This window comes from Rhinatrema bivittatum, chromosome 17 (assembly GCF_901001135.1).
Source record: "Rhinatrema bivittatum chromosome 17, aRhiBiv1.1, whole genome shotgun sequence".
NCBI lineage: Eukaryota > Metazoa > Chordata > Amphibia > Gymnophiona > Rhinatrematidae > Rhinatrema > Rhinatrema bivittatum.
This window is the reverse complement of record NC_042631.1, coordinates 34,053,807-34,125,895: the sequence shown is the minus strand read 5'-3', so window position 1 is coordinate 34,125,895 and position 72,089 is coordinate 34,053,807. Positions and strand designations below refer to the sequence as shown.

General features: G+C 46.5%; 1 protein-coding gene across 1 annotated transcript; it reads left to right on the top strand.

The window, feature by feature from the left end:
* The first annotated feature begins 55,783 nt into the window (after positions 1 to 55,783).
* LOC115079209 (dispanin subfamily A member 2b-like) lies at positions 55,784 to 68,097 on the top strand. The gene is made up of 2 exons (XM_029582474.1): positions 55,784 to 56,170; positions 67,248 to 68,097. The coding sequence occupies exons 1-2, from the start codon at positions 55,955 to 55,957 to the stop codon at positions 67,407 to 67,409; spliced, it is 378 nt and encodes a 125-aa protein (XP_029438334.1). The 5' UTR covers positions 55,784 to 55,954; the 3' UTR covers positions 67,410 to 68,097.
* The last annotated feature ends 3,992 nt before the right edge of the window (positions 68,098 to 72,089 follow it).

Genomic DNA, 72,089 nt, shown 5'->3' with positions numbered 1-72,089 from the left:
CGTTCACTCATTTGTCACTTCCCCATGGAACGGTGCTGGGGAAGGATGGGAGGCAGATGGTAGGGTGCCTGGGCCATGTGGCAGAGATTCCAGCTTCTTAGAAATATCTTCACTGGCATTCTTACCTGCCACCCATCTGGAAACCGTCACCTCTTCCCCAGCCTTTCAAATCACCCTAAAGGGCCATGAGAACGCAGAACTCCAAGGGGGGCCCATGTCCTCCCTTGGTGATCTGACCTGATCCATGCCTTGCGGGGCATCCGATCCCTCGCCCCAGGCGTCTGACTGCCTTCAGTCGCCCCTGCTTTAAGACTTCATGTGAGAAATAGCGGGGCTGGGAGAGAAGCCCACATTTTAGTAGAAACCGTGGTGGGCCCCATAATTTGCATTCATTGTTTTTCTGGTGAAACAGTTGCTTTTGAAAAGTGCTGGACTGTCAGCATTAGAAGCAGAAGCTCTCCATTTACTCCCAGTGGAGCACGAGGAGCAGCAGCAGCGCTAATCCCCCCCCCCCCCCCCCCCCCCCACCAGAGGAGTAGCAGCTTCCTCCATGCACCCGAACCCGCCCATTACTGAAAGAGGGTGCAGCACACAAAGTAAGTGCAACAGTATTCAGGTTAGTGACCAATACAGATTCAGTTCTCACCGAGTTACACTCAGGTACAGGAGGCATTGCCCTGGCCCAGCAGGCTTACAATCTTAGGGCCCTAGTTACTAAGCATTTTTCCTTTAGCCACTCCGCCATGGCTTCTTAGTTTGTACTTCAGGCAATGGAGAGTGAAGTGACCTGCCCAAGGTCACAAGGAGCATCAGTGGGATTTGAACCCCGGCTTCCTTGGTTCTCATCCTGCTGTTCTACCATAGTAACATAGTAATGACAGCAGAAAAAGACCATCTGGTCCATCCAGTCTGCCCAACAAGTTTCTTATGGTAGTAGCTGCCGCTCTGTGCAGGTTACCCCCACGTTTCTATTAAGGATAGTAACTGCCGCTCTGTGCAGGTTACCCCCACGTTTCTATTAAGGATAGTAACCTCTGCTCCGTGCAGGTTATCCCCATGTTTCTGTTAAGGATAGTAACTGCCGCTCCGTGCAGGTTATCCCCATGTTTCTGTTAAGGGTTGTAACTGCCGCTCCGTGCAGGTTACCCCCACGTTTCTATTAAGGATAGTAACCTCTGCTCCGTGCAGGTTATCCCCATGTTTCTGTTAAGGATAGTAACTGCCGCTCCGTGCAGGTTATCCCCATGTTTCTGTTAAGGATAGTAACTGCCGCTCCATGCAGGTTACCCCCATGTTTCTGTTAAGGGTTGTAACTGCCGCTCCGTGCAGGTTACCCCCACGTTTCTATTAAGGATAGTAACCTCTGCTCCGTGCAGGTTATCCCCATGTTTCTGTTAAGGATAGTAACTGCCGCTCCGTGCAGGTTATCCCCATGTTTCTGTTAAGGATAGTAACTGCCGCTCCATGCAGGTTACCCCCATGTTTCTGTTAAGGATAGTAACTGCCGCTCTGTGCAGGTTACCCCCATGTTTCTATTAAGGATAGTAACTGCCGCTCTGTGCAGGTTATCCCCATGTTTCTATTAAGGATAGTAACTGCCGCTCTGTGCAGGTTACCCCCACGTTTCTATTAAGGATAGTAACCTCTGCTCCGTGCAGGTTACCCCCATGTTTCTATTAAGGGTAGTAACTGCCGCTCCATGCAGGTTACCCCCATGTTTCTATTAAGGGTAGTAACTGCCGCTCCGTGCAGGTTACCCCCATGTTTCTATTAAGGATAGTAACTGCCGCTCTGTGCAGGTTACCCCCATGTTTCTATTAAGGATAGTAACTGCCGCTCTGTGCAGGTTACCCCCACGTTTCTATTAAGGATAGTAACCTCTGCTCCGTGCAGGTTATCCCCATGTTTCTGTTAAGGATAGTAACTGCCGCTCTGTGCAGGTTATCCCCATGTTTCTATTAAGGATAGTAACTGCCGCTCTGTGCAGGTTACCCCCACGTTTCTATTAAGGATAGTAACCTCTGCTCCGTGCAGGTTATCCCCATGTTACTGTTAAGGATAGTAACCACTGCTCCGTGCAGGTTTTCCCCATGTTTCTGTTAAGGATAGTAATCGCCGCTCCGTGCAGGTTACCCCCACATTTCTGTTAAGGATAGTAGCTGCTGCTCCGTGCACCATGCAGGTTACCCCCATGTTTCTGTTAAGGATAGTAACTGCCGCCCCGTTCAGGTTACCCCCACGTTTCTGTTAAGGGTAGTAACTGCCGCTCTGTGCATCATGCAGGTTACCCCCATGTTTCTGTTAAAGGTAGTAACTGCCGCTCCATGCAGGTTACCCCCATGTTTCTGTTAAGGATAGTAACCGCTGCTCCATGCACCATGCAGGTTACCCCCATGTTTCTGTTAAGGGTAGTAACTGCCGCTCCGTGCAGGTTACCCCCATGTTTCTGTTAAGGGTAGTAACTGCTGCTCCGGTCAGGTTACCCACCCCCCCCCCCCCCCCCAGCCTTAGGTGAAGGATAAGAATATTAATAATCAAAACCAAGTAACTGTCGATGCCATAACAAAATTACTGCTAGCAACATTTTTACAGGGTGAGCAGCTTTCTTGATAATTTAGACAAAGTTGCTTGAACATGTTTTGCTTTTGGACTTGGCCACAGAAGCAGTCCTGCGCTTTTTCCCTAATGTCTGTGTATCAGTATCACGCACCGTAAAGTCAGGGCCCAGCATTGGCTCTCTCCTGAATCCAATTCTCTTTCTACGCATAGAGCGATGTTGCAGTTATGTCAGAATCATGTAAGCTAATTGGTTAAGGTTAGTAATCCCCATACCTTCTGTTAGGAGTAAATGGTACTGCCCCCTTTTCATTATTCTACCTTCAGCTTTTAGGGATCAGCAGTGTTTATCCCATGCCTTTTTTAAATTCATTTACTGTTTTCATATTTACCACCTCTTCCTGAAGGGAATTCTAGGCATCAAACTCAGTGGGGGAGAGTGAAAACTACATTTTGTAAAATGCAAACAGGGTGGTGCTGTGCCTTCATTTCATGAAGTGGCATCACTGCCCGTACAATCACGTTATGAAGCGGTGCTGGGTGCATCCGCTAGAATGCCTGCTGTGGTTTCCTGGCAGCCTTGCCCGGAACCCGCACTCTGTTCCTCACTCCCACCTCCCCATCGCCTTCCCCCTGTCCAGCAGCCAGCTGGAACAGGCCATGGAAACTCATCATGCATGTAAACAGGCCCAAAGCGTGCGTCAGAAAACATCAGGACTGAATCAAATGGCAGGCTGATTTTATAAACTTAGTAGAAAGGATTTGCCTTGTTATCTTGTCAAAACTACTATTACGTAAGCGGAAAGTAAGCAAAGCAGTTAGGAAGAAAAGATGTCTTTACTAGGTTAACAAATCTTTACATGTCTTAATTTTATAAACATTCATTTCATACATGTTGGCATCTTAACTGTAGCTCTTACAGGCATGCTAATCTCCTGTAAACACAGATTTGCTTTTATATATAAATCTTTTTTATGCGCTGATGGGAAAAGGGATCATAACTTCCCGTCAGAACCACCCTGTTCTATTAATAACTTTCATAACTCTGACTGCTCTCCTGCTTCAAACCCCTAATAATGCAAGCCTCCCCACTAGATTCTCAGCCCTCTGTTTCCCCCCCCACACACACACACCTTTCGGTCTTTTCTCCCTCCCCCGACCCTCTTGACCCCTCTCCTCCTAGTCTCTACGCCTTCTCCGTTCTTTCGTCGCCCTGCACAGAAGTCAGCACCGCTGGAAGATCTGTTTGTCTGATACCTACTAGGTCTTTCGCCTAGCTACTATTAAACGTTGCTTGTTATTTACTCTATAGTAGCGCTATGTAAAGCTTTTCTACCTCTTTTAGTTGTCCTGAATTCATCACCCTGTTTTTTGTAACTTTCTCCTATATCGCTGGTTACCCCTTGTTTTGCTGTAAACCGGTACGATAAGATATTTGTCTTGAGTATCGGTATATTAAAAGATTTTAAATAAATAAATAAAAGTACAATCAGCTTCCCAAAATGTGTATGGAGAGAGGCAGACTATCAATAAACATACCAGGAAACTTTTAGCGCTCTTGACCTACTCATATTGGTGGGTGAGGGATGCAAACATTCTCTTTCCTAAGCCCCCACCCTCCCAGACTCACATAAACACATACACTCCCTCTCACACTAACATGTTCTGCCCTAAACACCCACTCCAGACTCACACACACATACACTCCCTCTCACATTAACATGTTCTGCCCTAAACACCCACTCCAGACTCACACACGCATACACTCCCTCTCACACTAACATGTTCTGCCCTAAACACCCACTCCAGACACACACACGCATACATTCCCTCTCACACTAACATGTTCTGCTCTAAACCCCACTCCCAGACTCACACACGCATACACTCCCTCTCACACTAACATGTTCTGCCCTAAACACCCACTCCAGACTCACACACGCATACACTCCCTCTCACACTAACATGTTCTGCCCTAAACACCCACTCCAGACTCACACACGCATACACTCCCTCTCACACTAACATGTTCTGCTCTAAACCCCACTCCCAGACTCACACACGCATACACTCCCTCTCACACTAACATGTTCTGCCCTAAACACCCACTCCAGACTCACACACGCATACACTCCCTCTCACACTAACATGTTCTGCTCTAAACCCCACTCCCAGACTCACATACACACACACATACACTCCCTCTCACATGAACATGCTCTGCACTAACCCCCCCAGACTCACACACATACACTCCTCCTCACACTAACATGTTCTGCCCTGAAGCCCCCTCAGACTCTCTCACACACATACACACACACACACACCCTCCCACACAAGAACATGCTTTCTCTCTCCCTTTGTGAGTGCATTTGAGACAGAGATAGAAAGGGAGAGAGAAAGCAAGTTATTGTGTGAGAGGGTGTGTGTGTGTGTGTGTGAGAGAGAGAGAGTCTGAGGGGGCTTCAGGGCAGAACATGTTAGTGTGAGGAGGAGTGTATGTGTGTGAGTCTGGGGGTGTTAGTGCAGAGCATGTTCATGTGAGAGGGAGTGTATGTGTGTGTGAGTCTGGAGTGGGTGTTTAGGGCAGAACATGTTAGTGTGAGAGGGAGTGTATGTGTGTGAGAGTCTGGGAGTGGGGTTTAGAGCAGAACATGCTAGTGTGAGAGGGAGTGTACGTGTATGTGAGTCTGGGAGTGGGATTCTCCCTGTCTCCAGCCCTATCCCCCACCAGCTTTTAACCCTCCCAACTGTTCAGCTCCAGCTACTTTCTCATCCTTTCAGCCCACATGAGCCAATGATGCTGCCTTCTTCTGGTCTGTCCAGATTGATGCCATCTCCTTCAACTGACATAAGAACCTGTAATTTGCCATACTAGCTTAGACCAAAGGTCCATCAAGCCCAGTATCTAGTTTCCAACAGTGGCCAAATACCTGTGCTGTACACAACAGGGATGCAACTGGGTCTTGAAACTATTCACAAATGGAATTTCCTACACTGGATCCCAATGCTTCATTAATTACAAATTCTGATTTGACTTCTATTGTCTCTGTTCATTTAAATTTATTGCCATCTGCCTTGAGACCAACTGTGGGGAAAGGTTGGATATGAAGTATTCACAGATGAATACATAATAAATACTAGAGAGAATGAGAAGAGACCTAGGAAAGCTCAAGAAGTGGTCAAAGGCTTGACAGTTGGGATTCATTGGCAAGTACTTGGGATACGGGAATCCAAACACGCAGTGTGCGCTGGGGCAGGGGGAGGGGAACTGATGTGCACAGATTGGGAGAGGGGGATGATACTTTCTGGAAATCTGAAGATGGCAAAACAAAAAAAAGGCAATGGCTAAGGCCAGAGGGATGCCGGGCTGCACTGAAAAGCGGCAAAACCAGCAGGAACAAAGGAGGTGATAGTGCCCCTGTACAGATCCTCGGTAAGGCCCCCACCTGGAATACTGTATTCAGTTCTGGAGAAGGGACGTGGTCCAGAGAAAGGCAACCAAAATGGGGTGCGTCTACGGAAAACCATACGTGTTGCAGAAGGGGAACCCTTGGACTGAGGAGGGAGTTGGCTCAACCTGCAGGGAGGATCCCAGCAGGTCCCCACCATCAGCAGGCAGAATTGACTGAAGCAGAGGACCAATTGGGTTGCTCGGGTGTGTGTGTGTATATGCACCATTTCACAGAGGTCAATATTCAGTAAAATTATCTGGGCAACTTTGTGTAACTATCTTGATATTCAGCCCAAAGCCACACTGGCCTAAGGTTAACGGTCAAAGTTGTCCGAGTATCTTTAGAAATGCTAGTTCATCCAGAGAGACCAAGATGGCCGCTGACCTGTGCAGGCTGCGGCTCCTGATCCTTGAAAATTTCCTCCGAGCTAGACCTCAAGAAATAATTTCTTTTGAACTTTTCTAAATATGCCGCACACTAAGAGGAAAGCTCGGGTACGTGAAGTTTCCTCTACTCCAGATTCTACAAGGCAAACAAAGATCGATGCAGCCTTCGCGAGAACGCCAATAGCAAACCCGGAAGCTGCAGTCGCTGGGGCAGGCATGGAGCAGCTGCCGAGCCCCTGACGCTGGAGACATCATTGAGCCCGGGATATCCAACAGCACCGGGCCCACCAACAAGTATATCAAATATTGTGGATTTGCTTGAGAAGTCAGCGTTAATAAAAATTGGTAACCAGAGAGGAGAGGAGGACCTTTCCTCGGTGAACCCGATGGAAACGGGTTCCAGGAACCACGAGATTTTGGCCCAACAACGCCTGGAAAATCTAAAGAAGAGTGGTGAAGGCCTTGTGGAGGTAGGAGTCGCAATGAGTAATCTAGCTCTTCTCAGTTCTTGTGCCGTCTTTAGAGGAAATAAAGAATATCCTGATAGTAATGCAGAAATCTATTAATACCTTAACATTAACTGTTAAGGAAGCTATGAATAAAACGAATGAATTGGAAGAAACGCTGATATCAGTTGAAAAAAGAACTTTAACCTTGGAAGGGAAAGTGAAAAAAATAGAAGAGGTACAAATAAACTTAATAAAATCGGAGAAAATGTTTGAGAACAAAATGGAGTTTCATGAGAATCAAGCTAAAAGAGCAAATTTACGGTTTTTGAACTTTCCTAAGACCAACTTACAGTCTCCTATGGACTTGCCGAAAAGTTACATTGTGAACATATTAAAGTATTCATTAGAGAAAATTCCTGTTATAACAGCAGTTTACTACCAAGTTCAACGCTCGGCTGTGGGTGAAAACCTTAATCAACAAGAAAATCAAGGGGAAGCGACTTTGGACTTAACAGATTTCCTTGAAAAATCATTCGAAATGGATATTTCCTTAAAGAGCCACATTACTGGTGCAGTTTTCATCAAGATTCGATAGATGAGGTTCCAAAGCAGTACTTTAGATTTCAAAAATTGAAGTTTTTTGGACAGCCTATCCGTATCTTTCCAGACATAGCCAGGACGACACAAATAAAACGAAAACAATTTCTAGATATGAGAAGTGAGGTGGTACAAAGAGGTGCACCGTTTATGCTACGTTTTCCATGTCGCTGTTTATTATATTGTGGGGATGTAAAATATATATTTACAGACCCAATGCAATTACGTAGCTATTTAGATTCCTCATAGTGATCCTAGAAAGAATCCAAGGGTAGTTGGAGAAATAGAAATATTGGTGTAAAACACAGATATTCAGCATTTTGTTTAAAGTTATGAGATTTCCTTTATTTAACTGCTCTATTCACCCTTGGTCTCCCGTATTTCTTCAAGTTACTGTTTCAATGTATATTTGACCAGGTGATATTGAATGCTTGTATTTTATATTCTTGTGTGAAAAACTGGTTTTTCTGTTCTTATCACTGGAATATGATAAACATTGGAAAAAAGTTCCTGTAATTAAAGCAAAAATGCAATAAAGATTAAATTTAAAAAAAAAAAAGAATAGCTAGTTCATACTCAAAATTAAAGTAACTTTGCCTGGACAGCACTGCTTGGACAAAAGTGAACGGCATCCTGGGAAAGCCTCCAAAGTGCTGGCTTTTTTTTTTTGGGGCAAGTAAATTTTGTTCAAGCGACTATTTGCCCAGATAAAATTTAGCTGGGGAGCAGCAGACTGAATGCGAGCTGAAAACATGGCTAGTCAAAAAATGCATATAACCTAACTTAAAACACCTGAATGAGGAAAGAAACAATAACAAGAAGGTCAAAAGATACTAACTGAAGCACCAAGAGAGCAAAAGAATCGATGCAACGTAATTTCTAAAATGTGAAATCCGTTGTATGATTTTATTTTATGCTGTTTTAACTTTCTTTACCCCTTGAGTCAAATGTATCAGAACAACTCGACTGATTGATAGATGCCAATGCCTTATTATGAAATCTACCACAGTTACCTGTTATTACTTGTTGATTTATAACTATGAATCTTACTTTTGTAAACTGTTGTGATCTTTTACATGGAACGATGGTATATAAAATGTCTAAATAAATAAACAAACTATCTCCAATCCACTGAATATTGACCTCAGAGTAATTCAAATTTCCATGTTACTATTCAATTATTGTTCACTGTTCATTTACTTATAAATTTTCAATAATCTAATTAAGGTAGACAGTGAATTGCAGTTATTTTCATAAATTGCAACTTTTATACAACATTTTGCTTAAAAACTTATGGGCCGAATCAGTAAAAACGCGGGAGAGCGGACGAACGCCCGCTCTCCCGGCACGCGCACCAGCCACTCGCCGGTGCGCGCGATTCAGAATGTAAATTAGGTGGTGCGGTAGAAACGGGCAAAAGGAGGCGCTAGGGACACTAGCGCATCCCTAGCGCCTCCTTTTGACCCGGAGCGGCGGCTGTCAGCGGGTTTGACAGCTGACGCTCAATTTTGCCGGCATCAGTTCTCGAGCCCGCTGACAGCCACGGGTTCGGAAACCGGATGCTGGCAAAATTGAGCGTCCGGTTTTCGGCCCGACAGCCGCCAGCCCATTTAAAAATTTTTTTTCTTTTTTTCTTTTTACTCTTCAGAGTAAATATCATCATGATATTAAGTTTTTACTGCTTTTCTGTGCACTTTCCTGGTGCCGGCAGAAACTAGCGCCTACCTTTGGGTCGGCGCTAATTTCTGAAAGTAAAATGTGCGGCTTGGCTGCACATTTTACTTTCTGTATTACGCGGGCACACCTAATAGGGCCCTCAACATGCATTTGCATGTTGAGGGCCCTATTAGGTGCCACGGGTTGGACGCGCGTTTTCCGCCCCTTACTGAATAAGGGGTAAGGGAAAACGCGCGTCCAAGAGCAGGCTAACAGTGCACTCCGACGGAGCGCACTGTACTCTATCGACCTGTTAGAAACGTGATGGCAGAAAAAGACCTAATGGCCCTTCCAGTCTGCTTGTTATTTCAAAGTCTTCTACACTATTAGCCATGTCTTTATTTTTTTAATCCTGTTTTCTATAGTATTACTACCATTTTTAAATGTACGTTCTACCTTTTGTGGCACATCAAAGCAGGTACTGTAGATATTTCCCCAGTCCCAAAGAGTTTATGATCTACGGAGAGTAGGGTGCCTTGTCCAAAGTCAGGGTCTGAAACCTATTGGGAATATTGTTATCACGTTACCTTATGCTTTACACACATTGTTAATTGTAAACCGGGTTGATGTGATGCCAGTCATGAAACTCGGTATAACAAAAACAATAAGGGGCGGATTTTCAGAGCCCTGCTCGCGTAAATCCGCCCAAAACCGGGCGGATTTAGGCGAGCAGGGCCCTGCGCGCCGGGAAGCCTATTTTACATAGGCCTCCCGGCGCGCGCAGAGCCCCGGGACTCGCGTAAGTCCCGGGGGTTCTCCGAGGGGGGCGTGTTGGGGGCGTGTCGGGGGCGAGCCCGGTCGTCGCGGCGTTTCGGGGGCGTGTCGGCAGCGTTTTGGGGGCGGGTGCGGGGGCGTGGCTACGGCCCGGGGCAGTCCGGGGGCGTGGCCGCGCCCTCCGTACCCGCCCCCAGGTCGCGGCCCGGCGCGCAGGAGGCCCGCTCGCGCGCGGGGATTTACGCCTCCCTCCGGGAGGTGTAAATCCCCCGACAAAGGTAAGGGGGGGGTTTAGACAGGGCCGGGCGGGTGGGTTAGGTAGGGGAAGGGAGGGGAGGGCAAAGGAAAGTTCCCTCCGAGGCCACTCCGATTTCGGAGCGGCCTTGGAGGGAACGGGGGTAGGCTGCGCGGCTCGGCGCGCGCCGGCTATACAAAATCCATAGCCTTGCGCGCGCCGATCCAGGATTTTAGCAGATACGTGCGGCTCCGCGCGTATCTACTAAAATCCAGCGTACTTTTGTTTGCGCCTGGAGCGCAAACAAAAGTAGGCTATTCGCGCGCCTTTTAAAATCCGCCCCTAAATAAATAAATAAACCTGGTGCCTCTGGTTCACAGTCCGCTGCTCGAACCATTAGGCTACTCCTCCAGTAGGCTATGCCTTTTTATTCACATTGTCTGTTTAGGTTTCTTTTTTTAATCTATTAAGATATCTTACTTACATCACTTGCCTTTGTTCAGTGTCAAGAGAGGGCTCTGTGACAATAATGTTTTGCATGTAAAAAGAAAAGAAGGGATAAGATTTCATGTCCAGTTCCACAGGCTGAAGACAGCCCACGCTAACTTCTGGGAAACAAGATGAAATTCTGCCAAAAAAAAAAAATGCTATTGAGAAAAAGCCAAGAACAACATATTTTCTGAAACTGCTGAGCACTGTCTACGGGTCCTTTGTGCGTGCGCACATTACAAGGCCATGCTCCTGTCTTCCTCCTGTTTTCTCAACACATCTCTTTGCAAAGCCAAAAAAAACAAATCCTGGGTGGAAAGTTAGAGTGACTCTGCCTAGAGCACATACAAGGTGACCCATGATGGATAGAGATGACAAATCCTCCCCGAGACTGTTAGAGACGCACTGCCGAAAAGGTAGGAGACATGAAGTAAGACTGAGAAACCTTCAAGGAGCCACCGTCATCACCAAGATGAAACAAGCACAGGCACCGACTGATCATCTGACACCGCCTTGACCCCAGTCTACTTGACTTACAAGAAAGGGTTTGGCAGAGCCGTAAACACTCAGTAGGGTTAGTAAGAGAGAGAATATAGAAACAATCCCTACTGAGTGCCTCCTAATCTAAACTGCTGTACAATCCTATGCTATAGTGGTGTAACTTGGAGGATTTGTAGTCCATATAATAAAATATGAATTAATCTGAGTGACTTTCTGGTCTCTTAAGAATTATTTGGTTTCATTTGCAGCTAATTCCCATCACAAAACTGGTAAGAGGAGGAGAGAATGCTGGGTGAGAGGGGAAGGAGGGAAGAGAGTGCAGATGGCGTGAACGAGAGTTCATTTTTTTGTCTGTGCAATCCCTGGGCAGGACGGATCCATTTACTTGGAGTCTTTCAGCCCTCAGTTCTCGCCGTTTCTCCACAGTTAGCGATTACATCCGGGCTAGGAAACAATCGTTCCAAGGCACTTTTGCATGAGTCCCCGTACCAACCCCTTTCCTTCACTGTAAACGGCACGGATAAGAAACCCTGTCTCTTTTCCCTCCGAAAAGCACACTGAGCAGCAATGTGGTTTCCAGTTTTATTTATTTTTACTGATAGCTGATTTGGAGACTGAGGAATATTTGCAGAACTCAATTCATGTTTCAAATAAAGTCAATAAATAATAATACAGTAGAGAATTAATAAACTTGTGATCTCACTCTTATAGCAAGCCTCTGAATTCCTCTGGAAGCGGACTTCTGAACACTTGATCTCTTTCTCTTCCTCGTTACTCAGATTTCTCAGATAGTTCAATTTCCAGTCCTTTCTCCCTGTTTTCTCCCTACTGTGGAGTGGTTAGAATAAAGTCCCAATAATTTATCAGAACTAAGTCCAAATTCTCATACCTTTCCTGGAGACTTAAATACTTTATCTCTCCTTGTGAAGTACCAGACGGACACTCTTCTCTCAAGTGTAGCAGACCTGAGTCAGTAGCAAACACAGTCCTTGAATAGGCTCAGCTCCTTCCCTCTGACTAGGGACAGGACTCTTTTTGGATGAACAAACCTTCACTTCCCAGGTTCTTCCTAGGTGAGTCCATAGAAGGACTAGGGGGCATTCCATGAAGTTAGCAAGTAGCACATTTAAGACTAATCGGAGAAAATTCTTTTTCACTCAGTGCACAATAAAGCTCTGGAATTTGTTGCCAGAGGATGTGGTTAGTGCAGTTAGTGTAGCTGGGTTCAAAAAAAGGTTTGGAGAAGTTCTTGGAGGAGAAATCCATTAACTGCTATTAATCAATTTTTCTTAGGGACTAGCCACTGCTATTAATTGCATCAGTGGCATGGGATCTTCTTAGTGTTTGGGTAATTGCCAGGTTCTTGTGGCCTGGTTTGGTCTGACCCAATAAGGCAATTTCCTATGTTCTTATGATGGGAATCAAGAAGAGGGGAGGGGCTGGATTACAGAGCAAAGAGGCTCTTCTTTGCTTTGCTCCAGGCTCGCCTCTCCCTTCTTGTTCAGTGTCTGGGAGGTAAGGAGCTAAGGCAGGAAGCAAAGTGCTGTTCTCTGCTGTCTGAGATTTGGTGCTCTGGCCAATAAAATCACCAGGGAAGAGATCTGCGTGCTCATGCATAACAAAATCCCTGGTGCCACTCCAAAGGTTGCTGCACTTTAGGTAATTGCCTAGTCTACTTTACAGAACCAGCTGTTTCTGCTGGACGGTGAGAGAGAAGGAGGGAGAGAGAATGCCTGGAGGGAGGGGGAATAAGTGGGAGAGAGTGGCTGCAGGGAGGAAGAAAGGGGAGAGAATGGATGAATGAAGAGAGGGAGAAGAGGGAGAAGAGGGGAGAATGCCAGGAGGGGGGGGTAGTGAGGGAAAAAAATGCCAGTAGGGAGAGGGGAGAAGAGGAAGAGAATCTCAGGGAGTGGGCGCTATCAATTTTCATCTGGAGCGCTATTTGCCCTAGAGCTAGTCCTGGGCTTATGTCTCGGTAACCGAGGAAACGAGCTAAGCACTTTGAGTACAACGATCTCAGGGCTTGCATCAAGGATAGAGTCTGAAAGCTGACGTTAAGCCATCCTTGATGGTGGTTACCATTTTGGTCGGCAGAGATGAATCTGGAGCTTCAAACTCTACAGGCGCCGTCTTGTTCTCTAGGTCCGATTTTTTTTAGACAGGACTCTGCCACCAGTTTTTTGGATTTGCGAGCCTGGTCAGCCTATAGAGCAGGAACAGAGCTGTGAGAGTCTTTATCAGGTGGTTTGAACATTGTACCAGCCCTGGGAAGCAAAGATAAATATGAAAGCAGAGGTACAAAGTTAGGGTCATATCTACTAAGCATTTTTTCTATAAACACAAAATGGGAGAAAACCTTTAGTAAATAAGCTTCTGAGATTGCAAGCCCTTTGGGGAAGGGACCTACTTACTGTACTGAGTATAACTTGTCTTAGCCATGGGTTTGGAAAGATAAGTTATTAAATACAAATCCTACTTATGATTTTTCCATTGATTGCTACAAAAAAAAGTCACATCTATTGTAGGTTGGTCAGTCTGATGCCCCCTGCTGTTGGAATCAGAACAGTATATCAGAATTTAGTTCCCCTCAGGGGGGAACTAAGAGAAAAAAGATAAATCTAAATTAAAATGCAACGTAAACTAGTACACGGGCCTGCAAATCAAATGAAATACAATGCACAGAGAAAAACAAATATTGCAATATAGAACAAAATGCAAGGGGGGGGGGGGATGATCAGGACACATTATTCAGTGCCCACTGGCTGGTGAAGGCATCCACTGAGGCAGTAGGACCGTGACATAATACTTTGCTCAAAGGCAGAAACACACCATTGCCTGGAATAGGACCCCACAGTTCAAGGGCATTTTCCTCTCCAATTGCTGCTTCCAGATCCTTTAGATGACCATCTTTACAAAAGCGAGGAGGAGGTGGATAAGGAGATCCCTTGCTTTGATTTGCCAGAGTCTCCTGAACTTGGTGTGACACAAAAATAAACATACGAAGGGAGAAATGCAATCTCACTGCAGGAGCAGTAAAGGAAAAAGGGACTGCAGGCTGGGGCCTTTATAGAGCACTTGCCTATGTGGAAGCAAGGCGGACCTGGAAGGCAGTAGTCGGTGGCTCAGGAAGGCTTGGGTGAATGAGGATGGTCACAGGTCCTTCCTGCAACTGGCCAATGTTACATCTGATTAGCTTGGCTGGGGTTCAGGGCTTGTGACCCAGCTGAGTGGCTGAACAATTACCCTTTCTGGAGCTTTAGGAGCCTGAGTTGTAGCTAACCTTCAGGAAAATAATGCAGCTTTGTGACTTTTCAGGCAAGCCATGTTATTTCTTTACCATAACATTTACTAGTAATGAGCTGCTTTGCATGCATTTGCAAAGTATTTACATGCAAAGCAGCTCATTACCATTTTTGTGATATTTGGAGTAAAATAATATATGTTATAGCTACCACAGGATGTTTATTAGAGATGTGCATTAAAAAAAAATGTCATGCCGGTTCGTTTTTCGGTTCAGGGGTAGGCCATTTCAATCCGTTGCCAATTTCGTGAAAAAAAAAAAAAGCCCCAATCCTTCAAATTTAACTAAATGGAAGGCCCCCCCCCCCCCACCCTCCCGAGCCCCTCAAGACTCACTCAATGTCCTTGGTGGTCCAGCAGGGGGCCCGTATTCAAAATGGCGCAGGCCATCCATTGCTCTTGCCATGTGACAGGGGCTGGCCAATGGCACCGGTAGCCCCTGTCACATGGTAAGGGCAAAGGGTTTTCCTATTGTTTTTTTTTTCTTCCCAAAATGTAACAAAATAGGAAATAAAGACGAAATTTCCTTTTTCGTTGCAAACGACTGCTCATCTCTAGTGTTTACCCCATGCACTAACTGCCTAATATGGCTTAGCAGCCACACCTCTTAAGTTTGTACGTGAGGCAATGGAAGGTGAAGTAACATACCCAAGGTCACAAGAAGGGGCGGTGGGATTTGAACCCTAGTTTTGCGGTTTCACAGCCCACCAGTGTTGCTTGATGGGCGGTTTTCACGCCCAATTGGGCTACTTTTTCTGAGCGTGTGTGGGAAACTTTTTTCCCTTTTTTTGGCTGCAGAATTTTGGGCTATTTTTTTTTTGGGGTGTGTGCGTTTTTTGGGGCTTCTTTCAGGAAGGGTGCTGCGGTAGCTGGAAGACATATGTTCGGTGGTGCTTTGTTGTCTCTTCCTGACAAACTGGTGCCAGTTTGAAGCTTGAGGGTAAAATGGAGGGAGCTGTGCCTGGGGGGAGAGGGGGAAGGGGAAGTGAGTATCAGACTGCTTTGCTCATTTTAGAGAGTCAAAGAGGGATGAATATTACAAGTGGCCACTTCTCTATCCGTCTTACTTCTAACATCAACAGAAAATAAAGACTAAATATAGTCTATGGCTTATTCTAGATAGCCGTACAGCTTGCTGTTGACAGAGGACCATCGATATCAATGAGGGTGGCTTTTTCTGTGCAGTGGCAGGTGGCTGTCTCTTGCAGTTCAGACTTCTTGTGCGACAGTAATGGGCAGGCTGTGAACTCCCTGACAGGCTTCTGGGTATGCCTGGGTGAGAACCACTACCATTTGCAATGCCATGTCATATGGCAAAATAGTGCTATAAGTTTCACTCATAAATACAGCACTGCTTTCAGTGCTAAAAGGAATAGAGCTGTCAGTGCTAACAGGAACACCTTATAAATGAGCCCCAGACCATTCCGTCTAAGAGCAATCAACAGTGCCAGTATAGAGCTATAGTAATCAATATAACTGCACTGGGCTCTGTCATTCCTTGGATCCAGAGTGGGCCGACTGCAAATTGCAGTAAGATACAGCTCCAAACGCAACTTGCATCACTGTTTTGCTGCTACTTTCACCCTGCCAGGGACTGAAAAGAAATCTTTCTTTGCTCTGCCACTTCAGGCGGCAGAATTTTAAAAGGGCAAAAAGTGCCCCTTCAAATTTCTGCCCAGCCCCCGCCTCACCCTGCTTCCCCCCCGTCGTGCCACCCTCCCGACGCCCCCTGGTGGTCCAGTGGAGGGCCTGGGAGTGATCTGCCGCTCCTGGGGCCTCGGCTGCCATTAACCAAAATGACGCCGTGGCCCCTACCATGTGACAGGGGCCAACCAATGGCACCGGTAGCCCCTGTCACATGGTAGGGGCTGAAGACCACCGGCGACATTTTGGTTAGTGGCAGCCGATGGCCCTGGAGCGGCAGATCGCTCCCGGGCTCCCGGCTGGACCAGGTGTTTTGTGAGGTTTTTTGGGGGGTGGAGGGGGAGTGGCGGCATGTGGTCCCTGCCCCTAGAGTCGGGGCTGTGACCGGGAGTGGGCTGGTGGCTGCAGGATTGGGGGGGGCGCAGCGCAAGGCTGAAGGTGCCTAGTGCGCCGAATCCCCTTGCACCAGCCCTGCCTGCCAGGGACCTAAATGAAATGCTTTCTTTGCTCTGCCACCTCATTTCCACCCTGCGGGACTTGAAAAAAGAAAACTGCTTGTTTTACCACCCCTGAGCAGGAATTTAATGCCCGGGGGAGGGTCCCCAACCTGGACTTGCTTCTAATACATCTTGAATGGCGCAGCTCTCGGATGTAACTTATGTTATGGAAACACTGAATATGACAACCTTGATTTTTAGACTTTTCTAGCAATATCTATGAATGTTTTTATATACATTGTTAATTTTGTAAACTTGTCTGCATGCAATGCAGGAATTTGTGTAATACTGTGCATAATAAAATTTGTTTTTGCAACTTTTGAGTTTTGGGCTACTTTTGGGCTAGATTTGGTGATTGATTGGGCTGTAAAAAATGTTGGTACCTGGCAACTCCAGTGCTCTAATCTCTAGGATACTCCTCCATAAAAGAATGTAATCTGCTAAGCAAACAAACGAGGAAGACAATGTGCCCTCAGAAACAGACTCTGCCGGAAAATAACGCCAACCCTGAAAACTAAAACCCTACAAGTTTGTGTGTGTGTGCGCGATTAGCAATAAAAATGGGAACAAACTAAACGGAGGGATGCAGCTAGGAAACAGGGGAAGGTCTTCCCCCGAAGAAAACTCTAAATAAATCAAGGAAACTAAAAAGAAAACTTAACTGAAAAACGTCAAGCGTACAAAGCGAATGAAAATAAAGGAGCACGATTTGAACTCGGCTTCGCCCAGGGAAAGCAGCACTGAAAGTCCCTGCACTGCATCAGTCCATTCGCTTGTCTCGGAGTGAGGAGCTTACCAATAGTCCCTCTAATTTTTTTGGTTGCAGGCTGTAAGTGTACAGAAAGGACTGCACACATTTGTGTGTGGTGTTCTTTGAAACCCCAATCTGGTTCCTTTTGTGGGCACGCACACAGCTTACAGGGAACGCGTCAAGGGTGTTCTGTTGACCCCGCCCAGTAATGTGCATAAAGCCATATTTTAAATCCAGCGGCCACAGCCCATGACAGCCTGTTAGCTGTGTATGTCTGCAAAAAGTGCATTTTAGGCCTAACATGATGGGGTGAGAGGGTCCAGGTCAACTGGGGGACATGCAAACTGAAGAACCAGAGGGGCCTGGATGACCGTGAGGTAGACTGGGAAACTGGTGGACTAATTTATAGTAAAACTGGGAATGTCCTTCATGTGAACATGTTAAAATCCACTTACCTGCACACGGTAAAGCTGACAAAGTCCAAAGGAAGATACGCATTACGCAAAGTATGTTTAATTAAGTAATGACTTAAAACTAGGAGCACTCATACACGTGGTAGGTGTATTTTAAATCACTTGCATGCATAGTTTAAAATTACAGTCGTTTTAAATAAACCCAATATGTACAAGAAATGAGTATACACAAAACCTTATAATCCTGCTCATATAGTAGAGCTATCAAATTCAAAAATAGACTATGTGAATATTTTAGTTTAAATTACAGTATAAAATTACAGCGTGTGTATGGGCGCCTTATAGTTACTGACCCTGTGTGGTACTCGGGATGACACTATGACTCGCGTGCTGCCATGCGGCAGACCCCTGTTGGATTCCTAGGCCTGGCTTCTGTTTCTGGAGGCGCCAGGGGTGTCTACAGCTGCCGGGAGGAAGTACCAAGCAGTCTAGTGGCCGGATTCAGGGTGCACGCCTGCCAGGTTTCAGAGGGTGTCCCCTGGCTGAGGACATGTTGCAGTAATGGCTGGGCTACGTGACGGAGGGGGAACCCTTAAGAAAGGCGAAGACTCCTGACGCCGTAGCTCGGAAGAGGTCAGCTTCAATTGCGTTTAAACCTCCAAAAGGAGGAGAAGTAAAGGTCACGGCCAATAATAAAGGCGTGGTAACTTAATTTTTCTAGCAACTGTCCCAAAATGTTTTGGGGGGGGCAGCTAATAGTCTGGAGCTTTGCGGGGCCCGCAATCACCCCAAATCAGCGCACTCTTCTGCTCTCTAGCAATACCAGGCAGACGATGGTCAGTGCTTCCTAGAGTTAATTCAGGAGGGCCATTGAATTTCAGCAATTATAATCCTTTAAAAAGAGAACAGATGTATTTCGTCTTAATACCAGAAAATAGATAACTGAAAGGAAGTAAAGTGACTTCCATGAGACTATAAAAAGATTAGAAATGATTCTTGCAGCCTAGAGCTCACTCCTGGCTCCTCTCTCCCTGCTATCGTTTGGCACAGTAAAGGGTCTCAGTCTCTGGCTGAAGGGATCAGGTGTCCAGCGTATACGTCAGTACTTTTTGTATTGTTTCAGAGTTGTCGCAGCCCAGTCTCCATCCTTTGCCCGCCCCCCTGCCTCTCCCGCTTCCCTCCTGGCACCAAAGGAATCCTTTTTACTGCAAAAGGATCAACTTACACTGGAATTTCCAGAGCACACAGGGCAAAAGTACAGCCAAACTCAGCAGAAGGTCACAGCTCGGGCAGCCATCCTGCCTCTGCCCAGCACACTGCCCCTCATATTAAGTGGAATCACAGGGCCGCAGCTTTATTTTTCTATGCAAAACACAGATGCCTAAGCTAGCACCATTTCACCATTTTCTGAAGATGGCTGCCGTCAGCGGCGGGTGTTCCGGGTCGGCAGGCTTTAGGAGGCGCTCGGCTTCCCGTCTGGGACCCTGCTCTTCTTCCTTGCCAAGCGGGAGGTGGACAAGAACCGTCTGAAGCAGCTGAAAGTCAGGCAGCGGATGAGGGAGTCCAACGAGGGGGAGTACAAGAGGGTGAGGTACAGGAAGATTGCCCCCGACCCCGGCGGCGAGGCCAGCGCTCCAGCCAAATCCTAGCCCAAGGCTTTCCGAAGGGGCCAGCAGCTGGGACTCTGCTTCCTTTCATTTCTCTGCGTAGGGCGACGGGAGCCGTTGGTGGAGCACCGAGCTCTGTGCTGCGAGGACGGAGCAAGCGGCATCGGATCATCTCACCCTCCTTGTTTCGTTCTGCTCTGCAAGGAGTCGCATTTTACATTTCCTATTTGACTTTAACCCAAAGCCATTCTGCACAGCTTCCAGACTCTTCAGCGTTAAAGAGGGGGGCGAGTAATTCATGTGTAAAATGTATTCTTCTTTAAATTAGGAGGGCTTTTCATTATTTTGACTTCCAGAACCATGAGATTTCTTCCAAATTTGGCGGCATGGAATTTTCAGAGCTCCAGAAATTAAATTTTTACAGTCCTCTCTAGCTTGTAGTTTTCTTTTCTTCTTTGACTCGTGTGCCATAACTAACAGGAGGGTGGTAGTCCCTAAACTGGCCCTGGGCCTTCATTCCTGTACCACGCTAAGAGAGGATTGGGTTGCAGTGGAATCTGTAGAAGGAACTCCACAGGCCAACAAGCGGCCGGTCCCTGCAGCGATGAGCAGAAGTAGTGATAACCAATGTTTTTTTCTTTTGCTGGAATAAAACTTTTTAAAATGTATTTATAATACAGTCAAGTACTGAGGGCTATTTCCCTATCCCCAGAGGGCTCGCAGCCTCAGTTTGTACCTGAGGCAATAGAGGGTAAAGTGACTTGCCCAAGGTCACGAGGAGTGGCAGTGGGATTTGAACCCTGGTTCGTAGCCCGCAGTGGTAACCACTGGGCTGTAGTCACACCACTGGACTGGCGAACTACGACCTGGGGCGGGCTGGATTCCCATACCCCCGATGGCTGGAGACAGAGGGTGCAAGAGATGGCGATTTGCAGCGGGACCGGACGTGCGAGGCCTGCGCAGCCGGCGCCGAGACCCACCGGGGTAAGGCCCTTAAACGCACCCTCACCCCGGCAGACCTCCGCGCCGACCACGAGGCGCTGATCCCGGCCCACCGGCTCCTCCTTCAGCCCTCCTCCGGGCCGACAGCCAATCAGAAGCCCCGCAGCGCCGCCAATCACGGCAGGGCCAGGAGCCCTTTAAACTCACCCGCGGTGACGCTAAAGCCTCCTCCTCGGCGATTTGCAGCGGGACCGGACGTGCGAGGCCTGCGCAGCCGGCGCCGAGACCCACCGGGGTAAGGCCCTTAAACGCACCCTCACCCCGGCAGACCTCCGCGCCGACCACGAGGCGCTGATCCCGGCCCACCGGCTCCTCCTTCAGCCCTCCTCCGGGCCGACAGCCAATCAGAAGCCCCGCAGCGCCGCCAATCACGGCAGGGCCAGGAGCCCTTTAAACTCACCCGCGGCGACGCTAAAGCCTCCTCCTCGGCGATTTGCAGCGGGACCGGACGTGCGAGGCCTGCGCAGCCGGCGCCGAGACCCACCGGGGTAAGGCCCTTAAACGCACCCTCACCCCGGCAGACCTCCGCGCCGACCACGAGGCGCTGATCCCGGCCCACCGGCTCCTCCTTCAGCCCTCCTCCGGGCCGACAGCCAATCAGAAGCCCCGCAGCGCCGCCAATCACGGCAGGGCCAGGAGCCCTTTAAACTCACCCGCGGCGACGCTAAAGCCTCCTCCTCGGCGATTTGCAGCGGGACCGGACGTGCGAGGCCTGCGCAGCCGGCGCCGAGACCCACCCGGGGTAAGGCCCTTAAACGCACCCTCACCCCGGCAGACCTCCGCGCCGACCACGAGGCGCTGATCCCGGCCCACCGGCTCCTCCTTCAGCCCTCCTCCGGGCCGACAGCCAATCAGAAGCCCCGCAGCGCCGCCAATCACGGCAGGGCCAGGAGCCCTTTAAACTCACCCGCGGCGACGCTAAAGCCTCCTCCTCGGCGATTTGCAGCGGGACCGGACGTGCGAGGCCTGCGCAGCCGGCGCCGAGACCCACCGGGGTAAGGCCCTTAAACGCACCCTCACCCCGGCAGACCTCCGCGCCGACCACGAGGCGCTGATCCCGGCCCACCGGCTCCTCCTTCAGCCCTCCTCCGGGCCGACAGCCAATCAGAAGCCCCGCAGCGCCGCCAATCACGGCAGGGCCAGGAGCCCTTTAAACTCACCCGCGGCGACGCTAAAGCCTCCTCCTCGGCGATTTGCAGCGGGACCGGACGTGCGAGGCCTGCGCAGCCGGCGCCGAGACCCACCGGGGTAAGGCCCTTAAACGCACCCTCACCCCGGCAGACCTCCGCGCCGACCACGAGGCGCTGATCCCGGCCCACCGGCTCCTCCTTCAGCCCTCCTCCGGGCCGACAGCCAATCAGAAGCCCCGCAGCGCCGCCAATCACGGCAGGGCCAGGAACCCTTTAAATCATCCACAGCGCCTAGGCGTCGCACGCCTTGCGTCGCACGCCTTGCGTCGCACGCCGAAGGAGCACGACAAAGGGGCTGGCCCCTTTGTGAGCCCCTTCGTGCAGACCCGAGGGAAGACCACCACAGACCGCTCAGGGCAACAGTAACCACACAACTAAGGTCGGACCATCTGTGCATATCAGCCGAACAACCGCAGTAAGTACTGAGCAACGCCAAAATACAATCTACCACACCTACAAATCCTCCTCTCTCAATCAAAGATATATCTCACTAACTCAGAGTCTTCTTATCTGAATGCACACTCCAGGCTCAAAAACTAACCACCTCTAAATCCAACAGCTCACACCACCAAAGCAATCCCTGCCTCAACCCCCTCACAAAACCAAACATGGCAGGTTCACCAATCCCAATCATCCACAATGTCAAGAGATCATCTGCAAAAAATCAAGCCTTACCTCACCCCTTACAAAAAAGATTCATTCCTATCATCATCTCGCCTCTAAACCAACTACTAGGCCTCTCACTTTTTACCCTATCGCTGCTAAATGCACAGTCTTTGACTAAGAAAACTCACCTTCTACATGACTACCTTCAGGAAACAAACACCGACCTATTTGCAATTACAGAAACCTGGTTAAAACCAGAAGACATCGCTACAATCAACCAACTCCCCACCCAAACTTACAATATATTCTCTATCCCTAGACTCAAAAAAAGAGGAGGTGGTCTTCTTCTTGCAGCAAAAAAAACACTGGGAATGTCGCTACAAACCTCAATATCCTCACACTCTCTAGAATTCGCAGTTTTCAGATCTTCTCACCTTCAAATCGGGCTAATTTACGCCACCCCAGGATTCCTCGAAACAGACCCTTCACCTTTGATTGAAAATATAGTAAAACACATCAACTCCAACATTCCAGCGATCATCCTGGGGGATTTCAATCTCCATGTAGATGTATCCCCCCTCTCTTCTAGTTGTGAAACCTTCCTAAACACACTAAACTTCATGGGTTTCAAACAAATAATTAAAGAACCCACCCACAAAGCAGGTCACACGCTGGACCTCATTTTCATTAACCAGGAAATTACCCATTCCTCTAACCCTACATGCATTCCAGTTCCTTGGTCAGACCATATGCTGATCAACACCGTACTAAAGATAAACCTACCTACAACCCCAGGAAGGCAGAATAACTCAATCCAATTCAAGAAAATGTGCAGCCAAGAAACACTCAGCAATTGCCTATCAGGTGAATTCAACCAACTAGACCTTACAAACGTGGAATCAGCCATCACGTCCTGGAACAACATTACCAAAAAAGTGGCCGATACCACATGCCCAACTATCACCAAAGCTCATCAAGCAAACAAGGACAATAGAAAACCTTGGTACACACCAAATCTAAAATCCTTAAAACAAGAGCTCAGAAAAAAAGAACAACACTGGCGGAAAAACCCTACATCTACCAACATCACAGCATTCAAGTCCACGATGCACCTATACAGAATTTCCATTCTCCAAGCAAAAAGAAACTTTTACTCGCAAAAAATTCACCACTTCATCTTCGACCCCAGGGCGCTTTTTTCTTTGGTATCATCACTCACTAAACCCGCTTTGACATCTATACCAGATGATAAAGCAGCAAGCAAAGCAGAAGAACTGGCTACCTACTTTAAAAAATAAGATCCCAAAACTCCTAACTCAGTCCAAGAATAATATCAACACTTCACCAGTTACACCTCGAGCTGCTGTCCCATCACAAAAGGTTAGCCTTAGGGAATTCGAACCGACCTCATCCTTAGAGATCGAAAATATCTTAAAAAAGCTCAAACCTTCTTCACACCCTCAGGACTCCATACCCACCAATCTACTCATCGCCTGCGCTAAAACCATCTCCAAACCCATTGCACAAATCATCAACTGCTCCTTCTCCCAAGGGCTAGTACCTGATCCACTAAAAATGGCAATCGTAAAACCACTACTAAAAAAATCTAGTCTTTCTCCAGAAAACCCATCCAATTTTCGCCCAATTGCAAATCTACCTTTCATCGCAAAAATCATGGAACGTGTTGTAAACAAACAACTAACTGAATACCTAAACGATAACAACATTTTGTCTCCAGCTCAGTTCGGTTTCCGCCAATCACGAAGCACGGAAACTCTACTTATCTCACTAACGGACTCCATATTACTAAACCTGGAAAACCGACACCCTTGTCTTCTCATCCTACTTGATCTCTCGGCGGCATTTGACACGGTCAATCATAACACATTAATAGATCGTCTGTCAGACATAGGCATCAGAGATGAGGCCCTCAAATGGTGCAAATCATTCTTACAGAACAGACAGTACAAGGTCAAGGTCAACAAGGAAGTTTCGCAACCAGTCACCTGCACCTTAGGAGTCCCTCAAGGCTCGTCACTTTCTCCAACCTTATTCAATATATACCTTCTACCACTCTGCCAGCTCCTCATTAATCTAAATCTCATACACTACTTATACGCAGACGATGTGCAGATAATGATTCCTATCACTGAATCTCTCCAAAAAACCCTGGACTTCTGGAACTCTTGCCAACTAGCCATCAACAACTTGCTCACGAGCCTCAATCTGATTCTAAATCAAAGCAAAACAGAATACCTACTCATCTCCCAAGACGGAACCCACACACATCCCAGTACCATCTTGTCTTCTCAATTAACAATGTCCACACAAGTCAGAAATCTAGGGGTTATCCTTGATAATCAAATGAATTACAGATCTCTCATAAATAATATCGTAAAGGATGGATTCTTCAAATTACAAGTTTTGAAAAGGTTGAGACCTCTCCTCCATTTCCAAGATTTCCGTTTAGTGCTGCAAGCTATCATTCTCACGAAAATAGATTATTGCAACTCGCTTCTACTAGGCCTCCCCGCTAACGCCATAAAACCCCTACAGATGCTGCAAAACGCAGCAGCAAGGATCTTAACCAAGTCCAATAAAGAGACCACATATCACCTATTTTGAAAACCCTACACTGGCTACCCGTGAAATTCAGAATACTATTCAAAGTGCTCTCATTAACCCACAAGGCTCTACACAACTTGGCACCACTCGAGCTCAAAATCCCTCTCCGATTCCACACCTCCTCCAGACCAGTAAGACAAGCCTATAAAAACAACCTACATACACTACCGATGAAGTCAGCATTAAGCAAAAGAGCCTTCTCTACAGCGGGCCCCAAAATCTGGAACTCTCTCCCACCAGAACTCAGAGCAGTGCAATGCTCATCTACATTTAAAAAAAGACTCAAGACTTGGTTGTTCAACCAAGCTTTCCCATAACAGCTTCCTGTGGAACATCTCGGCCAATGATTACCCACCTGAGAGCTATTTAGATCATCTATAGAACTCACTTAATCTATGGCAGTCGAAGACATAACCTAGTCTTATAATTAGCAACTGTTTATTTAACTTAGGCCTCCCCTTATAATTAGCAACTGTTTATTTAACCTACATTAGGCACTGTATCTTTTACTTATACCTATATTAGGCAATGTATCTTTACTGGTTAACCCCATATTTACTTATCCAAGTTATATCGACCTGTTCTTTGTAAGACATTTACTTGTCAATGTTATTGTTCTGTTAAAATGTAAACCGAATTGATCAGTAATTCTGTTATTGGAAAGTCGGTATATAAAAATGCTAAATAAATAAATAAATTTTCTACCCGTTCACCCCCCAACTACTGCCAGCTTGCCCGGCTTCCAGTCACGCGCAAAGAGGGAATTGAGGCCGGGCTGGGGGCAAGAGAGGGAGGAGAGAGTGAAGGATGTGGGGTTAGAATATAAGGTAGAGAGGGATTGCTGGTGGGGAGGGGGCACGGAGGGGATGATTGGGGCTTGGTGGGGGTCACGGGGGAGGAGTGGATTGGACAGGCAGACCCAATGTAAATAATGCTTGTGTAAATTGTGTTCTCCCACGGTGCAGCCTGGAGGACTGAACCACATGCGCACTACAACATTACATTTTCAGACTCTCAAATCCTCTCGTTTTATGACAGACAACTTTTAATATGAGGATTTCATATATTTAGCCCTTACATCATTAGTAGTTTCATAGTAATGGCTTTTAGTTTTAATATTTTGCATATTCAAATAGTGTAACCCAGGATTTAAGTCAACCAACCAGTTTAGCCAAGATAGTATCTTTATTAAAACTTATGTACCGCCCTCTGCTATCGCTCAGGGCGATTCACATCATAAAACAATCATAATATATAATACAAACTTTGACAGAAGAAAATAAAAAAAAGAATGACATTTTCTAAAACATTAATTCCTAAAAACTTCATAACAGCATTTCCTAGCGTGTAGCAGATGGACTCAGGACCAATGGGTATCGTGTACTCCTGATAGCAGTTGGAGACGGATCAGATTGCAATCTGACGTCAGCCGCTAGTACATAATATACCCCTGCAGGAAGTGCAGCTCTTCAGTATTTTCCGTCTCCATAGCAGTTAGCGACTCTATGCACGCTAGCACAGCCTTAGAGTAATTTAGCAAAGAAACCTAAACAAGAAGAAATCTTACCTCTACAGAAGAGACCCGCTCTCCTGTGGTGACACCCTAGGGTCCCTCCCCCAGTTGAGAATTCCCGAGGTGATTTCCGCGATCCCTCGGAGGTAAGCCTCGGTCCGGCGGCCGACCCTCGGCGGGGACCTAGCCCCCGACTTCTGCAAGTGAAGCAGGTGAGAACATGGACAAAGGGAGTCTGAGGGAGTTCAGAACTACACAGGTTGACTTTTGTGCAGGTTAGGCCAGAAAATCAAGGCCTTATGTCAGGAGATAGAGGCCAGGAGGAGTGGAAAAGCAAACTAAACATAGACTGGGGTGAGGAGTTACCAGTCTGGCACTCTGTATCTTTTTTACCAACCAAGCATATTTAAAGAGCTCCAGAATAACCTTTTTGACGTACTTGTATCACTTTTCCAGTCCAGAGACCGGAGATTCCTGCATGATATGGATGGTGCTGGGCACTATGCTTTCACTGCTAAAACCCTCAATATCATCAGCTCCATCCTTGGGACTATCGCCCTGGTTGTGTTCATCATTATCTTTGTTAGTTACTCTTTTTAACTACTGACTAGGTGACCTTCAAAAAGGCACAGGGTATGAAGAAGTTCCTTTCCTACCTTGAGAAAGTAATTGAATTCATAATACTAGGCGGAGGAATGTTTTTTTATAGCCCGATTCAGACAGAAAAGTGGGGCCCTGTAAAGCTGTGACCAAGGCTTAACCATCTCTGTCTGGATCGGGCCGATAGAAGTGTCTTTTTACTGTTTCTCGATTCGGTGCTGAGAGAATGGTAATGTGCAGCTGAGCTCTATGCTCATATCCTCCTTAGATCCCCGCCAGCTTTTCAGGAAAACCTATTCTTTGTGTGCCCCCAAAAGTCAAACGGGTTTTTCAGAGAAGGAGGAGACTCTAGCACTCACTCTCCACTTAAGGGTTTCCTGTGGAAACCACAGCAAATAACATTTCTTATATGCTATTGCAGGAAAAGGAACACCACTTGTAGCTCTTTATAACTTGCATAGACATGATGTGCTTATTATCTTCACCATGGAAAGGCCTAAGCCATCTCCGTTTCTAATGTTAGTCACGAGCTTCTTCTGGCATGGAAGTGATTGGGTGAACTTGTGAAATACTGGGATCGGGAATGTCATAGATCAAATATTCCAAAGCTACTTGTGTTTCTGTCCTATACCTACTGGAAAAGTCTCTTAGGTTTTGCATGTGATTTAAGATGTACGATATCTTCCAGTATGTGAAAAGCCTTATGGCCAAGGTTAGGTGCTAGTGCAAACAAAGCTGATTTCGGTAATCAGGACCGTAGTCAGGAGAAGGAGCAGCTGAAGGGGCTCCCTCCTGCTCCGGGTCGCGTCATGCATGGGCCTCTTCTTGTCTTTGCCGCCGGCGGCCCTCTTCTTTCTTTTTCATTCCGCCCTGGCCTCCCCCACCTGCGCCAGTCTCGCTGTATTAAGAAAATCACGGGGCTAGCACGGCTAGCTAAATAATGCAGTGGGAGGTGGCCACTGAGCGTTTTTGGAGGGCACTTTTTTGGAGGGCACGTTTTTGGAGGGCACTTTTAGCCGCTGCAAACTTTTCCCCAGTTGCGAGATGTTGCCGCCTGAAGCGGCCGCCTCACCCTGCCTCATTATAGAACTGCCCCTGCTCAAGAATATTCAGGAGGGATATCTTGAAAAAGCCAACCGGCTTGTGGGACTCGAGGCCTATGGCCTCTACAGGTATGGTTAATTTATTTATATGCTGCCAACACACAATGGCCCTAGGCGGCTAACGATAAAACATGCACAGTTTAAAATGTACAAATCTTCCACGGTCTCTTACAGTTGTGATGTAAGCAGTCTCCCTGTTACAAGTTTCATTTCTGCTTCTTTTGCCTTGAGGAGACAGGGTATGTTTTTATACTTCTGCAAGGTATTGCCCGCAGCCCACCTGCTAATTGTACAAAATCTGTTTCTGTGAGCCCCTGCGTGGCTGACTGCAGTTTCACAAGTCTGACTGAAGAGTTGGGCTGTCCTGAAACAGCAGTGCTCCATGTCCCAGCTAGCAAAGATGCACTTCAAGAAACTCGCTGAGCTTATTGCGCTTTCTTTGCATTTAATTCTGACAATAGGGTAAAAACTAGCAGAGGACTGAACTGGAAAACAAAAAAAGAAAAGCGGGAGCTTTACTATGCTGAGGGATATTGTTATTCTGGGCAGCATCTTTATCTTGCACTGCTGGGCCTGAGATAAAGAAATGAGGCCCTGGTGCAGACAACCAAGATGATAAAGGGGATGGAACAATTCCCCTATGAAGAAAGGTTAAAGAGGTTAGGACTCTTCAGCTAGAAGAAGAGATGGCTGAGGGGAGATATGATAGAGGGTTATAAAATAATGAGTGGAATGGAAGGAGTAAACCTTAATCAGTTGTTTACTCTTTCAAAAAGTACAAAGACGACCACAGGACACACAATGAAGTTACTAGGTAATACATTTAAAACTAATAAGTGAAAATATTTATCTACTCGACATAATTAAGCTCTGGAATTCATTGCCAGAGGATGTGGTGAAAGCTGTTTATGTAGCTGCATTTAAAAAAGGTTGTGACAAGTTCCTGGAGGAAAAGTTCATTAACCTTTAAGGTAGAGTTGCAGAAATCCACTGCTTATTCTTGGAATAAGCAGCTGTAATGTATCTATCCCTTGGGGTCCTGCCAGGTACTTGTGACCTGGATTAGCTACTGTTGGAAACAGGATGCTGGGCTTGATGGACCCTTAGCCTGACGCAGTATGGCATATCTTATTTTCTTATGTTTCTGAATTCCTTGTTTTGGATCCATTCTATTGCTCCCTCCCTGCTCCTTGATGTCCTCCTTTTGGCAAAAACACTGCCTGCACCTAGAACAAAGGATGCGTGGGGGAAATACTCAGGTCATTCCATCCCTCCCACTACCCCTGTCTATAATCAGAGGGAGGGAGCCTCCTCTTCTAACAAGGCACTGAAAGTAGTCCTTTTTTGTAATACAATATTAAAGAGCGCCTTTTGATAGTGCAGATGTCATGTTTACAAGCAGAAATGAAGCAGAACTTGCGATGCCAGTATTTTAGTTAACTATATGTAGAGAATTTGAACTCTAGTGGACACCTATATCAGATGTTCTGTTTTATCTTTTGAAGAAGTATTTGATGCCCCCAATGAAGAACCGAAATGCATAGCGTGTCAGGCCTTTTGTTCAGCAAAACATCGTCTCTACTTTGAAAAGAAAAGTGGATGTATTATGTTGGCGATTGTTGTAAGGATAAGTGATTTGCTTCTTTATGGACTTGATTAATAACAATAGAAAAGAAAGTAAACTTTTCGATCTATATGTATATTAAAAAAAATGGTTTTGGTACTGCGGGCATTTTTGAGAGCTATGATTATGAAAAATAATGGAAAGTAATTTCGCTGGATGGTCCAGCCATTTTGTGTAAAACTGTCGTCTAGTGATCTGATATACCCCATTATATGACGATCTCCTTGGTTATTATTTTTTGTAAGAATTGCTGTCGTGCATCTGGGACGCAGTAATGCAAAAGAGCTGTATGTGATGGCGGGTGAAAGACTGTTGTGCACAGACCAAGAGAGGGATCTTGGGGTGATTTCTTTGGTGCTTTCAGATCACCGAAAGCTATGTAACAAGGTGATAGCTAAAGCCAGAAGAATGCTGGGCTGCATAGACAGAGGAATAACCAGCAGGAACAAGGAGGTGATAATCTCATTATACAGGTCCTTGGTGAGGCCTCATCTGGAGTACTGGGTTCAGTTCTGGAGACCGTATCTCAAAAGGAGAGAAACAAGATGGAGGTGGTCCAGAGAAGGACGACCAAAATGATGTGGGGTCTGTATTGGAAGACTTGTGAGGAGAGGTTGAAGGACCTAAATATGTATCCCCTGGAAGAGAGGAGGTGCAGGGGAGATATGATACAGACCTTCAGACACCTGAAAGGCTTTAATGATGTGAAAGCTTTGAACCTTTGCTGTTGGAAAGGAAACAGTAGAACTAGGGGTCATGAAATGAAACTCCAGGGGGGATGACTCAGAATTTGCATCAGTAAATATTTCTTCACGGAGAGGGTGGTGGATGCCTAGAATGCCCTTCCGGAAGAGGTGGTGAGGATGAAAACGGTAAATGAATTAAAAAAAGGCATGGGATAAACACTGTGGATCCCTAAAGCCTAGAGCAGGGAAATGAAGAAAAGGGGGCATGGGGTAACCTGCATGGACTTGCTACCCTTAGCTGAGGGCATGGAGATTTCCATCCTTATCCAATAGCCTTGATGCTTTTGACACAACCACAACATCACTCTCCGATTCAAGTGTGTGTGTGGGGTGGGGGGGGGGGGGGGGAGGATGAGGGAAAAAAGGGGAGTTGGATTCAGATGACCATTAACGCTGAGCCCCAACTTTTACAGTCCAGGGTACTGATACACAGATATTGAGGGGGGAAAAAGCACAAGACTGGTTTCCAGCCAAGTCCAAAAGCAAAGCACGTTCAATCAACACTGTCTGAATGATCAAGAACACTACTCACCCTGTAAAAATGTTGCTAGCAGCAATTTATGGTTTAGCAGTTGCTTGGTTTTGATTGTAAATATTACTACCCATAACAGAAAGCGTGGGGGTGACCTGCACGGAGCGGCAGTTACTCCCAAAAGAAACTTGTTGGGCAGACTGGATGGACCATTTGGGGCTTTCTGCCATCACTGCTATGTTATTACATTACTTACACAGATAGTTTTGAATAAACAAAGCTAACTGTGTAGTTTTTCCTATAAAAAAAAGAAAAAAAAAAAAAGTATCAGCACAAAAAGCCGACTCAAATTTGGGCAAGTACTTTTCCCAGGGCAATAATCAAAGCAAAACTATCCGAGGAGTTTTGCTTTGCTCATGCTGGCTAAACCCCAGTGATGATAAACTACCCTGGGGGGGGGGTTGCAGAAATGCGGACGGTTTGATTCTCTACTTGCTTCTCTTGGATAAAGCCTATCAGCAGATGGAAACGCGGCATCATTCGTCACTATCGCTCCTGGGAAGAGGTGCACTGTTTAAAATATCATTTCCTAAGGTGTCGTATGTTATACGCAGGCCCGGCTTTAGGCCAGCTGGTACCCTCTCCTCTTCAGCAGGGGCAACTCCAGCACAGCGCTCCCTCCTTCCATAGTGAAATAATAACATTTATTAAAGGAAAAACAAATGGTGGTTTTAGTCATGAGACCCTAGGGAGCAGCGCTGCCTGTTACAAGGCCAATACTGTAAGGTGCCCTCGACCGAGAGCATTGTTTAACATGCTCTTGGACATGCGTTTTTGACACATGTCCAACCCCTTATACTGTAAGGGGTTGGACATGCGTCCACAACCCCTTATACTGTAAGGGGTTTGGAGTGTGGAAAACACATGGCCAACACGCACACCCCCAGAAACTAATAGCACTCATCACATGCAAATGCATGTTGATGAGCCTATTAGTTATACCCGTGGGATACTGAAAGTAAAACGTGCGGCCAATCCACACATTTTAGGCACAGAAATTAACGCCTGCTTTTCTGAACAACCTCCAATTTAATATCCTAGCAATATGAAGTTGGAGGAACCAAAAATATTGAAAAATAATTTTAAAAAAAATAAACCGTTGTGATGGCGAAACCGAACGACGGTATATAACTCAAAAAATAAATAAAATAATAAAAAAAAATGTGCCAGCTGGTCAGGTTAGGAGAATGGCGCTCAATTTTACCAGCATCCTTTTCCTAACCTATGACTGTCAGCAGGTTCGGAAAACTGACACTCGTAAAATTGAGCGTTGGTTTCCTGAACTTGCTGACATCCACCTCTCCTGTATTGCCACTAATAAGGAGGCACTAGGGACCCACTAGCGGCTCCTTTTTAGCGCGATTCCTCATTTAAATACAGGATTGCACGCCCAGGAGAGGTGGCTGGGTACGCGTTGGGAGAGCGGGCGCTCAATACGGAGCGCCCATTCTCCCATGCTGCTTATTGAATCTTATTGACTTATGAGTATTTATTAAGAACATGCCATACTGGGTCAGACCAAGGGTCCATCAAGCCCAGCATCCTGTTTCCAACAGTGGCCAATCCAGGCCATAAGAACCTGGCAAGTACCCAAAAACTAAGTCTATTCCATGTTACCGTTGCTAGTAATAGCGGTGGTTATTATCTAAGTCAACTTCATTAATAGCAGGTAATGGACTTCTCCTCCAAGAACTTATCCAATCCTTTTTTAAACACAGATATACTAACTGCACTAACCACATCCTCTGGTAACAAATTCCAGAGTTTAATTGTGCGTTGAGTGAAAAAGAACTTTCTCCGATTAGTTTTAAATGTGCCACATGCTAACTTCATGGAGTGCCCCCTAGTCTTTCTATTATCCAAATCTTATTGACTTATTGAATGCTTATTGACTTATGAGGAGAGATTGAAGAATCTAAATATGTATACCCTGGAGGAAAGGAGGAGCAGAGGTGATAAGATACACACGTTCAGATACTTGAAAGGTTTTAATGATCCAAAGATAACGACAAACCTTTTCCGTTGGAAAAAAGTCAGCAGAACCAGGGGTCACGATTTAAAACTCCAGGGAAGAAGACTCAGAACCAATGTCAGGAAGTATTTCTTCACGGAGAGGGTGGTGGATGCCTGGAATGCCCTTCCGCAGGAAGTGGTGAAGACCAAAACTGTAAAGGACTTCAAAGGGGCGTGGGATAAACACTGTGGATCCATAAAGTCTAGAGGATGTGAATGAAGAGTGGGTGGCTCACGGGAACGATGGCTACTACCTGGTGATAATACCCTTATTCAATAAACATACACACGGTTAATGCGACTCCAACATTGCTCTAAGCTTCAGCGGCAATGAGGAAATGTAGAAAAAAGGATTTGCATTCACAAAAAAGCGGGGAGTAGCTTGCTTGTTACAGCGGTTACTACCCCAAACCAAATAAGCCTGATACTGCACTTTTAATGCATATTCAGCATAGCTCTCTGCTTCAATGGCAGGGGAGAAAGTTTGACACTTCACGCATATCCAGCATAGCTCTCTGCTTCAACAGCAGGGGAACAAGACTGATACTGTTGTGATTGACCAATCCGGAAGTGGATCCTTGGGCCGACCGCCGGAGGGAGACGGACGGGAGGCAGACTAGATGAAACGATGAATCTTCACCTGGGAACCCGTGACCCCTCCAGAGGAGCTGTGGAGGCCCGGGTCACTAGGGCTTAGGAGTCTTCGCCCTGGAAGCCTGAGATCCCCCCAGCAGGAGCCTGTAGGGACCCGGACCGCTGGGTCTTAGGTGATAACAGAAGAATCCAAGGAAGCGATACGAACCGGGGTACAAGCAGGCAGAGAGCGGAGTCAAGCAGGCAGAGATCAGGAACCAGGCTGGCAAACGATACCGGAGTCAGGCAGGCAGAAGTCAGGAACCAGGCAGGCAGATAAACGATACCAGAGTCAGGCAGGCAGAAGTCAGGAACCAGGCAGGCAGATAAACGATACCAGAGTCAGGCAGGCAGAAGTCAGGAACCAGGCAGGCAGATAAACGATACCAGAGTCAGGCAGGCAGAAGTCAGGAACCAGGCAGGCAGATAAACGATACCAGAGTCAGGCAGGCAGAAGTCAGGAACCAGGCAGGCAGATAAACGATACCAGAGTCAGGCAGGCTGAAGTCAGGAACCAGGCGGGCAGATAAACGATGGCAACTAGCACTCCGAAGAGAAACCTCGTTGCAAGGCGAATTGCAACTTCAAAAGTCCCGGCTTAAATCCCCTGCTCAATCAGCTGACGTCAAAAAGAGGCGTGTCTGCACATCCGGGTGCAGACGCCTTAAAACACGGCTCTTCGCGCGCGCGCGCGTACCAGGGCTGGGGGGAGGAGTTTCTGACGACGTCTCCACGAGGAGACGCCGCTGCCATGCGGCCCTGGAGGCCAGAAACCCGGCGGTTCGCGGCGCCACGGAGGAAGGTAAGAGCCCGGTCACTAGGCTAGTGACCGGGATCGTAACAGTACTCCCCACTTTACGCCCCCTCTTTGAAGGACCGGGCCTTCCAGGGTTGTCCAAGTGAAATTGGGACAGCAGAGTCTTATCCAGGATATTCCGCGCAGGTTCCCAGGAATCCTCCTCAGGACCACAGCCTTCCCAGGCTAGCAAATATTCCCACCGACGATTGTGAAATCGTACGTCCCGTACCTCGTGTACTTGATAGACCGGATCCCCAGGAGATGATGCTGAGACATCATCCGGAGTGAGGTGATGATAACGGGAGTGGACCACAGGTTTTAACAGGGACACATGAAATACATTGTGAATGCGCAATGATGATGGCAGTCGAAGTCTGTAGGATACCAATCCAATACGTTCTGCCACTGGAAATGGACCACAGAATTTAGGAGCCAACTTGCGAGAGTAGCCTGAAAGGTGCAAATTTTTGGTACTTAACCATACTTTAGTACCAGGTAGTAGTGTCGGAGCAGCCCGTCTATGACGATTCGCTGTTGTCTGTGCTTTCCGTGCTGCAGAAGAAAGACGATGCTGAAGAGATTGCCATAGGTGACGAAATTGAGTCGCTGCTGACTGAGCCGCAGGAGATGCCACCTCCACTGGAACTGGGACAGGAGGTTTGAGATGACGACCAAAAACCGTTTGAAAAGGTGATTGGCCCGTGACAGAGTGTTCATGGTTATTATATGCAAATTCTGCCCAAGGCAACAACGCCACCCAATTATCTCTTTTCTCAGAAATGAAACTGCGGAGAAAAGACTTGAGAGACCGATTCATTCTTTCCGTCTGTCCATTACTTTGGGGGTGAAAAGCGGTGGAGAAATTTAACTGAACCCCGAACTGTTTGCAAAGGGCTCGCCAATAGCGAGCTGTAAACTGAGGTCCACGGTCAGAGACTATACTTTGTGGAAGACCATGGACTCGAAAGATGTGTTGTACGAACAGCTGTGCTAACTCAGGTGCAGAAGGCAGTTTGTCCAGTGGTACGAGATGTACCATTTTAGAAAAACGGTCCACAATAACCCAAATTACAGTCTTACCCTCTGAAGGAGGGAGATCTACCACAAAGTCTGTGGCAATATGTGTCCATGGTTCTGTGGCAATGGGTAACGGTTGTAGCAGACCCCAAGGTCGACCCGAAAGTGGCTTTTGCCTGGCACATACTGGGCAAGATGCCACGTATTCCTGAACGTCCTGACGTACCCGAGGCCACCAGTAGAATCGATTCAAGAGAGTGAGAGTTCTTACTCGGCCGGCATGACCTCCTGTAAGGGAGTCGTGAGCCCACTCCAGAACCTTCCTTCGGTCTCGTCGAGGTACTACTACTCGTCCTTGCTGAGATACACTAGTGCAGTCAAGAGAAATCCTGGCTGGGTCAATGATATACTGTGGAGAGTCACTCCTTTCCTCAAGAATGGTGTTACGGGACAGAGCATCGGCTCGGATGTTCTTAACGGCGGGTCGGTACTTGAGGATAAAATCGAACCGACTAAAGAACAATGACCATCTCGCCTGCCTGGGATTGAGGCGTTGGGCTTGGGAAAGAAACTCCAGGTTCTTATGGTCAGTGTACACCGTGATTTGGTGCTGAGCTCCTTCTAGCCACTGCCTCCATGCCTCAAACGCCAACTTGATGGCGAGAAGTTCTTTATCGCCGATACCGTAATTGTTTTCGGCAGGAGTGAATCTCTTCGAGAAATACGAGCATGGGAGTAAAGTTCCTGCACTAGAGTGCTGAGAAAGTACTGCACCTACCGCCACACTGGACGCATCTAAACTGTGATCATCCGTTACTCACAAAATTCCATAGCAAAATCTAAGACCTTTCTATTCAAATTGCCTAAACTTGCAGCTAAAACTTTACAATAGTATTTAGAATCCTGGTGTTGCTTGACATGCCTCATTTGCTTTTCTAATGGTGCTTGGGTGTTTTCTGTTCCTGTGCTGCTCAACATGTTTCATTTTCTTCTATTTGATTGGTAATGAATGACATTTAAACCTGAATAGTAACTCATTTGAAGTTTTGGCTAGGATTAATATAACTGTTCCAAAAAGATCTGCACTCTGTGCACAAACATGTAACAGTTTAGCAAGTCATGTATATGCATGAATACTATGCTGTAAATCTGAGACTGGATGATTTCCTCTCCTCATTTATAGCTTTTGTTATGTATGGATGCAAACTCTTGACACTGTTATCTTCAGCATCCTGTGATAAGCCTGTGGTCTTCTTTAATAGTCTGTCATTGCTATGCACTCAAGACAACTAAGTATACACTCAATTTCACCTTTCAAATGGATTTTCAAGACAATCGTAGCGAAAAGCAATGAGGTCCATGTTTGAATGCACTTTACTTAATCTAGTTCATGCAAGTGAAAGTTTATGGCAGTCATAAAGTGCATGGGTTAGTCTATAAGAAGTTCCTTAACAAATAGAAATATAGACCTCAAATCTCATACACACAACATTTTAAATCTATTTATCATGCATTTAACTCAGACCTCTTCATTGATAGCAAGTTACATTCAGGTACAATAAGACTCATACCTCCGGTGCTTCTTTCTCACACATGCTGTTCCTTGCAATTAGACAGGAAATGTCCTTTCCCGCCGCAATACAAACACAGACCTTGTGTCCTGCGGCGGCGCTTCTCCTCCTCAGTCAGGGTAGTTCTTCCCAGCTGCATTGGCTCATCAGAAGATGGTGTTGCGGTAGCCCCCGTAGACCGGGGAACAGAGGCAAGAGGTCTAGACGAGACCGGCGCTAGTGGCGACATGCGCCGTAGTGGGCGTAGCTCTCTAGCCCGCTGTTGCAACCGCTGATCAATGCGTCCAGCAAGCTCTATGAGAGCATTGAGATCTTCAGGGAGCTCTCTGGCAGCAAGAATGTCTTTAATCCGGCCTGCTAGACCTTCAAGAAAAATCCCCCGAAGGGCATCATCTCGCCACCCCACCTCAAGCGCCAGAGTGCGGAACTCCAGAGCGTACTCTGCCAGTGTACGTGGTCCTTGGCGAATTTGCAAGAGCTCCGAAGTCGCTGAAGTTTGGCGAGCAGGCTCATCGAACGCGGCTCTGAACTCAGCCACAAAGAGGTCCAGACTCGAGAGAGCGGCATCATTCTTCTCCCACATAGGAGATGCCCAATTCAGCGCCTTGTCATCCAGCAGGGAGAAAATGTACGCCACCTTGACTGCATCAGTAGGAAACTGATTGGGAAGTAGAGCGAACCGCACATAGCACTGATTGAGAAAACCACGACAAGCTTTGGCATCCCCAGCATAACGAGAAGGAGCAGGCAGCTGGGTCTGAGTCTGGAATGTGACTACTGGAGCCGGAACCGGAGGCGGAGCCTGTCCAGGAGGTTCATTGTCCATTCGCGTAGCCATGCGCTCAACCGTGGCTACTAACGAATCCAACACCTGTTGCTGCTGCACCAGGCGTTGTGCCAACCCAGGAATGGCCTGAAGCCCGGCGAGATCTGCCGGATCCATGGCCTTGCAAACTGTTGTGATTGACCAATCCGGAAGTGGATCCTTGGGCCGACCGCCGGAGGGAGACGGACGGGAGGCAGACTAGATGAAACGATGAATCTTCACCTGGGAACCCGTGACCCCTCCAGAGGAGCTGTGGAGGCCCGGGTCACTAGGGCTTAGGAGTCTTCGCCCTGGAAGCCCGAGATCCCCCCAGGAGGAGCCTGTAGGGACCCGGACCGCTGGGTCTTAGGTGATAACAGAAGAATCCAAGGAAGCGATACGAACCGGGGTACAAGCAGGCAGAGAGCGGAGTCAAGCAGGCAGAGATCAGGAACCAGGCTGGCAAACGATACCGGAGTCAGGCAGGCAGAAGTCAGGAACCAGGCAGGCAGATAAACGATACCAGAGTCAGGCAGGCAGAAGTCAGGAACCAGGCAGGCAGATAAACGATACCAGAGTCAGGCAGGCAGAAGTCAGGAACCAGGCAGGCAGATAAACGATACCAGAGTCAGGCAGGCAGAAGTCAGGAACCAGGCAGGCAGATAAACGATACCAGAGTCAGGCAGGCAGAAGTCAGGAACCAGGCAGGCAGATAAACGATACCAGAGTCAGGCAGGCTGAAGTCAGGAACCAGGCGGGCAGATAAACGATGGCAACTAGCACTCCGAAGAGAAACCTCGTTGCAAGGCGAATTGCAACTTCAAAAGTCCCGGCTTAAATCCCCTGCTCAATCAGCTGACGTCAAAAAGAGGCGTGTCTGCACATCCGGGTGCAGACGCCTTAAAACACGGCTCTTCGCGCGCGCGCGTACCAGGGCTGGGGGGAGGAGTTTCTGACGACGTCTCCATGAGGAGACGCCGCTGCCATGCGGCCCTGGAGGCCAGAAACCCGGCGGTTCGCGGCGCCACGGAGGAAGGTAAGAGCCCGGTCACTAGGCTAGTGACCGGGATCGTAACAGATACTTCACTTTCAATGCATAGCCAGCATAGCTCTGGATAAACATAGTCTGGATAAACAGATAAGCATGGGTGTAGCTTGCTTATTGCGGTGGTTAATACCCCTAACTAATTAAGCTATTTCACTCAGATGCAGTTCCAACTCTGCTCTCTACATTAATGGCGGGGGTGGTAGGGAAATAGAATAAAAAAAGGTTACTAAGAGCCAAGAGAAACAGATAAGTATGTGAAAGAAAAAAAAAGTGCGAAAGCTTGCTGGGCAGACTGGATGGGCCGTTTGGTCTTCTTCTGCCGTCATTTCTATGTTTCTATGAATCGGCCTGATATTTCTTTGTCACACTAGTGATCAAAGGAAAGATTGAAAAGTAGGTCTTCAAAGTTAAATTAGAATTCTCAGAGCAGTTAAGAATGCAAATATCTGCAATGCTTTCACCTTGTAATCTTAAACCGAAAAGTGTTTTTAATAACACCCTGGAAGGAATCTGTATTTCAGCATGACAAGTTTTGTGTGCAGTTTAAGTCAGAACTCGCTGAATAGCATCTGACTTCCTTACGCGCATAAGGAAGTAAAATAAAGCTTTTAATTATGGGGAATATGCTGTCTCTGTTGCTTGCTGTGTCCTCGGTATAACTTTTTTTCACTGCAATAATCTCCGTCTCTTCAACACAGCCTCCCTCTTTCTCACTTGTCCTGCAACCCCTGCCCATATGAAATGGAAAGTCATTGGGGGGGAAAGCAAGATCAGATATAAACATTTGGTGCCCACAGGCAGGATCGGAGCTCAGAGAATGGGAAATGAATCCTTGGATACTGAAAGAGGGGGGGCAGCAGGCCCCTGTGGTGCCTCGTTTGAAGGGGCAACAACGCTCGCCCTACAGTAAATGGGGAAACGGCTCCTCTTCGGTCTGGGTGAGTTCAAAATTTGGCTCCCTAGGCAGTTGCCTGTGTTGCTGATGCCTAAATTTGGGCCTGGGGGTAGGGATGCTAACATGGCAGCGCCCCCCTAGGTGCATGGCGCCCTGTGCAACTGCACAGGTTGTACACCCCAAATGCCAGCCATGTACTCTACCTTGTTGGCTTAAGGATAAAGAATGGCAAATATTTCACAACAAACCGACAGGCCAGAGCAAAACTGTGAGCGTTAAAACTCCGCACTTCAATTCAGAAGCACAGTTTCCTAACACACAGGTTGCTTTGTTTGAATTCTCGATACAGTAAGCTAATGGTAGGTTGATGCACTTGAGGGCGAATTTTAAGAGCCTTATGCGTGGCAAATTCGGGAAATACGCATTCGACTGGGAAGCGCGCGGGCCACGTGGATTTCAAGAGGCCTGCGGCCACGCGTGTTATGTCCCGGCACGTGTGTCGGAAAGGTTTTTGATGAGCGGGACGTGGACAGGGAATGGGCGGGCTGGGACAGCGCCATTAAGTCAGGGTCGCGCACAAGCCCGCGCCGGGATCCCTCAACGGCGTAACTTGCTGCTGCCATGGACTGCGAGTAAGCAGTAAAATTTAAAAAAATGTAGGGTATCAGTGGGGTTTTAGGGGTCAGGGCTTGTAGGGTAAAGGGAGGCAGGATAGGTAGGGGGTTTAGGAAGTTCACTCCTTTAATGGGGCAAACTGGGAGGGAACAGGGAAACAGGCCCCAATGCATTGCCGCATGCATCTAATAAAATCCTCCCCCCCCCCCCCCATTTACTCATGTAAGACGGCATTCGCGTGCACATGCGCAGGTAGCGGAGTTTACAACCTGCACGCATATATACGCGCGTGTTATAAAATCGGCACATCCATGTGCGTGCGCCGGCAAACGCGCACACGTGCGGCTCTTAAAATCTACCTTTGGGAGTTAAAATGTGCTCAACCAGTTCAAATGAGCATAAAGCTCCTTCCTGCATCAGCAGTAAGGTTCAGGCTCACCAAATGAGTGGTGGTGAGCAGGTGACCGCACCTTTCTGCATCGGCCTGTCAGTGCCTGCCTTCTTGTGGGGAAAAGCCTCCCACATGGATTACGCTTATTAAATTGTTCCGAGAGAGCTAGGTGCCAATAACTTGCCAGTTTTTCATTTATATATTGCTGCAACATTTTGGCAGATTGGTTTGGCTGCAACATTAATTACATGAATGAAAGAGAAATGGAAATAATGAAAATGCACTTACGTATTTCAATAATTCATGCAATAGCTGAGATTCTTCGTATAGGAAGCAAACGCCATGTACTTATTCAGCCAGCAGGGCAGGCATGGGTGTACACGAGAAAATAGTGGGATCTGACAGGTGGGTATTCATCTTTGTTATCTCTAAGGAGAGTTCTCTTGTCCTTACCTGGCAGAAATAATATTACTTATGGAAGCAGGGAGAACCTGCTCTATTAAGAACCTATTTGCCTTCGTGGATCTCGGTGCTAAATTTAACCTTCTCCTGTACTCTGGTTTTTTTGCTTATTTTCAGGCATAAACACAAAAAAATCAGTAAATGAAACCGGCTGAAGATTAATGGCTGAATTTTAAAACAGCCATGCACGCAAATATCGGCACTCGCGCATGTGGCCGGGCGTATTATCAAAAGGGCCCGGCCATGCACATAAGTGCCGATACGCACACGTGCTGGGCCCTGAAAATGGGTGAGCCGGGGGGGGGGGGCGGGGGCATGGTCTGGCAGGGGCAGGGCAGGACGAGGCTGGCCTGGACAGTGGCCATTAGCCGCTATCCCGGGGAAACGTGTGCCGGCAGCCGTGCATAACTTGCTTCTGCTCCTGAGGAGCAGTAAGTAAAAAAATAATGAAAAAAATTTGGGGTAGCTAGGAAGGCATTGGGTGGAGAGAGGGGAAAGGGAAGGAAGGGTAGGTAGGGGGGGAAGGAAATGGGGGAGGACCGTTTGCATCACCGCGCGTATTCATGCAAAATTCGGCCCTGCACATGCGCGCGCAGATCTTAAAATCCGGCGCCTTGTGCACGCGGCCATCGAATCTTATAACAAGATGTAAAATTGAACATTCTATCAACTTTATCAATGTCAACAATGCTATCAATGTTACTTAACACAATGTCACTACCCTCTCTGCTTATGTTTATTTGCTGCCAATGCAAATAAATATAAGTATAATATATAATAATATAAGTATAATAATATAAATCTCCGACGGCCATGATGACCGTTTTAATTACTGTCTGTCATAGTTACTGTTCTACGTTGTTTCCAGTGCTCAATATGCCAGTCATAGTTTATGTATTACGTTGTTACTAATGTAAAACAGAGTGAAGGACTTCTCCAAACTTCGGTATATAAAAACACACAAATAAACATGCGAGCGTTGGTGCTCGCATGTTATAAAATCGGCACATCCATGTGCGCGCGGTGGGAACCACTCACACATGGACGTGTTTGCGCACCTTTTAAAATCTACCATCTCATGCCTGCAATGAAATATCGAGAGACTTATACAGCAGCCTTTCAGATTCGAATGCTTGCTATTTTGGTAAAAGATCATTTTGAATTTTCTATATAATCAAAAAGCCACAGATCATAACACATTATTGCATTACCCCAGTTATCACCCAAGAAGCTTAAGAGATAAAAATTGACCAAAAGGCAAATTAAGGCTCTGCAGGCTCTGCTCGACGGTTCCCGAGCACAAATTTTGTGCAGTCGATATGAAGGAGCCCATCTTGGAGAGGGCTTATCCATCACATATTTTAAAACAAGTCTATACTTGAGCAAGATGGGCCCAGCTTGAGTTACTCCTTTCCCAACCATTTAGGCCTTCGTCAGGTTGCCCAATTTGTGTCCTTCCCTATTCTCTGGTTACAGATTTATTCCAACAGAGCATCCGTCAGTATTGGTCGGTTCTGCAGTTAACATGCAGTTTTCAGTCTTTCCCTATTTTTGCATTAAAGAGAGGATGCAACCTGCGAGATGAGGTGGTTTATTCACCATATACGCCAGGCTTATCTACTGCTACCATCATATAGTCTTAACGGGCTCGATTTCCGTGGCATCAGTTTTCAGTTTGCCTGCAGGATTTTGCTGGCACTCAGATTATACATTCAGTACATATACTACATGTTTCGCTACTGAAGCTGTTTTGGACACCTTTTTATTCCTCCTCATTTCCTGTTTTGATTTCCTTGATTTGAGTCTATTTTTTTTTTCCCTGAGCACTCAACTAGAGGTTCAGTGTATGTGCACCAAATTCTCATCCAGGCGGATTGTGAGTAGTTTTCGAAGGAGTGGATTTTCATCCATTCCAGGAGGGAGGGAGTGAAGAATCAAGGTAGAGGGAGGAGACGGCTGGACCTCCCTCTAAGTTTACTACTATCTGAGATAACGAGAGAAGAGCTTGGTACCCAACAGGTATCATCAGGAGGTAAGAACTTCAAGACAAGTGGGACTTATCTGGACTGTGACTATGATTGTATTTATTTCCAGCTTTTATATACCATATACTCAGCATGCTGAACAGAACGGTGCACAACACAATTGAATACAAACAACAAAAAATTATAAAATTATAAAAACAGCATTAAAATACAATACCAATAAAATGAAAGAACAATCAACTCACCCCATTCCCTAACGACTGGAAGGGAAGTTATCAGCTACCAAACTGATTGGAAGTGAGAAGGAACTGGACTTTTAAATTGGAATTTGATTGACTCCTTAGTAAGATCTGCTTAAGTGGGCACAAATCTACTAAAATAGATTAAATTTGTTCCATCGTATTTGAAACAACTACCGCTGTAAAGAACTTTAATCGGTTTCATCAGTAAAAGTTATGTTGGAAACCATTCATGCTTCCAGTGGGATTATCGCTGCTGTGATTATCAGTGCTGAGTACATAAACTTTTAATTGAGATTTGTTTTGAAGAAATGCACAGGGCCTAAAAGGTTCGCCTTCCCCCTGCTCGGAGAATCATGGACATTCTGATGAAGCAGCAGCTTGGGAGGCTTTGAATGTAAGAACTGTGTTTGAGGTGTTCCTGGAGCCTCTACCCGGAACTTTCAGTTCAGGGATTGCATGTGCTTTCTAGATTGTTTAACATATTAAGGTTATTTGGTTTTACAGTTTATACTGAAAAGTCCTGAAGCAGGCCGAACCTTGCTGAAATGCTGCAGCATCGGGTGGTAGATTGGACACCTTGGCATTTGTTTGCCTAGTCAAACGTTGCACTGAAACAGAAAACAGAAGATAAGTAACTTGGGCATTTTTTCACTTTTTAGTGCTACATTGAAAGCTGGAAGTGAGGCTGGAAGCTGTTTTGAGACATTAAATTAAGTCTAGTATAAAGTTTGGAGCGGTACATGATTTGAATCTGAAAGGCTGCTGTGTGTCTGTCTAAAGCCCAGTGCAGGCATAAAACAGACAATCTCCAGCCAGTTTCATTTTCTGATACCCCTCCAGTACTAGATTGTACTGATTTTTATTTTTGAACCTGTTGGAAGATCTCAGACAGAGATTACATTCTCTCACCATTGTTTGTAGTTGAGGGTGGTGCTCGTTTCTTCATTGTGGTAGTTGCAGACTTGACACTACATAAACAACATCTCTGGTTACCCTGAGATTTGGTGCAGATTGGGGGAGGTGTATGCACTCCCTCCCACTTTCACACATGTCCTCTCTTCCTCCCCCCCCCCCCCCCCCCCCCCCCCGCAGTCCTACAACTAACCCCAGCACTCTCCCCCTACCCTCGCCATAGCCACCCAGAGCTTGTGTATGGGATCTCACTCAGCAGAGAACGGCTGCCTGCTTCCTGCTTCAGCCCCCTTCCCTACCAGGCAGTCTGCAGGGGCTGGGTGAGACAGAGCAGAGAAGAGCCACTCTGCTCCTTAATCCAGCCCCTCCTGCCTTGCAGGGAACAGGAAGAAAGGGAGAGAAGTTGGAATGGACAGAGCAGAACAAACCAATGAAGAACCTATCCAGCCCCTTCCTGGACTGCAGGAACGGCAGCCTCAGGGTGAGCTTCTGCTACTGGTTCCTATTGCCCGGGCCGTATTGGCCATAGGGAAGCGACAACTCCGACATCAAGTACAGGCGTGAATTGTCTCCTGTTGCCTGTAAGCGTGCAGCGAAGGAGTCGCTGTGTTGGGGGCAGAGTCCCAGCTGCAGCAGCACCCACACAGCTGCTTCCCTTAGCGAGGACCATGGGATTGTGTTAGCAGAAGGGGGGAGGGTGATCTTTGTACTCTCCGCCCAATAGCAAAGTCTGCCGGCACTTTTTACCCATGGTCTTCACACCAGTTTTCAGAGTGAAAGTAGGCGCGTGGCTTTCACTCCGAACACCGCCCCAGGGGAGAAGGCCCTGCGGTCGCTCGCTTGCACCTCCTTTTTCTCTGGGTACTCCTTTTTGACTAAAACACCACGTGTGGCTTTAAAAGCTCTGCAGGTCATTCTCGAGCCCCCGACCTTACCCCACTCTGGGAACGCCTCCACTACGAAGCGAGTAAAAGCAGGGACGTTGGGGCACCTTACACACACGCTTTTACCTGGATGCAGCATGGGCAGTTTTCACAGGGTAAAACAACGACTAAGCCTTGGAAGTGGCTTTGAAAATTGCCCTCAGTATGATAATTACATCAAACGGTACTCCCCAATGGGAACATGTGCTGGAACTAACTCTTTGACTGTGCATGAGCAAACTTTAACAAATGCAAACCAGAAGCAGTTTCCTATTCTTAGAAGAGACAGACAAACTGAATATTACCGTTCTATACTTCTGGTCAGCCATAACACTATAAAATGCAATCTAAAAAAAAATATATAGAATTCAACATGAGCAAATAAGACTTTCCACAGGGTCGCATCCCACTAAGGGAAGCACAGGGCCGGTGCTTCCATTAGGCAATCTAGATGGTTGCCTAGAGTGGCAACATTTTGGGGGCAGCAAACTCCTGCTAGCAATGGTCCCACAGGAGTGCTGTGCCAGAGAGAATACTGCCGAAGAAGAGTGCACGGTGCTGCAGCCCCTGCCACCAGTGGGAGGGAGCACGGTGCTGGAGCAGCCCCCCATAGGTAACTTGGATGGAGGGGTGGTGATTGATCAAAGGTTTGCCTTGTTCACTGGCCCAGGGGTGACAGCTTTCTGCATGGTGCTCAGCTGGAGCTCTGTCCTAACACATTGACCCTTCACTGCACACACTTACAGATGACAGTAACACTGCACAAAACTGTGGTTTCTTATGGCTTTGGCGCCATCATGTGGATGGTTCATTCTTCTACAGCACTGCTTCTCAACCCAGTCCTCGGCATACATCTATCCAGTCAGTCTTTCAGGATATCCACAATGAATATATGCATGAGAGAGATCTGCATACCATGGAAGCAGTGCATGCTAATCCACCTCATGCATATTCATTGTGGATATACAAAGAGAAATATTTAAGGTTGTTGCTGTGCTGCGACTTGAAACTTGTGTCCGCTCAGTTTACTGGTTAAAATCCTGTTGTTACACGCTCAATTCATGTAAAGTAATAATGAAAGTGAGGTGCAGGATGTGTTCTTTCTGTAACTGATGCAATCCTCACCACTGGCAGCTGTCCGGACTGCAATATCTTATGGGAACAACCTAATTCTTGAGCTTGTCAGACCGCAATCATGTCTTCTTCAGATATGAAGATGTTCTCTTTTTTTTTTTTTTTTTAGATAATTCTTACGCTGATCCAATTAAAGGAGTTAGAATCAGCAAATACCAGAATCAGGATTAACACAGCCACAGCATTACAGATGTTTTTCCATCTATATGAAAGATGTGATCTGGGTCATGTGACGCTCCACCTGATCTCTCCGAGGGCCCTCTCCTCTATATTTCCCTTTGGCAGCACTCACAGCTTCCTTTTTCGGCTGCCCCTGCAGCATTTCAATATCCTCGGTTTGGTGCCTTTGTCACACAGTGAAATTTGCATCTTTCCCTCTAGCATGGCGACAAAATCAGCTAGAAGGGGAAGGGCAGCGATCCCAAAATGGCTGACACACCCAATCTCACCGCAGCCTCCAATAGCGTGGACCCGATGGGCTCCGAAGTTGCCGCAACTGTGCTTGCGGCTCTTGAAGGGAAGTTTACCCAGCTGTCGGCACAACTTTCTGGAGTAAGCTCACAGTTGACTCAAATGCAGCACCAGCTCCAAACTGCTGAACAAAGGATTTCAGACATGGAGGACTCGACTGCTTCTTTGCTAACAGGAATGATGCAGTTGAAATCTCAGTATGAATCACTGCAGTCTAAAGTAGATGACCTGGAGAACAGGTCACGCAGGAACAATCTGAGGATTATAGGGATACCCAAATCTATCCAGGACTAGGCCTTGGCGACCCGATTGGAAACCTGGCTCACACAATCTCTAAATTTGGCTGGGACGCCTGGTGCCCCGAAGATCGAGAGGGCCCATCTTTTGGGGCCCATAATATCCGGAGACCGGGTTAACGTCGAGCCCAGAGCAATCATATTCCGGGTCCTCAGTTTTGCGCACAAGCTTCAAATATTGAGAGAGTATCGCCGTCTGAAAGACCTACGTTTGGAGGGGAACAGAGTTTTTTACTTTTCCAAGATTACTCAGCGGCAGAGAAAGGCCTTCGCTCCTACATGTTCCCAGCTGGCACAGATGAATATTAGATCCACACTGCTTTTTCCTGCAAACTTGAAGGTTTTTTACAAAGGGAAAAATGTTTTCCTCAACTCAGCTGAAGAAGCCCAACATTTTGTTTACAGGAGCTAAATTCGGACCCTGGTTGAAGGACTTTCTGTTCACACTCCTGCTTGGTATGTTCATAGCTGCTTGACTTTCATGTCCAAGTTAATCATCCTATTTAGGACATCGGAGTAGAGGGAAGGGCCCTCACAGCACACATGTCTTCTGGCTATTTTGGCTAATATATGGGGTGGAGGAACCTTTTATTCCCTTCATCCATTGCACACCTAAATTGTTTTATTTCTTTTTTTCGGGGGTATCTGCTGAGATGACATGTGCTAGGTTTTCACATTATGCTCTTTATATTATTGATTCTTGTTGTACCATTTTATGTGAATTGTATTTGCGTTTCGGCTCTGGGGTTCCCTTTTCACTGTGGCATGGTGGTATTGCCTATGTTTTCTTTCGTTTGGGGGTGGTGGGTCTAGGCTGGGAGACCTGCTACCAATATGATAGTACTCTTTCCTTTTTTTTTTTGCAATCTACTTTTGTTCTTTTACGGCTTTTAAGATGATTCTTAGATGTTCCACATGGAATGTAGGTGGGATTGATTCGGTACAAGGTTTTGCAAGCAATGCGCGGGTCACATGTAGATATGGCAATGTTGCAAGAAATGAAACTCTCGGAGACTGAACATAAGACATTACAAAAACAGTGGGGGTTGGTAAAGTTTTCTCTGCTTCATCGCAAGGCAGGTGTGGCTATTCTTTCCATAAAACCTTGACGTTTTCTGTACAACAATCTGTTGTGGATCCAGAGGGCAGATATCTATTCCTGGTGATTGAACTTTTTGGCACTCAGATGTTGTTGGGCAATATTTATGCTCCAAATACTTACTTGTAGATCTTTTTAAATAAGATATTAAACATTCTTTTATCTAACTCTCATTTACCCATTATCTGGGGGGGGGGGGGGAGGGGGTTTAATATAGTGTTTGATAGTGCCATTGATAGATGCCTTGCTCGACCCTCACTCCCCGCGAGGTGGTCTCGCTTGTGGCCTTCCTTTTCTATGCAATACCTTGGACTTGCTCGATGCCTGGAGAGTCCTCCATCCTTTAGAGGAGGACTTCACGCATGTCTCTAGGGCCCATGGCTCAAAGTCTCGGCTGGATTACTTACTAGTGAGAAAGGCCTATTTTGCGAAAATAGTTGGCTCTGCGATAGGTCCTCTAGCTATCTCGGATCACACCCTGATGTGATTTGACATTGAAGGTATCTCTCCCTTATCAGCCAGCCAGAGATGGAAATTCCCTCCTCATCTCTATTATGGTAATACTTTTCATATATATATTAGAGACAAATAGAAAGAATATGCCCATTTCAATGAGGATCATCAGTCTAACCCTGTTTTTTATTGGGAAGCCGTGAAAGCTGATTTGAGGGGTGAGGTAATAGCTTATGTTGCTAAATAGGAAAAGGAAATCGGCCAGCGGTATACTACGGCTAGAGAAACAACTTTCCCTGGCAAAATGACAGCATTGTCTCTGTTATTAGTCGCATTGGATTCTACACCAGCCAAAGTGCTTTAAATTAACTTATTCACCAGAAAATGCAGAAAATTTTACTTTATTATAAATATAAACTTTTACAATATGGTAATAAGGCTGGGAAACTGTTGGCTAACATTATAAAATCTTGGGAGGGCGAACCACATTTTAGTGTTACAAGATCATATGGATCAGGTAAAACACTCTACTGCAGACATTGGGGATATCTTCTATCAGTATTACCAGGCTTTATGTAGCTCCGAGCCTTGCGAGATCCCATCTATATTGGCATATTTAGCTAAAACTACTCTGCCACATGTGTCAGAGAAGGATTTACAGAGTTTAAACGCTCTAATTTCTCTCCCTGAATGGTTATTGGCAATTAAGTCCTCTAATCTTTGTCCAACAACGTCTGTTTGCCTCTAGCTAAGCTCTTTGAAACCCTATCCAACCCCCAATTTTAAGTACTGGAGTGCTAATAAAGCTACTATAGTTGTTCTCCCAAAGCCAGGATGGGACCCCACACCCCCTAGCTCATACAGGCCAATGTCCCTCCTGAATTGTAATATCAAACTTTTGGCAAAAATATTGGCAGATCGTCTGTCTTCCTTTCTGCCCAAGTTGATATTACCTGTGCAGGTGGGATTTGTCAAGGGCAGACAAGCAGTGGTGAATATGAGATGGATACCGGCCTCCATGGATTTTTCTCTAAAAAAACCCGCTTAAATTCTCTGTTAGTCAGTTTTGATGCAGAAAAAGCATTCGACCGGATGAATTGGATGTTTCTTTTTGAAGTCCTTAGCGGCGGATTCCCGAGGATGACCGGCCCGGGTATTCGCCACCCAGGACACAACACGTGGTCTGCCAAGCGCAGCTCTATCATGGCCGCGCACAGCAGACCACGTGACTGGAGCGACCAGCCCACTGGGGGATGCTCGATCCCCTGATAGGCCAATCTGCCCCGGTCCTTAGGAAATATGGGTTTCATGGACTGTTTCTCTCATTTCTCACTACACTTTACACTGACCCACAGGCAGCTATTCTGGTTAACGGAGAGTTTTCTGGAGACTTTGGGCTTTCTAGGGGGACCTGACAAGGGTGCCCTCTGTCACTGTTACTTTTTGTACTGTCTTTAGACCCCCTGTTACGAATTCTGAAATCTTCGGTGGCCATACCTGGGATTAATTTTGGAAACACCTCCTTTAAAACAGCAGCCTTTGCAGACGATTTAGTGATACATATTACCGACTCCATGCCTTCTTTATCAGTAGCTCTGCAAGAAATTGCTGAATATGGTCGTCTTGTGGGGTTCAAGTTGAACATAGACAAATCCGAGGCTATAGCAATTGGCTCTTGGAATATTGAGGTTTGGGGGGATCATTTCCCTCTTAAATGGACCGGAAATCGAATTAAATATTTGGGGGTCTGGCTTCCCGGAGATCTATCAATGTCTCCCAATTAGTTGAGCGGGCAGAGAAATCAGTACTTGCCTGGATGCACCTGCCTTTGCATTGATAGGCCACATTAATTTACTTAAAATGACTGTTCTTCTTCGATGGTTATATGTTATGGGAGTTCTTCCTCTCTCTCTTTCTAGATCTACTCTTAAGTGGTTACATGGGTTATTTAGTTGATTTCTCTTGGGGGTGGGGGGGAAGAAATCTAAATTAGCTTTGAAGGTCCCGATGAAACCTTTTAATAAAGGAGGCTTTGGACTACCTGATTTGCAGATGTATAATCATGCTATTCACTTCCAGCATATTGGGGATTGGATCTTGAATACAAATTTGTATTCAGACTCAGACTTGGAAGCAAAACTGATTTCTCCTGTCTCTCTCAGGTCCATATTTCAGGTTACTTATTCTCTCATTACTCAGTATGTGCAGCTGCGATCTTTGTTTTCTCCCTTAGAAAAACGTGGAAATGGCTCATGCCCTGCTCTCCTTTTCTGCCTATTCGGGAGAACATGGGTTTTCCTCTGGGTCTGGGTCCTTCCCATTTCCAAACATGGGATCTGAAGGGGTTAATATTTATTGTCCTGTTTTTTAAGGCTGATGAATCTCTATTTTCTTTCTCTAACTTATGTGTGTGGTTTAATCTTTCCAGGAAAGACTTTTATTATTACTATCAAATTTGTCACTATGCACAGACTCCCCAAGTTGCTGACCTTCATAACCCGGATTGGCAATTTCTCTTGGACTGGTATGACGTGGAGGAACCTAGCTGACACTCTCTATATCGTTCTTCTTCTAAAAGGCCATGGTGAATAAGCTTTAATACCTGGTCTCTGGACAGAGCATGGGATAAACGGCAGCAGGAATTACAGACCCAGTTTCCATTATCAGTCTTGTTGATAGCTTCTCCACTACCCACTCCATAACCTGCAATGTACAAATGCGAGAGACTTGGTATAAACTTTTATATAGACTTTATATCTCACAATACCAGGCTTGTCTTGCTAAGCTAACGGAGAGTGATTTGTGCTAAAAATGCCATCAGGGTCCTGCACACCTTGGACTTTTTCTCTGGACAAGTAACCGTATTCAGATCTTCTGGAAAAAGGTCTTTCTATATGCTGGTAATATACTGGATCTCCACATACCTCTTCTTCCTCATACAGCTTTATTTGGCATATTATCTGCATCTTTTTCGGGGACCAGCAAACAAAAATGATGGATTAACAAAGTTTTCATTCTTGCAGCTACGGCTATTCTGTGGGTTTGGAGACTTCAGGATGTGCCATCAGTGACCCAGTGGCGCAACAGTGTTCACATTTTATTGACCATGGAACTACTTGCATGCAAACATTTCTTCTTCTTATCAGTTTAAGAAACAGACATTGGACACCTGGATGCCTTATATAGTGTCATTACCGCACAGAGCTCACAGCCAAATATTGAATAATATTGATTAACAATTGTTGCATACTATAACCCCATGTCTTCTCTGCATAGGAATGGGAGGTATGGGAGGGTTGGAGTTTAGATAGGGGTAGGGATGGGTTGAGGGTGAAATAGTTTGATATAGTTCTCACATTATGAATAATGGATAGACTTCCATGATCGTATAGTATGTATCAGAGCCCAATATGTACCATGTGTGTAAACAGATTTCAACATAAAGAAGCGATCTACATATGTGCTGTTCCTCACCTACACACGCCTCCAGCAACGATTCTCAATACGGCAAAAAACATGTAGGATGGAGAGGAACATGCAAGGAGGATAGGTATCAGATAGCCAATGAACTTCGGTAAAATCCAGTCACACCAGTAAGGCGCAGTTTCCTAGTACAATATCTTCCTTGATAGATGATAAGAAAGGCAGTTAGTTAATATCATTTAGCTTTTCTTGTTTAGGAGATTGGAAGATTGCCAGATATTTAATCGTATCATAATCCAATTTTAACAGGTAATCTGTCCTCAGACTTTTATATAATCATTCATCAACAGGGATATAAATACAGACTTGGATATATTAATTTCATAATTCCTCACATTTTGATAACAAGCGAGGAACAGAGGCATGTAGATCCAACATACACAGTAAAACAAAATATCAGCTGCCTATATAAGAACATAAGACATGCCATATTGAATCAAGCCCAGTATCCTATTTTCAACCAAGACTTGGATGTTTTTCTTTCCCTCTGGCAGGAAGAGGGGTTCTGTGAAGGGATGACCCAGAGTGCGGGAGTATCCCAGTGACATACACAGAGCTTCCTGGGGTGTCAGCGTGTTCAACCCCCCTCCCCTTAGGGGGAAAGAATAGTAAATCAGACATCCCTCATGCCCTCTAACATCATGGTATGGTATGGCTGATGCACTGACACAGAGGTGCATGTTTCGCACAGATGTTGCACAAGCTCTTCCAAAATTACAAGAGGACTGGATATCAGTCCCCTCTTGAGAAATGAGAAGAAAAGGTTGTGTGGTCTCTTTCCTTTGTCCTGTTAGTTGACACATCAGGGTAAGGGCACCCTACACAAATGTTGACATATATAAAGCCTTGGGGGTCTTTGGTTTCATGAAAAAGAAATCACCCTCTTCTTTTTCTTCTCCCTAATGAGGAAAGGAATAATAATCGGGCCATTGACGTCTTGGCTTAATTATCAAAGCACAGTACATGTGGTCTGACGAGTTCCTACGTTTCCCTTGTAAGAACATTGACTAGAACCTGCTTTCAACGCTTGATCTGTTTCAGGACCCTTCATTATTTAGGCCTCTGTTTCCTTTAGCTTTGGAGGGGAGCTCCCCCTGCCCTTGAGCCCTAGAAGGATGACCATGATATCATGGCATCCTGACGTCCGGAAAAATCAAAGTATATTAGTTTGCAACAAAATTGTTCTTTACGTGTGCCCCCATGGGATGTGGGATCACATTACAATCTTTCGGTTTGTTTGATGTTAGGCAACCCGTTTTGCGGTTTCTGCTCAGGTGGTCTGTTACAAACTAGGCACAACACACACACACAAAAAGAAAATCCAGGAACTTGCTAAGCCTTCGGTGGTGGGTTCTGCAGGCCAGCAGCTGCCAGCTGTCTTTAACACACCACGGGGGCTTGGCTCTATGTCTCCTTTCAGCCAGGGGCAGGCAGCAGACTGATTGCTACAAGGCTCCATGGACAAAACTGAACCACCAGTTTAAGAGCTCATTTCTAACTGCTTATCCAGTCTCCTTCTCTTCTTAGCATCAGTTCACGGGGACAAAGCTGCAGTTTTTTGGAGACACTGTCACATGTTTCTTTTTTTATAATGCAAAGCAGATTACATTCAGGTACTATAGGTATTTCTCTATCTCAAAAGGGCTTACAATCTAAGGGGGGGTCATTTACTAAGCCACACTGTTTTAATCTGGAAGGGAAAATACCACGGAGATTTATTAAACTTCAGTACTGCAGCTCAGGAAACCATGCAGTATTTTCCCTGGCAGAAAAAATTATGCAGTGAAGAATACCCCAGGATATTAGGCCCCAAATGCTGCGTGATGACAGCCCCTTCGCCCAGGGCCACTATCATGTTAGAGGGACATAATGGCTCAATCGACCTCCTCCCCCTGCCTATTCTAGAGACAGCCCTAAACGTAAATAAAAAAAAAGAATGTTTAATTCATGTGAATGCCCTTCTGATATTCACAACCCCAACCCTTTGCTAAAAGCCTCCTTCCTCCAGGCTCCAATTTCCCATCCCAACCCACCCTAACTCACCCCCATGGCCATACATTTAAAGTCTTAGTGGCCCAGTGGGGTTAGTTATAGGGTGCTTCCTAAATTCTGGGCCTATTGCCATCTGAAATCAAAATGGTGCCAGCTAGCTGCGATACAAGTTATGCCACCATAGGGGTGCAAGTTAGCATCCCAGTGCTCCTGGGGAAAGTGCGCAGGTTTTAAAACCTGCTCACTTGAAGGCCATTCCCAGTTTTACCACTTAGTCCACTAGTTTACCCAGTGTATCTCCAGGTCAACCAGACCTCTCTGGTTCTTCAGCCTGAGCTCACCCCGGTTGACCCAGACCCCTCACCCTGTCGTATTAAGCCTAAAAAGCGGTTTCTGCAGATTTGCAGCTCAGCAGGAGCGGCAGTGAATATGCATGGCTAGGAAGCTGCCGCATGCTGTGCTCACTGGTTTTAAAATTCAGATTTATGTGCGAACTGTTGGCCTCACTCCGAAATGCCCATGCCCCACCCCCTTTTTTTTTCCTACGCACATACACTACACACGGAATCAACAGCTTTTACAAAATGCATTGTTTGCGCACAGCTCAGATACTCATGTGTACGGACGGGCCTTTTAGGAGAGGTCAGTTCCAAGCCCCTGCCCGGAGGAATACGTTCTGAGTTAGCGAGCATTAAAATCCAGTGGAAACTGGAAGTATCTGGACACTTTATGTTTTGCATAAAGTTGTCATTGTTTAATATTTATATCTGTTGTAATGTAAACTGGAGTGATAAGTAACTCTGTTACCTGAACTTCGGTATAGAAAAAGTTATAAATAAATAAATAAATGTATTGATACTTTTAAGAGGAGTTTGAACACCCATCCATTGAGTCCTGCCTGATTTGTAAGTGTACCTGTCCCCAAGGGCTATTGTAACACACACATGGGAGAACATTACTCCCTGGGCCAAGGTTTGCTTTCACCCCCAGGGAAAGGACGCACACCTTGGGGATCGAAGAGAGAGGAACAAGAAGTGTGAAGTCAGCCCCAGTTATACATTTGTTTTTGTATGTCCTTGGAAACAGTGACAATCCAGAGAAAAGGTTTACACACCAAAGGCATTACAACTATATATTGGGGTATCCTGGTGGGTAACCTCATAATGCCTGGTAGATGATGCAATGCAAATTTTGGAATGACTTGGATACTAAAACCTGGAAAAGCACCTGACTTGCTGCTCATAATAGTTACATATGTGCCAGGCTGGTGAAGCTCATGGTAAAGCTACTGCACAGGAGTATCCCCTTCCAGTTTGGATTTCAAATTATTTCCTACTTCTGGCATGGCCTGCTGGAGGTGATGTGGTGAAAAAGGTTCCTCCAGGCATATATGCCTCAAAGATTTTAGCTGTAAATATAAAGTTCTTGTTTCCCTTCAAAGAGTTTTGGTTTTTTTTAATAAAATCTCTTCCCACCATTATTGCCGATTGCTATGGCATTGTTTGTCCCTCCCTAAAGCTCTCCCTCAAGATCAGGTCAGCGACTGCCCACGCCATAAAATGGTTGCAAACTTCCCGTTAAGTTCTGATTTCAGGCTCCCAGGACACTCAATTAACCTCCTCCCTCTCTGGGTCCTGGCAAGTTTCGGCCGGGCCATATATGGCCTTTGTTTCTCTTGTTCTAAGATCCCCGGGGACAGGAAATGCCGCTCGCTGAAAAGAAATCAGGAATGCAGGGGGAGGCCGTTTCCTCACCCGCGTTTTAGGGGCGGGAAATTCCGCACGCGAAGCCTCCTTTCTTTTCCGCCCAGAACTGCAGATCCCACTTTCCAGCCCGGGCCCGTCCTGCTGCTGCTGCCCCCTCGATGGAGCGCTACGCCCTGAAATCGGACGAGCCGGTGATCGTTGCCGACCCGCAGGAGCAGCCCGAGCCTGCGCCCCCGTACTCGGCGCTTTCCAACCGGGAGGAACTCCTGCCCGCCGCGCCCCCGCCCCGGGACTTCGTGCTGTGGTCGCTCTTCAACGCCATCTTCCTAAACCCCCTCTGCTTGGGCTTCCTGGCCCTCGTCTTCTCGGTTAAGGTGAGTCTGTAACCGTCTCTTTTTGTCAGTAAGCGGCTAACTTCCCTTCCCTTCCCCCGGGCCTGGGGGATCGGCTAGGAAGCGGACCTGACCGTTCACTTTCTAAAAGATAAACGCTTATAGGGGAAGCTCAGCGGACGCGCTGGCTTTCCTTTCCTCCTTATTTGTTTTCGCCTCTAAATCTCTGCTGCTGCATCGAGCTCCCTGCTCTCAGAAAGGGACCCTGGTTCTTACTAACTACAGGCGAGTGCGCGCCCAGACACCTCTCCTGGGTTTGTTTGGTTTTTTTCTGCCCGCTTCCCGCGCTTTTCATTGCTTCGGCGGTGATAGCGCGAGGAAAAGTCGGCGCTCGCTCTCGTGCGCATGGCGCCGGGGGGGGGGGCGCGCGCCGTGCAATACCCACATTAGGGGATCGCGCTAGCAAGGAAGCGCTAGGGTCGACCCCGCCGTGGCTGCCGGTTATGAAGACCGACGCTGGTAAACTCGGCGACGGTTTTCATAACCGGCCATCTGCCGAAGTTTTGTTTTGTTTTTTTTACTTCAGAAAAGCAGTTTTTTCTGTACTTTTAACCTGCGCTCAGCTATTAACGCCTGCTCCGGGCAGGCGTTAATATCTGAGAGCAAAATGTGTCTGAGACGCACACTTTTTTTTTTTTTTTTTTTTTACATGTGGCGTGAATGAGTAATAGCCTTATTCACATGCATGTGATGAGCACTATTGTTTTCACTCCACGTCCAAGGCAGGTTAAATAGGTACTAATCCCCCTATTGCATTAGGGGGTGGATTAGCGCCTGTGTAACCTGCCTCGGAGTGTGGGTTATAGCGCACTGTATTGCATTGGCCCCAATATAAGGGGTTGTAGCGCGTCAAAAAACGCTCGGCCAAGTGCCCCGTTCTTTATCGGCCTGAAAATGCCCTATCTGGAGACAGTGTCTATGATGATGGTGCGCCAGGTCCCTGCTGTGGCTCTCGCAGGTCTGCATGCCCTCACGGCAGTGCCCTGCAGAGGTTGTTTTGGGACAGCTGGAGCCATGTTTAGGAAGACATTTTCTTTCCATGTTACTGTAAGCTTAGCACGTGTACAGCTCGATATTTAGCACCGTGCACCTCTTCTAGGAGTAGGCCAGCTTCTTCTGAAAATGCTCATTAAGGGGGTGACCAACCTTTCCGTGGCCCATAACCGGACACCCCACTAAACGTCAAGCTTTGGAAGGTTACAGACTGCTGGCAGTTGTGGATCCACTCATTACTTGGCTTTCAAGCAACCCCATCAACCTCTCTCATGCAGTTTTGCTCTTTATCTCAGTGAAAGCTTTTCTAATTCACACCCACCTCCCTACTTCCACATAAACACAGCCTCCTCTCTCGGATACAGGTGGTTCACCCTTTCCTTAAAACCTTCCCAGCCTTTCAACGGTTTGTCCCTCCTGTCTCTCAATATGCCCTCTCCTGTGTTGCCTTCCAATCTCTAGCCCCATGCTCATTTTTCTTTCCCTCCTTGCCCTCTCCTCCCCAGTGCATTCCTCACTATCTATCTCATTTCCTTTGTGCCTCTTGTCTCTTCCTTCCCTTCCCCCATCTATGTCTCCCACCGCCTTCCCTCCTGTTCCCGCTGTGCCTGTGATGTTCCTTCTTCCATACCCCCTCTGTGTCTCTTTCCTCCCTTGCTCCCCATGTGTCTATCTTCTTTTCCTTCCCCCTTTTTTCCATGTGCCCCCCCCCTCCCCCGGTCTCTCCCCTTTCCTCACCCTGTGACTCTGACTCTCTTCCCCTCCTCTGCTCCTGTATCCCTGGGCTGGCTCGCTGCAGCCCCTCTCTCGGATCCTGGCCCCAGCACTCGGTGAGGGAGCGGGAGGGACCCAGAGGGCATTGCTGCAGAGATCTGTGGAGCCATTGGGGTGCTGGGCTGCCCCCTCCTCCTCTCTCAATCCTATCCGATCACAACACAGGAAAGGAGGCAAGAGAGCGGGGAACACAGCTCAGATCTTAAGAACATAAGAACAATGTCTTTCCCTGTAACCAGGAAGTTGTGCAAAAACCGGATTTTCAGTGTCCGGTCTGTACTTCTGACCGGACACTGTACAGCGCATCTGAAAACCTGGCTGTTCCCTGCAAACCCGGGCAGTTGGCAGCCCTAAGGTGACCCCATGGCTAGTATGCTGCCATGTGGGAAGCACATGGTAGATTTCTGGGCCTGGTTTCTGCTTCCATGGTTGGGGGGCGGGGAGGAGATTGAAGATTCAGTGTTTACAGCCCCTGGGAGGAAAAGCGTACAAGGAATGCCTCAATCTACCGGCAACTGCACTTTCCTTTTGTTGTAGCAGCTATGAGGCTGGGACAGAAACCTCACTGCTATGTCTTTTTATTTTTCCTTCCCTCTCGGCCTGTCTAACGTTAAACAAAAGACCACCTTTTGATTTTTATTCCTAATTGCAGAACAGCAAAACCTAGTGGCTGAATTCAGGTTGCATACACAGGTCCCAGGTCCCAGAACATGCTGCAGTCTGTGGCCCCGTGACTGAGGACTTTTGCTGTGATAGCGCCATAGAGAAGGCGGATAAAAATGGGGGGGGGGGGGAGGAATCCTTGGATAATGTGAATGAAGGCTCATGGTAACGGTAGTTCAGAAGAATTCATTTCCAGTTGGATTTAAACCTCAAAGGAGGAGAAGCAAAGGACACGGCCACTAATAAAGGCATAGTAACTAATTTTTCTAGTACCTTTCACATAAACGTTTTGGGGAGCCCTTTTGTTTACGTTTCACTGTGTGATTATGGAGCCTCTTTAATAACCTGGAGTTTCGTGGGGGGCCCATGATCACCCCCAGATGAGGCACATTCTTCTGTTCTGTAGCAATACCAGGCAGACGATAGTTAATGCTTCCTAGACTTAATTCATGAGGGACATTGAATTTCAGCAGTTTGTAATCATTAACAAATAAAAGAAAACAGATGTATTTAGTCAGCGCTTTCTGTCTGGGGAAAAAAAAGGTGCCCATACTCGCATGGAGGATGACTGTTTTTAAGATCAAGGGCAAATCAAGCAAGTGGAGGGGAAAAAGTGCAGGTACTCAATACTGCCACACATCGCCTGAAAAAAGCCCTGTATTTAGTCTTAATATTAGAAAATAGGTGAATGAAAGGAAATAACATGATTTCATAATTGTCCTGCCTGACCAGTGCAGACAAGTGTTTATGCCCTATGGCTAGCAGAGAGAGGCACAGACAAAAGTTCAACGCTGACTTCATTCCCCTCTAAAATTCTCATGCTGCCCTCAGCTCTTCAGTATTTACCTCTGCCTTAGCAGATGTGCAGACACGTGGACTGCTCCCAGGAAGACTAGGCCCAGGTTCCCGGTGAAGCATAGGCCAAGTTCTGAGGGTGCTCTGGGTAATTGTCCTGATTTGCTATCCCTCTGCCCTTGGGAACCAACTTAGTTGGGGTCTCAATTTCTGCACCAATGGGTCAAGTACCGGGTGGTCCTCAGTGGCTTTATTTTGGTGAATTCAGGAGCTGCAAACCAAGTCCCTAGGGTAACAGTCTTTGGACTGATTTCCCTAATAGAGTGGGCTCCAATGACAGCAATTAGTGGACTGGTTTCCCTAGTAAGTGGGACCTTAAAGAGAGAGAAGAAGTAGATGAGGCACCACAGGTAATTCTCGCTGGATCAGCATGTCTGTTTTCGGGTCTGGTTGAGCAGCCTCTGGTAAACGACTCCCAGGTTCCCTTTCGGGCCTGGTTGAGCAGCCTCTGGTAAACGACTCCCAGGTTCCCTTTCGGGCCTGGTTGAGCAACCTTTGGTAAGCGAGTCGCACTCTTTCTCTCTTCCCTCCGACAGTTGATTGAGGAAGTATCATGGGGTGGGCTACAGACTGACTCTCAGGCATGGTGGCATTTGCCCAGCTCCTGTTCACGAAGGAGTTGTTACAGCAGATGACCTCCAAGCACATCAAAGCTCCTCTCTCCTGCCATCTCTGCTATGGGAGTGATCAAGGGAACAGCCTGTGAAATCAGCTCTTTCCCCCTCTGCATGAAGGGGCTAGTAAGATCAAATTAAACTTGTTCTGCTGAAAATGATTGCAGTCTGTTGGGGTGGGGGGTGGGGGGGGGGAAGAGGATCCCAGCCAGTGTTCATGTTCCCACATGGCGGATAAGTGGTAGTTGCCCTCAGCTTTAAGACGATAGCTGTTAGAAGAAAGCAAAATGTTCAAGGATTCCCATGTTAGAGAGAGGCTCCCCTTAAACTGTTTTTCTTTCTTTATCTCTTTCTCCTCAGGCTGTTATGTAAATGGCTTTGTGTTTCAAATCCTCCTGCATTGGGTCCAGTATCTCTCTATGAAGGCTATGGTGACCTTTCCCCCATGTAAAGATCTGCTGTCTGGGAGGGGATCTAAAGCCTTCGTACGTAGGGACCCAGATGGATTCACGCCCAATGAGTCTCACAAAGGGGAGGTTAGTGATGTGGGAGACTTCCTTTGTCAGACCTTTCCCCATCTGGCTTGATCAGTACGAGTTCAAAATGGGGCCCACAGAGTGTATGGTCGGGCGTCCTGGGAATTCCCGTGCAGGGGGGCGGCCATTGCAACGTCAGCCTTGTACAGTTTTATCCTTTGTGAAGGAAATGTCTTATGACGTGACCCTGAAAGAGGTGTGCTTATCAGAAGCACGTCGTCCTCCCCATCCCCAACCAAGACCAGCCCTGGTTGGGGGGCCATTTCAGAAGCTGAAAGCAATCAGCTTGGAGGTATTCCAGAACCTGGGACTTGGCAGGAGCAGTCGCCGCCTTGTTGCGGATTGCTGGATTTTGGTGTGCGCCATCACGGAAACTCGGTGAGTCTTCACCACTGGGTGGTGCAATTCCAATACAAAGAATTCCCTGTTCTCCAGGGTAGATCTTGGGGACAATCCCAAGGTTTTTGAGCCCGATTCTTCCTTGTAATGAGGTTGGCAGTACAGTTTTATTCCAGGTCATCTAATATAGGTGGTGAATTCTGTTATTCTTATGGTCTTCATGAAGAAGGACAGACTTCTTTTTTTTATTAGGTAGTTCTCCATATAGACATACAGGGCCATTCCCACTTATTCCGTCCGGGGGATTATGACCAATTGCTTCTCAGTCATCTTCTCTTACATCCCTTGCTGACAGCAACAAGGCTCTCCCCTTCTGCTAGCCAGGACTCCAGACCCTTGGTCTGGAGTTGGACAAGGAATAGTAAAGGCCTCCCTATGCATGTAGGAAATGTTGGACTATTTAGGGCTCATGTGAAGCAGGAAAGTCCAGGATTAGGAAGGGGTGGAAACACTAGGCTGACACTTGATTATCTCAAATAACTAGTCCTCCCCAGTTTCTGTATGGGGAAGTCCTCGTGTCTCTGAAGAAGAAAGGGGACCTTATGGCTTTCGACGTCATGGGCTCAGGGCCTCACTATCACTGTCCAAATCTTCCATCCCACATCAACCTCCTAGATTCGGACCTTATGTGCAGCTCACTCCGCATGCTCTTCTCTCAGGGTGATATGCAGTAGCCCAGAGTCGCTACTCTATTTTTCCTGTCTAGGGAACTTGTAAGGAGCCTAAGAAGGTGTTTTTTTTCACTGCTGCCTTTTGAAGGGAATGGATCTTGAGTCTCCTTCAGGGTTCTTGTGCCATTGGAGTGAACCGTATAGGGAATTAGTCTGGGATGAAGTGCCACACAGGACCGAGCAGCAGCTCACATGACCAACACCATCATACAAGTGAAGGTTTAGAGCTGGCACTTTTGGGACCCTGAAATGTAGAGACCATTGGTGAGTGGTTTTCAGGTCAATCCCATGAAGTTCCTAGACAAGCAAGTTCTGAAGCCAAAAACACAAGGGAAAGTAGGAACCAGGAGGTTTGGATATCCTCGTAGAACCGATGCTGGCAATCAGTCTTTGGCGGGTGTATCCACCGGAAGTCTGTACATTCCCTGGATCGAGTTTGAAAGGTGCGAGCAGAAGTGCACCTTAATCAAATAATTCTTCCCTAGAATATCCCTGCCATTCTCTTTTACAACTTTGGTTGTTAACCAGGCTATATAATGAGAATATTCAATGACAGGGCTTTGGTGGTTTAAAAGCGGACCACGTAGCTTACCTTAGCGTTTGGAGCCTCTGCAAGGTCAGTTTACGATGAGTACAATATTTTCGGTTGAAGGGTCCATTCCTTCAGTCTTATCCTTCCACCAAAGGAGATTGGGATGAAGGCATAATGTGCAAATCTCATAAACTGTAGAGTCGGGCTCTGGCTTGCTGCAAGAGACATAGAAACAGAAGCTGCCTCACTGCTTTTTCAGATTAGATGCTTTCTTCTGAGGAGTCAAGATCACAAGTTCCCCCTATGGGAAGTCTCCTCAACATGGAAGTGAACATAATTAAGAAGGGATCTGCCATCCCTTCCTTTCAAGCTTTGTAGGGTAGCATCTCTTTGCGTCTGGTTGTTGATGTTAGTTTCTTTGGGGGCCTTTGGTAAATTGAAAGGAAAGGGTATCTCTCTATGAAATATGCTCCCTTTGTTTCAAGTGTAGTGTCTCACTGCTTCTGGAATCTGGCTTTTTCCTCACTAATGAGAGTGAGAAAGTTAGGCAATGTAGGCTAGGATGGGGACGGCCATGTCAAGTTAGGCATCTGTCACCGGTGTGATGTTTGTAGGTGACCAGTTTTCTTCTCAGGTAAGTCTTTGGTCTATTAATGTGCCCTGTAAAAAGCACGGTAATTTTTAAAGACACTAATTTCAGGAGTAATCAAAGATGGCCCACTCCAACAAGAGTTGCAGGTCTCAATGACCCTGCTTAAGGAGGGTGAAGGAGCTCTCTTAGGCAGAATCAGAATGTTGTCTTTATAGATGACAATGGCAGAGCAGAGCCCCCATAGCATTCCCGCTCAGAGCACCTCAGTATGGGTATGTAGACAGTGAGAGAATATGCCTTGGATGCAGGAGTTCTGAAAGCAAGCGAGACTTCCTCCTGCCTGGACTGGGTGGAGCTTTGGTACATCCTTCTTCTCTGGACTGGTCTGGAAGGATGAGGAGGAGGGGAATTAGGTTCTTAACTGCTAATTGCCTTTCCTTGAGTCCTGTTAGACCAGAACCCACCCAAGGAAGCATCAAGAGCTCATAGTCTGTTCAGCTCAGAAATCTAACAGCAGGTATGTGTTGTCTATGCTAAAAGCAGCTATCCTATTATAAGCTTGTTCCTGGGTTAATAACCATGGAGTAAACGTTTGTGGCTGTATCCGGTTTTGGTTGTAATGGTGTTCTGAAAACAAAACAACAAATGCCTTCAACTATCTTAGCTTTGCCATCCAGAGAGCTGAAGACAGCACCAGACCTTTAGAGAAGGATGAGGTCAGCTTTGATCTTTTGTCTCTGCTGGCTAGAGGACATAACCCACTTGTCGGGACTGGTCTGTCAGGATTCAAGGAAAGGCAAATAGCAGATAAAACCTAACTGAACCTTCCATGAGATTATAAAAGATGAAAAATGATTCTTGCAGCCTAGAGCTCACTCCTGGCTCCTCTCTCCCTGCTATCGTTTGGCACAGTAAAGGGTCTCAGTCTCTGGCTGAAGGGATCAGTTGTCCAGCGTATACGTCAGTACTTTTTGTATTGTTTCAGAGTTGTCGCAGCCCAGTCTCCATCCTTTGCCCGCCCCCCTGCCTCTCCCGCTTCCCTCCTGGCACGAAAGGAATCTTTTTTTACTGCAACATTTCTCAAGGATCAACTTACACTGGAATGTCCAGAGCACACAGGGCAGGAGAAGATCACAGCTCTGGCAGTCATGCTGCCTCTGCCTGCCTTCTTCCCAGCTTTATTTTATATACAAACACATGAAAATATATTCCTAAGCTAACACTACTTTCTACCCACTAACCCTCCCTCAGCTAATCCTAGCCTGCCCTGTTTCCACTCAGGCTGAGGTTAGTGGCTGCTTGCACCCTTTTTACCAGTGCATTCTCAGCCCTCAAACCAGTTAGCTGCATCAGTTCCTTCCTTCATCTTAATGTTTCCACCTCTGCTCTCTACTAATGTCTTCCCTCCCTTAGTTTACTGGCTTGGGCACCTCTCCTCCCCTTCAAAGGTAGGACATCACCAAACATGAGTGGAGAGTGTGGGTGGGCGTGCAGTAAGAGGAAGAAGAGGGTGAAACGCCTGGCTTGCTGCCTTTTTAGCCCTTTCTTGCCAGCCTTCCTCCTCTGCCCCCCCTGGGCTGACCACTCTGCCTGGGCAGAGGGGACCGCGGGGGACGGGTTCCGGAAGCGAGTGAAGTGCCTCCCTGTGCTGTCCAGCCTGGGCTCTGCTGCTGTCGGGGACCATGCCGGGAGCAGTCTGAACTTAACCTATTGTATCCCCCCCTCCCAAACTCCTGACCCAGTCACTGGCAGACTGGGAGCTGATCTCCCTGAGACTGCTGCATGTCTAACATCCTCAAATTCTGACTCTCTCCTACTAAGATCTCCTGCCATTGCACATTCAAAGTGCTCTACTTGGTCCATTCGCTGTTGCCTGGCGTGCTGTTTGTCAGAGCTGCTGCTAAAAGCCAGCTTCTTTTTAATCTCTTAGGATAAGTAAATCCAGTGCAGTTTATTTTACTTTTATCTGTTTATATTTTCCACAAGATGAGAGGGTCTGACCGCATCCTCTATAATAAGCCAGTTTCTATCCGGCACACTCCTAGCAATCGGGTTTTGAACCTAGCAACCACCCTGCCAGCCAGCAGTTCAAAGACCCAGTCTGGTTTCTCTTTGAATTTCTGAAAGGAGTTTCTCTCCTCCCCTCAGAAGAGGTTGCACCAAATGGTTTTGCAAATACATGCACAGTGTGTGTGAACATGTGTGCAATTACGAACAGGGAATTGAGGTTGGGGGGAGGGGGGGTGGGCTATCGACCCATTCTGGTGAGAGAGGGGGAGGAGAGAGTGAAGGATGTGGGGAGGGGGCACTGAGGGGATGATTGGAGCTTGGTGGGGGTCACAGGGGGAGGAGTGGATTGGACAGGCAGACCCAATGTAAATAATGCTTGTGTAAATTGTGTTCTTCCACGGTGCAGCCTGGAGTTCTGAACCACATGCGCACTACAACATTACATTTTCAGACTCTCAAATCCTCTCGTTTTATGACAGACAACTTTTAATATGAGGATTTCATATATTTAGCCCTTACATCATTAGTAGTTTCATAGCAATGGCTTTTAGTTTTAATACTTTGCATATTCAAACAGTGTAACCCAGGATTTAAGTCAACCAACCAGTTTAGCCAAGATAGTATCTTTATTAAAACTTATGTACCGCCCTCTGCTATCGCTCAAGGCGATTCACATCATAAAACAATCATAATATATAATACAAACTTTGACAGAAGAAAATAAAAAAAAAGAATGACATTTTTTAAAACATTAATTCCTAAAAACTTCATAAAAGGTTAAAAATTAGAACAGGCATCATTCAAATACAGAATTAAACAAATAGATTTTTAATATTTTTTTTTTAACTTTTTGAGCATAGCATCATCAGGAAGAGAATTCCAAAATGATGGAGCCGCATTTGAAAAAGCGCGCTCACGGGTCTCGGTCAGCTGAGCAGCATGATCTGATGGGATTTCAAGCAATCTGCGGTCTTGAGATCATAGGACACGGGTGGGATTGTGAATCTGAAAAGAAGACTATTTACCCGTGAAAAGGGACTTGAGGTCAGAAGGTTATGGGTTAAGACAGCAGTTTTGTAACTGATCCTTTCAAGGATTGGAAGCCAGTATAGTTCAGTCAGATCCAGAGAAATGTAATCGTGCATTGCTTGCCCGGATATTAGTTGTGCTACTGCATTTTGCTGTAACTGCAGAGCTTTTATTGATGACTTTGTGAGACCAATGTAGGGCGAGTCGCCGTAGTCCATTGAGGGTAAAATCGGTGCGCGAACAACATTTCTAAATTCTATTGTGGAAGCAAGGATTTGAGATTTCGAAGAGTCCTCAGTTTAAAAAAGCCAGCAGGGACAACTGATTGATTCAGCCTTAACATTCAAGTCCAAAATTTAAATCTGAAAACCCAAGTTCTTTATCCAGGAAGAAATTGGCAAAGATTATTTTCAATTTGAGTTGGTGAATACTAGGGGAACGTTGATATATCGGCAGGACTTCACTTTTTGTGATCCGTTAAGCGCTAACTTGTGTTACCTATTGACCAGCTATGTTCTCCTAAGTAGGTGCCATCTCAATATCGAATTGTATGTCACTGGCATTTTACACACTGGAGACATGTATACATTGAAACAATTAAGGTAAGAGGGCTGAGCCCTGCTGGTGGTTGGTACATGCCAATTAGATACAGCATTACCAAGCTTAACTTGATGCTTTTGACCTGACATATAGGATTTAAATCAGTTCCAAGCTGTACCAGCTGTTCCACATTTGCGCACTCAGATCATCAAATTTTGTGGTACAATCGTATCAAATGGGGCCGAGATAGCCAAAGTTACCAATACATAACTCTTACGCATGTCTAGGCCACGTCTGACTTCATCAGTAAGAGGTATTAGAAGAATCTCGAGTCCTGTCCTAAATCCAAATTGAAAAGGGTCTAATAACATGCACACGTGACAAACTCTCCTCCCCCTATTCCCATTCCTGTTGATTTGTCATCCATTGCATTTCTCTCCCTCCTCACCAGCTGCCAGTCAGGGCATTACTAATCTTCCACTAGCTTCTCTGCCCCGTTCTGTTTCCCCTTCACGTGGAGCGGAGTCTGCACTGGCGTGCTTTGCAGCACACGGTCATAAGCATGAGATGCTGGCCCACGTGCTTGGAAAGAGGATGTAGCCTGAGGAGCCGCCATTGCTGGTAGATTAGTACACCCAGACCGGCAGCCAGCGGGGAGGGAGAGAGATGCACAGCCTGCCGACAACGCCACTGCTGGCACTCCACCCTGCCCCCAGCAGTGGGAGCCTAACTGTACAGTGAGGAGAAACCTACAGTTACCCGCCTGGAAGTGTATGCCTTTTACCAACCAAGCATATTTTCCAAACAGTTCATGCACAACCCTGCTGATGTTCTTGTACTTTCTTTTCCAGGCCAGAGACCGGAAGATGCTGCAAGATATGAACGGTGCTGGGCACTATGCTTCCACTGCTAAAGCCTTGAATATCGCCAGCTCCATCATTGGGATCATCAGCACGATCTTCTTTTTTGTCTTTGTTCTGATTCCTTCCTACAAGTCTCTAATGCGTTTATGAATGTGGGGTTCCTTTCTTAGCCCCACGAAAAGAATTCAGTTCCCACTGTTAAGGGGAGTAACGTTTTAGGGCTCAGTTCAGACAGAAGTTTGGAGTCATGCAAATCCCATTACGAAGGCTTAACCATCTCCGCCTGGATCAGGCTCAAGGAACTGTTGTTTCATGGGAATATGTCTCGTTGAGAGCGAGTACATCAGTCTCTTGTCCTTCTGTGCAAAATCCTCCTACTTTTGAAGCACACATTAACTTTTACTGCAAAGAGCATAGAATAGCTTTTCTTTAAAATGCTGAGGGGAATATAAGAATGATATTGTCATGTTGCTTAGTTTCACTTTGCCATTCCTTTACTGCTGTACTGTGCCACAGTGAAAAGCCTCGTCTTATACACTATCACAGGAAGGGGACCATAACTTGCACAGACAACGCTCACTTCCACTGAAGAAGGCTGGTACCAAAGAAAGGCCACGAGCTTGTTCTGGCATGAAAGTGATGGGGGAACTTGTGAAATACTGGGGTCGGGAATGTCATAGATCAAATATTCCAAAGCTACTTGTGTTTCTATCAGATAAATACGGGAAAAAGTTCTCAGGTTTGCATGTCGTTGAAAATTCATATATTTTCCAGTGTCTGAAAAGTCTTATGGCCCAAGGCTAGTTCGTAGTCAAAATTAAGTTAAGTTTGGTGATCAGTTGGCTAAAAGGCTTTCGCCAGCTGAGAGCCGTCTTTGTCTGTCACATTATTCATCTGCTAGTACTTGGAGTTAAGGGTTCATTTTGGGGCACATTAAATCAAATTACTCACCCAGCAGTCAAAAGGCTCCTTCAGTGTCACACAGTCACACTCGCACGCACTCACCCTGGGAGAGGAGGGCTGTCGTACATTGACCACTCCTTTTAGAGTGGTTATCTGGCTCGTGGAGGTAAATGTAGAACTGTTGACCGAATTTTAAATCGGCCAAGCCTGTAAAAATCGTCACAGGCCTGGCTGGGCCCTGCACGCATTTTCAAACTGGCCCGGCCACGGCTGTAAGTGGCGATGCATGCACAAGGGCTGGGCCCTGAGAAAGGGGCGGGTCGGGGGGGCGGGGACCGAGGCCGGCTGGGGCAGTGTGCACACGTAAATTACGTCTGATCGCGAGGAGCAGCAAGTAATTAAAATAAATAAATAAAAATTGAGGCAAGGTAGGTTAAGGTTTAGCGGGTGGGGAGGAGGGGAAGGAAGGTTAGGCAGGGGGTTAGGGAAGTTCCATCCCAGTCCGTTCCTTAATTGGAGCAGACTGGGAGGGAACTGGGGAAAGCCCGATTGCATCGCCGCGCGGACTTTGCAAAAATTCACACCCCACCCCTCCCCCCATTGCACGCGCGCGTGGCCAATGGATTTTATAACGTGCACGCGCATGTTATAAAATCTACCCCTGTGCACATAACCTCTTACAGCTTACATGTACTTTATAATGTACCTCACACGTAAAAGACACTGCCTCCTGCTTACCTATACTGCCTCATGGAAAATGTGCTTACACTGTGCAATAAGAATTGTACGGACTCCTCTTACAGCTGTTGTGATATGAAATGTATATGGACGTTTATACCTCGCGTCCCTGTACAAAAGCCACTCACTGTCTCCTGGGTTTAGATAAGAACTTAGTCTAAGTTCATTACCCTTACTGCTCCTGTGCCGCGAATAAATGGAGGGTTTCACAGCCAACGCTGTCTCCTAGCTCTGTTCACAAACGCTAAAGTAACAATTTTTTAAAAATTAAAAATACATTTTCCTTGCCTAATATTGATTATCTTTAATTATATCATCCTGGGATTATATCTACTTTTCCCCCTATACTGTGAATGCAAAAACAGGGCCAGGGTGAGGAAAGGCCCATTCAGCGGAGCCAAGTTTGATCAAACCGATCTCGCGCATTGAAGGGAGTTCATTGCTTCATCAGAAAATGCATCGGTTATTTACCAGTCTTATGTATCCGTGTGTATAATAAGAAACATGTGGCTATCGAAGTCTGACTCTTGCGCCCCGGCGCCTTTGCAGGTTGTGTCTGTGTCGTTTTGTATACAGTGACTCCTCCGTGTGTGTGCATGCATGTATATAGGTAATGTCACTACATCTTGGGATGGAAGGGGTGGATATACTCCTGCCGTACACATGACAAAAAACTGATTTACAAACACCATCTCTTCATTCTGTATTACTAGTGTTACTCTACTTTATTATAGTATCTCTAGAGTTTGCATTCTGTTTAGTGTTTTAATCCCACACACATTGTAGCAAGTGCCTTAATGTTGTTAGAATACTAATAAAAATTTAGCAATCGTTTTCCAAAAAACTCCTGTTTTATTTAACTTATTTTATATTCAAGCTTTGTTCTGTTCCACAGTGACGGACATAGGACTATCTCCCATCATTCCTGAGGGGGGTGCGGAGCAGAGAGCAGGATTTCCTAGCACGCACACATGCATGAGCTGCATAGGCCGGCACGCAGTGGGGTCGCCAATCCCATCCGCACTCATTATGGCAATCTAGAAGAACCCGCTGGGTTAAGGGTGCCTCGAGGACGGGGCTGGGAAACAAGGAGCGTATTCTAATCTAGAACACCATGCAAGGGTCAAGATATTGAAAGATATGTAGCCGGATAACCCGTAAGTTATGAATATGGGGGCACTTGTTCAGCTAGACTCTTATTTATTGAAGGCATTTGAATTCCACTTGTAGCCTGCGAGCAGTCCTAACATTATCTGGCTGGGCGTGTCTGGATATTCCAAATATCCGGTTAAGTGGCTTACAATTGGAACAAAAAAAAAAGCTGTCCCACACCCCTGGAAACGAGTAACACTAATCGCTACAGCAGTACCTGCTTCCCCCCCCCCAAAGTGACCCAAATTAAAAAAAAAAAAAAAAGCAAAGCAGCAGGTGGGCTCTCTTTCCTCTTTTTTTTTTTTTAAATTCAAAATTTCGAGTCCCTCTCCCCACCCCCAGGTCCTCAGAACCCCAGCTGGGAGCGAAGCTTTGTCTTATCTGGAAGCTTTGTCTTATCTGGAAACTATCCTCAAGATCAAAATTGTAGAGCATATAGAAAGACATGATTTAATGGGACACAGTCAACATGGATTTACCCAAGGGAAGTCTTGCCTAACAAACCTGCTTCATTTTTTTGAAGGGGTTAATAAACATGTGGATAAAGGTGAACCGGTAGATGTAGTGTATTTGGATTTTCAGAAGGCGTTTGACAAAGTCCCTCATGAGAGGCTTCTACGAAAACTAAAAAGTCATGGGATAGGAGGTGATGTCCTTTCGTGGATTACAAACTGGTTAAAAGACAGGAAACAGAGAGTAGGACTAAATGGTCAATTTTCTCAGTGGAAAAGGGTAAACAGTGGAGTGCCTCAGGGATCTGTACTTGGACCGGTGCTTTTCAATATATATATATCAATGATCTGGAAAGGAATACGATGAGTGACGTTATCAAATTTGCAGATGATACAAAATTATTCAGAGTAGTTAAATCACAAGCAGACTGTGATACATTACAGGAGGACCTTGCAAGACTGGAAGATTGGGCATCCAAATGGCAGATGAAATTTAATGTGGACAAGTGCAAGGTGTTGCATATAGGGAAAAATAACCCTAGCTGTAGTTACACGATGTTAGGTTCCATATTAGGAGCTACCACCCAAGAAAGAGATCTAGGCGTCATAGTAGATAATACATTGAAATCGTCAGCTCAGTGTGCTGCAGCAGTCAAAAAAGCAAATAAAATGTTAGGAATTATTAGGAAGGGAATGGTTAATAAAACGGAAAATGTCATAATGCCTCTATATCGCTCCATGGTGAGACCACACCTTGAATACTGTGTACAATTCTGGTCGCCGTATCTCAAAAAAGATATAGTTGCAATGGAGAAGGTACAGAGAAGGGCAACCAAAATGATAAAGGGGATGGAACAGCTCCCCTATGAGGAAAGGCTGAAGAGGTTAGGGCTGTTCAGCTTGGAGAAGAGACGGCTGAGGCGGGATATCATAGAGGTCTTTAAGATCATGAGAGGTCTTGAACGAGTAGATGTGACTCGGTTATTTACACTTTCGAATAATAGAAGGACTAGGGGGCATTCCATGAAGTTAGCAAGTAGCACATTTAAGACTTATCGGAGAAAATTCTTTTTCACTCAACGCACAATAAATCTCTGGAATTTGTTGCCAGAGGATGTGGTTAGTGCAGTTAGTGTAGCTGGGTTCAAAAAAGGTTTGGATAAGTTCTTGGAAGAGAAGTCCATTAACTGCTATTAATCAAGTTTACTTAGGGAATAGTCACTGCTATTAATTGCATCAGTAGCATGGGATCTTCTAGGTGTTTGGGTAATTGCCAGGTTCTTGTGGCCTGGTTTGGCCTCTGTTGGAAACAGGATGCTGGGCTTGATGGACCCTTGGTCTGACCCAGCATGGCAATTTCTTATGTTCTTAATGCTGGAAGGAGCGGGTAAGGCGAGACCCCACACCCAGGTGGGGTGAAATGGAGGGGTCCAGATTTTGATTTAAAAAAAACCCTGGGGGGGGTGTCAATCCTGGGGCGCTCGCTATTTTTCTTTTTTTTTACTAATTTGTTGGATTTTTGGGGAGGGCGATTGGGTGCTGCAGCAATGAGTGGTCCCTGTTTTTAGGGGTAGGAAGCCTAGGG

Excerpts from the sequence above, each read along its gene's own strand:
- LOC115079209 (XM_029582474.1), top strand. The coding sequence starts at position 55,955 with ATGGAGCGCTACGCCCTGAAATCGGACGAGCCGGTGATCGTTGCCGAC. Across the intron at positions 56,171-67,247 it reads CCCTCGTCTTCTCGGTTAAG|GCCAGAGACCGGAAGATGCT; the intron begins GTGAGTCTGTAA and ends TTTCTTTTCCAG.